The sequence below is a fragment of the Erpetoichthys calabaricus genome, chromosome 10 (assembly GCF_900747795.2).
Source record: "Erpetoichthys calabaricus chromosome 10, fErpCal1.3, whole genome shotgun sequence".
NCBI lineage: Eukaryota > Metazoa > Chordata > Cladistia > Polypteriformes > Polypteridae > Erpetoichthys > Erpetoichthys calabaricus.
Genome location: NC_041403.2, coordinates 122,287,740 through 122,359,828, shown reverse-complemented (window position 1 = coordinate 122,359,828; position 72,089 = coordinate 122,287,740). Strand labels below are relative to the sequence as shown.

The window sequence follows — 72,089 nt, the reverse complement described above, 5'->3', positions numbered from 1 at the left end:
AAATGGACCTTTCATTGTGATAATGGCCTGAAGCACAATTGCAAATCCACCAAAGAATGGCTAAAATGGATATGCAAAGCCTCAATGTGAATCTGACTTAAAATTTGTAGGGGGATTTGAATTGGACAGTACCTGCAATAAAACCTACAAACATCTTGCAACTGAAAGAATTTTGCATGAAGAAGAGGTCAAAAATGTCACAGAGTTGATGTTAGAGCCTAATGGGCAGTTATGAGGAGCACCTACAAAAAGCTTATGAAGGATGAGGGTGTACATTACTTACTTTTTCTCCAGCACATCTGTTGATATTTTTGTTGATCAATTGATTGAAAAGGCAAATTTTTTTTGCTTCAGAATCTAACCGTATTCAGTAATAACTGGTTTGTTTAAACCACTGCACCTGAAAAACAGAACCAGAAAACCAGAAACCCCTGATGGTAATGCACTCAACATACAATGCTGCAGTCACAGGAGGGCTCGTGGGATGACACTGGGGTGTTTGAAAGCCACATTTATGTCTTCTTAACTTAGCAGACTGCTGTTACAAGCATACATTTCCACTGGCGATTTACCTTTCATTGGATATTACAGTGTGTTCAGAAAGTACTCAAACCCCTTCACTTTTTCACATTTTGCTGTGTTGTGATAAAATCATCTAAATTATTTTTTCCTTCTTCAAGCAACACTCAATTTTCCAGAACGATAAAGCAAAATTAGATTTTCACAAATGAATGCAATAAAGACAAGACAAAACCAAGAACAGAAATAACAACAGAATAAATAAAATAATATGAAAAACAACTTTAAAATAAAAGAAAATGTTTATGAGCTAAGGATGGCTGAAACATTACACTTGGTTGGAAAAAAAAAATGAAAGAATTCCTTGGTAGAAGACTTTAGTTCTGGGCCATTGAATTTTTGTTTGAATTCTGGTTACAACTTTTCTTTTGTTTGGCGACTTTCATGCTAGTATTCTCTTTTGTATCTGATGAATAATTTGTGGCTTTTAGTGTTTTTAACTGTGGTCGACAGTAACAATCCTTCTGAACAGCCCCTTAATCTTTACAACTCGAATAATAAAATTAATCCAGTTCTTGTCTGAACAACATAGGCTCTGTCCGCACTACCAGTCTGTATTTTTGTCTTTCGCCCAACCCACCCTGGTGTTTCCAACCCTTAAAAAGTGGAAAACGAAAATGCTCTTCAGTGCTGTATACTTCTGAAAATGCGGTCACAGCACCGTAATGTGGACGGACTTAAATACACTTTTTCAAAAACAAACTCTAATCGCACTCTGATTTGTTTGTGCTAAATACGTGACCTTTTGCTGATTGGTTCCTGCTCATTATAACATCTCATTCCCTGATTGGTCACCCTTCAGATGCTTCCTACTGTACTTGTTGTGTTGCTTACCTGTATGCAACTGAACTGTGTTGTTACCCTGACTTTTAAGATAGTCCCAGTTGAGCCCAGATTCACATAGCTCCTTTATTAAGGCAAGATTTGGTTTATTTTATTTGAATCAGGTTCAGAAAGCTAATGTCAAGCACCCATTAAACCTTCAAGATTTTACTCACCCAGAAAATTCACACTTAGTCTCATTAGATAATGCATAAATCTGTAAAGGGATATTGAAGAAAGAAAAAAAAATACAGTTTTATGCCCTCCTCACATTTTCCAAACCTCCATTCAAAATACAGTTCCTTTCACACTATTTCCCCCTCTCCGTGTACAATGGTAATAAATATGAAAAATGTTCAAGGAAAAGAGAAAAAAATGTTCACGTTACTTGTGTCACAAGATGGTATTATATTATTAACAAATGCTTCCAGAAAAAATCATAAACCATCAACAGGCAAATAAATTCCCATAATTCTGTGCTTTTGAATTGAAGCCAGGACTCTTGACCAATGAAAGAGGGGGAGAAGCGACATGAGTAACAGGAGAATTTATTTCTCTTTTCCATGGATGTTTGCTGTTATACAGCAAGGATCACCATTACATCATGAACTTTTTTCTGTCATTCTGCATGATAACATGAGATTAAAATTTTCTCTCACCCACCACCTGATGGGCGGAGTGGTGGCTCTGAGGCTAGGGATTTGCACTGGCAATCGGAAGGTTTCTGGTTTGAATCCCGTAAACGCCAAAAGTGACTCTACTTTGTTGAGGCCCTTAACCTGAAATTGCTCCATCCTGGCAGGCTGGAGTGCCTGCAGGGAAAACCTGGGGGTTGATGGCAGAATTGCCAACATAAAAAACCTCACACTGGTTCCATTCCATGAGGTGTCATCCGTGGCATGGCTGCTCTGGGATCCTGAGTTGTTTTGTCATGTGGTGGGTGCGGCAATGCATTGTATCAACAACAACAACATTTATTTCTATAGCAGAGTTTCATATAAACAATGTAGCTCAAAGTGCTTTACATGATGAGGAAAGAGAAAAAAGACAAAATAAATAAGAATTAAAATAAAGGAACACTAATTAACATAGAATAAAAGTAAGGTCTGATGGCCAGGGAGGACAAAAAAAAAAAAAAAACTCCAGACGGCTGGAGAAAAAAATAAAATCTGCAGGGGTCCTGAGGCCACGAGACCACCCAGCCCCCTCTGGGCATGTGCTACTAACCTCGTCTCTCTCCTCTCCACAACCTGAAACTACATGGTTGTTAGTTACATAACCAAATATATATATATATATATAGTTTTTGGGTGGAGCATTCCTTTAAACTTAAAAATTTTGACAGAAGTACAAAATAGAGAGTTAAAACCAATGTTAAGGTTTGCCCAAGCAACTGATGTGATGACGTTTTCTCAACCTCATATGTGCTGGCATTTCAATAACTTATTCTGTGAATTTTTGGTCAGGATTGGTTATCAGGGGCCTCATGTATAAACGGTGCGTACGCACAGAAATGTTGCGTACAAACGTTTCCACACTCAAATCGCGATGTATAAAACCTAAACTTGGCGTAAAGCCACGCACATTTCCGCAGTACCTCATACCTTGGTGTACGCAATTTCTCCGCTCGGTTTTGCAGACTGGCGGCACCCAGCGTCTAAGCAGTGCTACTGTTCCTGTGTGATCACCCTTTCTTTCTTAGATCCACATTCCTGACGTGACTTTATAAATACATAGAAATTAACTGCATATTGTTTATTAGTGTAATGCATCTGATTGTAATTAACCTGCAGCAATATAATGGTCCAGGGAATAGCCATAGTATTCCAAATACCATAACTGCTTTAGCGTTGTTACTCTCACTGCATCTTGTTCTTCTTTCAGCTGTTCCTGTTAAGGGTTGCCAAAGCGGATCATCTTTTTCCATATTACTCTCACTGCACTGAGTATTTATGTCACTGTATCTGAGTGGGGAATCACAGCAGCAGCTGATCTTAAAGAGAATTATCGATATACAGTTTCAAGCACACAATACCTCAGCCACGGCAAAACGCGTCAAAGTCTTTCCTGTACGGACCTCGCGTTTCAGAAACAGTTTCATCCCAAGAACTATAAACGCACTCAATCAAGTGCTCCTTGTAGAACTGTTTGTACTTATAAGTACAATTACCCCACTGTAAACTTGCACTACAGTTATAATGTTGCACAACCTGCTCCACTTTATAAAGCGCGTATGATGACAATATCATTTTTAAGATGAAATTCAGCAAAATATGTTACTTATAGTATACAGATAAAACTTTAACTTCATTTAAATAATCTGTATTGTTAATAATTAAACATGTGAAGACACGGTGCCGCAGTGCTAGCTAGTTCACGGATAGCTCCTGCCTTGCGCTGTATTATTGCTGGTGCTGACGCAACACTGGAAGGATAGATGGACAGAATAATTAAACATGTACTACAAAGATATTTCAATGTTCCTTAAAAGTTTTGAAGAATCTGCGTTCTAAGCTTACAGATGGCTTAACGTCTATTACAGAGCTGATTGTGTGGCGATTGGGTATTTGGAGAAAGAAAAGTAAGGACAGGAATTGGAGGTTAGTACGTTTGAAAGAGACAGTACTTCTGTAATAAATTATTTCATCGAAGGTCGCACATGGCACAGCAAGCCTCTTGCGTGAGATATGAACAAGCACTGCGCCACCGTGTTCCCATGTTTAATAACATGCTTTCATTCCTATCATCATGAACAAGATATCACGTATACATCTCAGTATTTTAATTATTCAGAGAGCTGTAATATCACGAATGTAATGGATTCTGTGTCCTGTCGGAGAAAGAGTAAGAACGGAAGCACATAGTGATTCAAACACAGAACAAAGCATTTAACGTGCTACTTGAGAAACTAGTAAAATAAATGATTTTAATATGAAGTTTGTGATGTTCTACTTTAATGACAAAATAAATTACGTGATTAAAGTGGAAATTTCGAGATTAAAGTTGACATTTCGAGCTTTTTTCCCACTGGGTGTCTACTTTTTTTCTCTGTACCCTAATAAGCTTTCATATGACACTCAGACGGTCCGTTGTGAGTTGCCTTTTCAATCCGACTTTGATATGTAACTTCTTTTTTATTTCAGGCACTATGCGACTTTGTGAACTTGAGCTTTCGAGTTTCTCCGACACTCTGTCACTCGATCAACTTTCTTTTGTTGATTATACCACTGTTTAAACCAACAAATAGTATGTTTTTCCTTTGCCTCCACTTGGTATTCGCTGAAATTCTTATATTTTCCCCCGTGCTTTTCCCATTGTCTTTTCACAGAAGGCTATTTATATCGATTTGCATATACAAAGAGGCGTAATTCTGGGAGGAGTTGGGGCGGGACAGAAGGCGTGTGCATGTGCGTTACTTTTCACGCTGATCAAGATTTATGTAGTGGAAGAATGTGAAAGTTTGCGTACGCACAGATTCCTGCACCTGGATTTTTCTGTGCATACGCACATTCCCGCTTTTGTGCTTACGCCGTGTTATAGTGTGAGTTCTACGCACGGCGTTATACATGAGGCCCCAGATTAGTAAAAGTGGAAAATATACAAGTTGAAGTAAACTTCTTAAAGTAAAATTGAAAGAGCAACTAAATTAGTAACTGTGGTCACAGAGAATTTTCCCATTTTAACACACATATCAGGGCAGGTCATGTTGGGGAGCATGCACTGGTACTGGCAACCCCCCAAGCAGACACACAGTCCAGTCCCACCCCCCCAAAAATGACCATATATCTGATGCAGCCAGGTGTTATTGCCTGGTCCAACCACTCAGGTCCTCAATCATAATGAGATGGTCAGTGACCTGCAGACTTGAGTAAGAAATTAATCAGTTCAACTGACACTGGTAGCCACAGAGCACAAACATCTTTCAACAAATAATGGTTGGTGCCAAGATCCATTCCAAGAACATCAACCAAAAAGGAAAAGTGAATTATCAAAAATCATAGCAAAATCAGAGAGTGCAGAGCAGGCACAAGAAACCCAGATATACAGAGTCCTAGACATTGTGTTTGTTGAGGTCAGGTGTCTGGGTTAAGAATTTAGCAATAAAGCATGTACAACATGAATATGCCAACCAATTACTGAAGCATATGATGTGACAAATCCAATCAGACATAACAGAGTTATGGGTATCACACAACACGCATCTACAATCGTGCAGAGCTTTATGGAGCTCTGCTCCTTTTGAACGTTCTAGTTTTTGCATTTTTTCACAATTTTGCAAAGTTATCTAGATAGCGAAGAGTATAACATACTGCAACACATGATCATTTATTCATTGTCTAAACAAACGTATTATAAACAGACTCAAAGGGCCAAAGGCTATAGCAGCTGCAATGGGCACTCTGAACAAGGCGGCATTGAATCACAGAGCATTCTTACTCACACAACCAGACTCATTTATTTAGTCATTTACTGAATTTGTTCATTCCAGTAGTAAGTCACGGGGATCCAGAGTATTTCCAAGGCAGAAACCAACACTGGATGAGATGTCAGTCCATTCCAAGGCAAACTCACTCATTTATTCATTCATTCATTCCTCCACTCATTCATTTTCTGAACACACAAGTTCAAATAAAGAGCCATAAGCCTGTCTCAGGAGTAAAGACACATGGCATGAATCAGTCCTAAAACTGAATTCTAAGCCATTGTAGGTTAAATCTACTGACACTTAAAAATCTACTTATTGCAATGCTAGAGGATGATAGCCTATCCAAGTAACACTGGGTGCAAGGCAAGAAGCCGGAATTCAGTCCTTCAAGGTCATATTGGCATACAAATTCACACTCACGTTAAGATATAGCCTCAGGTTTACTGTCAAAATAATGTACATGCTTTTCAGAAGTAGGCATATTTGGATACAACCCACATGAACCCAGAAGAATCCACCTACCTCACATTGACAGTATTCACGCCTGTGTGTCTATGGTTCTGATGCAACCATGGGTGGTGCCACCATTAAGGTGAATTAAGCATTTGCCTACAGTGCAGATTATAAGGGGGGTACAGCCACACAGGTTAACCACCGAACAGTCGGTTGGCGCACTAATAAGCTGGGCCTAGAGCACAAAATAAACTAGCACCAGCACTGGATGCAGCAATGCTAACTACTGTGTCATTCACTTTACAACTTTGCAATCCTTGAACCAGTATGAAGTGACCAGTATTATGGTTGTGGACTTGTGCCATGTTATGTGCCATGTTATAAGCTGCTTATCCAGCTCAGGGCTCCATTTCTGCCCTGGGAACAATGTATGCAAGGTTGGTACCAACCCTGAAAAAGGCACAAGCACAAAGCAGGGTAAAAATACTCTCTCACTCATGTAGGGTCAGTTTAGAGGGGTCATTCCGGTTGTTAGGATATGGGAGGAAAACTGGCAGACACAGAAAATATGTGCCATTTACTTTGAACATTTTAAAATTTTAGAGTGCAGCTTGTTATGTTCTTGCCATTGCAAATCCTGAAGTGGTGTAGTCAAACAATGAACTATTATGAGCACTTTCGTCTAACTTTACACAATGCAGTTTATCATCTACAGGTGTGGGACAAAAAGCTTATAGTGGACTTGTTCACGCCGAGGCAAGAATTGAACCGGCATCCTTGCATTCTATAGTCCAGGGCCTTAACAAATGGGCCACAATGAAAATGCACTGTTTTGCTGTTGCTCTTGCTCTTGGCTGCAAGTTATATAGCATTAGACTTTAAAAACCTCTTAACAGTTTTCTATCAAAGCAACACATTTATACCCTTCCACAACAACTAAGCCTGCTGCTCATTATTGAACCCACAGTTTAGTGTCATGGGGCCAGCAAGCCAAATCTTGGCATCCTTTAATCAGAAAAGGATTTGAGCACGTAGCTAAACTGAAAGTTTAATCTGGTGGTCAGTACAGCTGGTTAAGGCCTTATCTTTGTGACATGTTTCATAACGAGACTTCAGATTTGTTATTTTGTCCTGTCCATGGGCCTCCTTCCTTGTGTACTTTCAAATGGTACCTCAGGACACCACTCTTCTCTCTAATGCTTCATTTTGCCATTATGTGCCTTGCTTTACAATGTCACATGTGTCTGCTGATCCCTCTTCGCAATCAACCCCAGGTACGTTCAGTTATTTATTTTTTAATCATGGAAGGCCTTTACACTGTTTACTTCCTTATGTATTTGAAGTATGTTTTATTGCATTTATATGCTTAAATTGACTTGTCTACTAGTGTGCTTTTGCTGAAAGTCAAGACATGTTAACTGATTGTTGTGTCCTAGGTTCAAATTCTTGGTTATGGTCAATGTGGAGTTCACGCTTTCTCTCTATCTCAGTGTGAGTGATCTGGATAATTGAGTGGGTGAGACATGGCCTCTCATGGACTGGCCACCCCATCCAGGGTTGGTTATTGCATTTCACCCAATAGACTTTGGCTTCCTCAAATGGATGGAACAGCTTTGATAATGAATGGAAAGAAGGATAAGTAACATTTAACAATGGCTCTGAGGCTAGGGATCTGCACTGGCAAATCGGAAGGTTGCCGGTTCGAGTCCCGTAAATGCCAATAGGGACTCTGCTCTGTTGGGCCCTTAACCTGCAATTGCTGAGTGCTTTGAGTAGTGAGAAAAGCGCTATATAAATGCAAAGAATTATTATTATTATTAATAACATGTGATGAACCAGTGTCCAGTCCAGAGTTGTTTACCTGATACTGCTCACATATAGTCCTGTCACTGGGACTCAGTATTAGAATAATAGAGCTAAGAAACTAAATGAATAAATGAAAGAGTGACCCTCCATGACTTGAATTAAATGGATGAAAAAATGATGGGTGTATCATGTGAAGGTCAGCAGGATGCAAAGTCACACTGCAAGGGTTTTTGTGCTGTCTGGAACCTGTTTGGGACCACTGCCTAGACTGGAAACCAATATGACATCTAGGACCTGGTTGGGACCACTGCCTAGACAGAATGCAAACTAGTTTGTGGTAACTGGGAATACCTCCCAGATGGAGTAGTGAAAGTTGCAGAAGGAGAACTTGAGAGCACCCATTAGTTTCCCCTGTCATGAGGTTGCAGGAAAATTTAGTGGTGCCTGACCGTTTAAGTAGTCAGTGGTATACTTCCCAAAGGATTGGGTGACCCCAGAAGTAGTCAAGGGCTACCCTTTAAAAGAAGACTCCTTCCCTCAACCGGAGTGATCGGATTTTGGAAAGGTAGCCAAGAGCTCTCCCTTGGCAAGGAATTGGAGAAAGTGGAGAGAAACCAACCAGCATCCTTGGAGAGAGACAGAAGAGCGGAGGAGGAAAAGGTATATAAGAGACAGAATATTGTGTATTGTGGAGATTGGCTCTGAAGGTGTGAGTGTTTTTGTTCTATCTTCATGTAACCATGTACCTCAGTGGTACCCTTCATTCTATAAATACAAACTCTTATGACAGGATGGTGTGGTGTCTGCAGGTCATTTTATCTGAAGGGTTGACTTGAGAGTGCCCAACTGGTCATAATGGATAGATTATGCAGTCAGCTCTGGTGATTTGAGAATGTAGGATTCACGGATCCTCCTATTCACGGGTTTGTCATCAGTAATTAAATGGAAATTACTGTGTGAGTTTTGCAACTTAATAAACTTAGAATATAATCATGGATCTAAAACATAGTGCTTCTAGTGGTTGTGAATGTGATCCCAAGTGAAAGAAGGGATATGTATGTTTTGTTCTGTAAGCCAGCAGCTGGGGTTGCTCACCATTATGGCATTAATGACTCAACAGTAGGGTATATCAAGAAAAAAGAGCAGGAAATCTGTGAAGTTGTTGCAGCAGCTACTCCAGTGGAGCGTAAAGACTCTGATCATCTATAATAATCATTGGTCGATTATGTGAAAGAAGTTGTGGGAAAGTGGATATAAATGCTTTTGTAATTTATAGGTAGTCGTAACTATACAGTATAAACTTTAGTATTTTATTGTTACCTAAATAGAGCACCTGCGGCGGGTTGGCACCAGGATTGGTTCCTGCCTTGTGCCCTGTGTTGGCTGGGATTGGCTCCAGCAGACCCCCGTGACCCTGTGTTCGGATTCAGAGGGTTGGAAAATGGATGGATGGATAAATAAAGCACTGTGTCATAACGTAATCACTCAGTATGTGTATTGCCCCCCTCTCTCTCTTACTCTGTGTGTGAGTGTGTGTGTGTGTGTGTTACACTGAGTCATTGAATGTATTCATGGATCTTCATATTCACAGGGGATCCTGTGCCGCTAACTTCCATGATTCACATGGGTTGACTGTAATTACAATCTGTGACACAGTACAGTTCAGGGTAGCATCTTACCTTATGCTTGATGCTTCTCATGTTTGCTCCTGAATGACCTGGATGAAGTGATTGAATGATAGCCCATACCCTCTCTGCCCCTGCGGGTTCAGAACTGAATTGACTTAATAACATGGACAGACCGTAATAATAATGGGTGCTTTGAGCATTTCTGATCCAGTGAATGTCTGTACAAAAATACATGTGCTCCTTGTATTTGTGTAGTTTTTCTCCAAGGTTTATGGGATCCTTTGGTGCCTCTACATTGGGCCGTAGGTTTGTGTATGGCGTACCTAGTGATGGACTGGCATCTCCAGAACAGGAGTTGAACCTGCCTTGTGCTTGCTACTTGGCCAAGATCTGGATCTCTGTGACTCTGTTAAGAACTGGATTTATAATTGGAATAATACAAATTCACATAGGTGCAGAGGACATCACCGTATTATCAGGTGCAAGGCTGCAACTAGTCATGCATGGGATGCCAGTCAAGTTCAGTACTCACTGTTCATACCAATGTTTACTCATACCAGTCTAGTTTAGAGTCACTGAGAATTCAAAAAATCAGGGACGGAATGCAAACACCACACAGACATCATGAAGCCTGGACTCTGGAGCAGTGGTGAGCAGCGTGGCCGACAAGAACAGTGACCCAAGAAACTTTCTCCATCCATCCAGCATCTGAATGTACTCAATCCTGTTTTAGGGTGACTTAAAGTCAAGGCCTGAAGCTGAAATTGTGTCTTTAATATCTGATGGCATTAAAATGAGGTGACTCTCATCTTATTTGGGGTTTGTTCCTGTCTTGTACCAAGGCCTGAACCGGATAGATGACTGGAATTTATGCCCATGACCAACAACAAAACCAAGTTTTTGTCTATATAGGATATGTGGAAGCAACAGAATACCTCCTAAAACTCCAGGTGCTTTATTTGCTTCTTTATTTTAATGCACTGGGTTAAGATTGCAGTAGTTTTCAACTACCTGATAGTCACCTGGCTAATGGTTTTGTTCGGCCCTAAAATGATTTTCTCTATTTCTTCATAGCCTTCCACTGAGTTCAGATGACTGCTCATGTTTCCATCTCCTCTGCTGACTTTGAAGTTAAAGTTAGACGAAAGCTGGTGAGCATTGGCCCTGCAGGGTCTGTCTTATTGACATATAGGCTGTGGGGATTAAGCCACAGATCCCCGGGGTGAATATTTTAACAGAGGACAGATGAAAAGAGTCTCTCCCTTGCTAATCACCCAGGTTTCCATGTAAATTCAAAGGCCCTGCCCCTTTAAATCCTGGGATAATGAGAAATCCCATCTGAAAGTTGCAGCCTCAATTGCGAGGTTCCCTGGACAGACTATTCTTCTCTCCCCGATCTACAAACACAGAGGGAAAGGATTAGACTCTGGTTTACAGGTGGTCGAAATGAGGTGTAATCCCTTTGCAAACATGCCTCTGATAACAGACAGCAAGGAATCTTCAAACAGGGTGAGGTGACCAGCTGAGAAAACTGAAGGGAACGGCTTGCTTCACATTGAGATCTCCCTGGCTGCTGCATCTTCCCTGCCATGCCAGGCAACTGCCAGCTAAAACTCAACATGCCAATGGGCAGTAGTATGCCTTTGTATGCAGGCAGATACAGTTTGATGCCATACAGGATTGAAGGGCACTATGCAGTTATCACATTTGTTTTAATGGATGTATCAAAGTACAACATATAAAGTGAAAGCAGCTAAAGGCTTCCTTAATGGTGCTTACATAAAGGAATTTATTGAGCAATCTTCTCATGCCCTTGAGAGGAAAACTGTCAACAGTGGCGGCATCACCATTACATCACCACACCCTTAGGAGGCCATACACTCTTAAAAATAAATAACAGTTTACTGGGTTGTGTGATTATTCATTGAACCTTTGCTTAACAAAGAATTGTCTCATTCTGTGAAGAGTTCTTTGCATATGAGATTTAGTTTGTTGGGCTTTGAAAAGTTTCCTGATATGTGGACTAAACAGAAATGATTAATGTCTAATAGGATCAACCCCTTCTTTAACCGCCACCTTATCGTGGTGGAGGGTTTTGCATGTCCCAATGATCCTAGGAGCTCTGTTGTCCGGGGCTTTATGCCCCTGGTAGGGCCACCCAAGGCAAACTGGTCCTAGGTGAGGGATGAGACAAAGAGCGGTTAAACAAACCTCCTATGATGAAAAACAATTTTGGACGGCGTTTTCCCTTGCCCGGACGTGGGTCACCGGGGCCCCACTCTGGAGCCAGGCCTGGAGGTGGGGCTCGATGGCGAGCGCCTGGTGGCCGGGCCTGCACCCATGGGGCTCGGCCGGGCACAGCCCGAAGAGGCAACGTGGGTCCCCCTTCCCATGGGCTCACCACCTATGGGAGGGGCCAAGCAGGTCGGGTGCAGTGTGAGTTGGGTGGTGGCCGAAGGCGGGGACCTTGGCGGTCCGATCCTCGGCTACAGAAGCTGGCTCTTGGGACGTGGAATGTCACCTCTCTGAAGGGGAAGGAGCCTGAGCTAGTACGCGAAGTTGAGAGGTTCCGGCTAGATATAGTCGGACTCACCTCGACGCACAGCTTGGACTCTGGAACCAATCTCCTTGAGAGGGGCTGGACTCTGTACCACTCTGGAGTTGCCCCCGGTGAGAGGCGCCGAGCGGGTGTGGGTATACTTATTGCCCCCCGACTTGGAGCCTGTACATTGGGGTTTACCCCGGTGGACGAGAGGGTAGCCTCCCTTCGCCTTCGGGTGGGGGGATGGGTCCTAACTGTTGTTTGTGCGTATGCACCGAACAGCAGTTCGGAGTACCCACCCTTTTTGGAGTCCCTGGAGGGGGTGCTAGAGGACATACCTTCTGGGGACTCCCTCGTTCTGCTGGGAGACTTCAATGCTCACGTGGGCAATGACAGTGAGACCTGGAAGGGTGTGATTGGGAGGAATGGCCCCCCCGATCTGAACCCGAGTGGTGTTTTGTTATTGGACTTCTGTGCTCATCACGGATTGTCCATAACGAACACCATGTTCAAGCATAGGGGTGTTCATATGTGCACTTGGCACCAGGACACCCTAGGCCTCAGTTCGATGATCGACTTTGTGGTCGTGTCGTCGGACTTGCGGCCACATGTCTTGGACACTCGGTGAAGAGAGGGGCGGAGCTGTCAACTGATCACCACCTGGTGGTGAGTTGGCTTCGATGGTGGGGGAGGATGCCGGTCAGGCATGGTAGGCCCAAACGTGTTGTGAGGGTCTGCTGGGAACGTCTGGCAGAGCCCCCTGTCAGAAGTAGCTTCAACTCCCACCTCCGGCAGAACTTCGACCACATCCCGAGGGAGGTGGGGGACATTGAGTCCGAATGGGCCATGTTTCGTGCCTCTAGTGTTGAGGCAGCTGACCGGAGCTGTGGCCGTAAGGTGGTCGGTGCCTGTCGTGGCGGCAATCCCCGAACCCGTTGGTGGACACCGGCGGTGAAGGATGCCGTCAAGCTGAAGAAGGAGTCCTACAGGACCCTTTTGTCCTGTGGGACCCTGGAGGCAGCTGATAGGTACCGGCAGGCCAAGCGGAATGCGGCTTTGGTGGTTGCTGAGGCAAAAACTCGGGCGTGGGAGGAGTTTGGGGAGGCCATGGAGAACGACTTTCGGACGGCTTCGAGGAGATTCTGGTCCACCATCCGGCGTCTCAGGAAGGGGAAGCAGTGCAGTGTCAACACTGTATATGGTGGGGATGGTGCGCTGCTGACCTCGACTCGGGACGTTGTGGGTCGGTGGGGGGAGTACTTTGAAGACCTCCTCAATCCCATTAACATGCCTTCCAATGAGGAAGCAGAGGCTGGGGACTCAGAGGTGGGCTCCCCCATCTCTGGGACTGAGGTCACCGAGGTGGTCAAAAAACTCCTTGGTGGCAGGGCCCCGGGGGTGGATGAGATACGCCCGGAGTTCCTCAAGGCTCTGGATGTTGTAGGACTGTCTTGGTTGACACGCCTCTGCAACATCGCATGGACATCAGGGACAGTGCCTCTGGACTGGCAGACCGGGGTGGTGGTCCCCCTTCTTAAAGAAGGGGAATCGGAGGGTGTGTTCCAACTACAGAGGGATCACACTCCTCAGCCTCCCTGGAAAAGTCTATTCAGAGGTCCTGGAGAGGAGGGTCCGTCGGATAGTCGAGCCTCGGATTCAGGAGTAACAGTGTGGTTTTCGTCCTGGTCGCAGAACAGTGGACCAGCTCTATACCCTTAGCAGGGTCCTGGAGGGTGCATAGGAGTTTGCCCAACCAGTCTACATGTGTTTTGTGGACTTGGAAAAGGCATTCGACTGTGTCCCTCGGGGAATCCTGTGGGGGGTACTCCGAGAGTATGGGGTACCGGCCCCCCTGATAAGGGCTGTTCGGTCCCTGTACGATCGGTGCCAGAGCTTGGTCCGCATTGCCGGCAGTAAGTCGAACCCGTTTCCAGTGAGAGTTGGACTCTGCCAGGGCTGCCCTTTGTCACCGATTCTGTTCATAACTTTTATGGACAGAATTTCTAGGCGCAGCCAGGGCGTTGAGGGGGTCCGGTTTGGTGGGCTCAGGATTGGGTCATTGCTTTTTGCAGATGATGTTGTCCTGTTTGCTTCATCAGGCCGTGATCTTCAGCTCTCTCTGGATCGGTTCGCAGCCGAGTGTGAAGCGGCTGGGATGAGAATCAGCACCTCCAAATCCGAGACCATGGTCCTCAGCCGGAAAAGGGTGGAGTGCCCTCTCAGGGTTGGTAGCGAGATCCTGCCCCAAGTGGAGGAGTTCAAGTATCTCGGGGTCTTGCTCACGAGTGAGGGAAGAATGGAGCGTGAGATCGACAGGCGGATCGGTGCGGCATCCGCAGTAATGCGGGCGCTGCATCGGTCTGTCATGGTGAAAAAGGAGCTGAGCCGCAAGGTGAAGCTCTCAATTTACCAGTCGATCTATGTTCCTACCCTCACCTATGGTCATGAGCTATGGGTAGTGACCGAAAGAACAAGATCGCGAATACAAGCGGCTGAAATGAGTTTCCTCCACAGGGTGTCTGGGCTTTTCCTTAAAGACAGGGTGAGAAGCTCAGTCATCCGGGAGGGGCTCTGAGTAGAGCCGCTGCTCCTCCGCATCGAGAGGAGTCAGATGAGGTGGCTCGGGCATCTGATCAGGATGCCTCCTGGACGCCTCCCTGGTGAGGTGTTCCGGGCACGTCTAACCGGGAGGAGGCCCCGGGGAAGACCCAGGACACGTTGGAGGGACTATATCTCTCAACTGGCCTGGGAACGCCTTGGGATATTCCCGGAAGAGCTAGAAGAAGTGGCCGGGGAGAGGGAAGTCTGGGCATCTCTGCTCAAGCTGTTGCCCCCGCGACCCAACCTCGGATAAGCGGGAGACAATGGATGGATGGATGGATGGAGGATCAAGAAGACGTGCACTGTGCCTGTGTTGCTGTATTCTGACAGTCTCCTGTTAAAATCAGGAACCCACTGGTATTTCACAAATCTGTTGTCATCTACTCATGCTGTAAATGAAACACAAACCAGATCATAAAGGTTTGTGGCACAAGCAGGCAATTCCCAGATAATTGTTAAAAAAAAATAACTAAACAGTGTAACGATTCACAATGAGACCATCCAAAATTAGACTAGCCCAAAATGGCGGTTGAGCAGAGGATGAAGTGACTGGAAACCAGAGGTGACATCCAGCGTCATTGTTCCTTCACTCGTTGGAGCTGCAGACAGAAGAGGAGATGCGTTACGTGAATGTGCCAACCCTCAAACTGGGGTGGAATTACCATTTGACGAGCCATGGAGTTGTCTCACAAGTACATGTGTGTGACACTGGTTGCTTATGGAACTTGATATGGGTTTAAATAAAGTCATTTCTGGTGGATGGTTCTTTTGGGAACTTGAAATAGCTCTTATATGACATTGTTCTGAAGAATGACTCTGGCACCTACATTTTTAAAAGTGTATCTAAGAATGTCTGCTTAGTGGTAGGTACCTGTGCCCAACACTGCTAGTTCAGTCTTCATTTAGTCCATTTCATCACCCACGCTGGCATATGCCAGGACAACCAGTACCAAGAATCTTATGAGGTGCAGTCTTAGCTATGGCTATCTAGGGGCATCATTGTTCAGCAACCTTTTATTTCTTGATATGGATGTTTGTGAAAAGTCACTTTAGGATAGAAAATGATAGAGAAGCCTTAAGAGGGATATTGTTCTGTACATACTGTAATCATATTTTTCATTCATGGGTCTGAAAACATTGTGTTAATTCAACTGTAATGATAGATAGATAGATAGATAGATAGATAGATAGATAGATAGATAGATAGATAGATACTTTATTAATCCCAAGGGGAAATTCACATACTCCAGCAGCACCTTACTGATACAAAAAAAACAATATTAATTTAAAGATTGATAATAATGCAGGTAAAAACAGACAATAACTTTGTATAATGTTAATGTTTACAGCAGTCTGTCGCTGAAGTTGCTCCTCTGTCTGGAGATGACACTGTTTAGTGGATGCAGTGGATTCTCCATAATTGATAGGAGCCTGCTGAGCGCCCGTTGCTCTGCCACAGATGTCAAACTGTCCAGCTCCATGCCAACAATAGAGCCTGCCTTCCTCACCAGTTTGTCCAGGCGTGAGGCGTCTTTCTTCTTAATGCTGCCTCCCCAGCACACCACCGCGTAGAAGAGGGCGCTCGCCACAACCGTCTGATAGAACATCTGCAGCATCTTATTGCAGATGTTGAAGGACGCCAGCCTTCTCAGGAAGTATAACCGGCTCTGTCCTTTCTTACAGAGCATCAGCATTGGCAGTCCAGTCTAATTTATCATCCAGCTGCACTCCCAGGTATTTATTGCCTTCTTTGCATTTTTACTAACTAAACATTAATCTTTAATAGAACACTGTAGGCTGACACAGTAGTGACTTTTACAAATTAAATTTTTTTTAGTATGGCTGTTGACGTAGTGAGCACTCCAACAAGCAAACAAGACAATTTAATGGAAAAACTCATTTACCACTGTAGACTAAGAAAATGGACCCCCATTTTGAAGCTGTTTATAATTTCCAAGCTTTTCCCATGCAATAGTCATATACACTATGTGTGTTTAATAATAATAATAATTCTTTACATTTATATAGCACTTTTCTCACTACTCAAAGCGCTCTCCACACAGGGAGGACCCAGGAAGCGAACCCCCAGTCTCCTTACTGCAAAGCAGCAGCACTACCACTGCTCCACCTGCATATACAAATGTTGCATTATTATGTAGTTTTTGATACATGTACTGTACATTTGTGTGCAAGTGCCACGAGCCCAGAGTGCTATAGAAGAGGAAACTTAGATAAACTGAATAACAACAGTACTCCTCTCTATGAAGTGACTCTCTTCTGGCACTGGATTCAAATCCCAGGCCATGACTTAAATGACGAAAAGCTGACCCGGCTTGGCAAACATCCTAACTGCTGGGAAGCCATGCATCCACAGATCAGGCTCACCGACAGTGATGGTTTTAAAACAGGAGCAAATCTGCAAACGTACTTACGCCCTGGTCCCACAACGTCTCCCCATTTTGAGGAGGAATTGCTTAGTAGTTAAAGGTTATCACTGCAAATCCCAAAGCTGTTAGTTCAATTCCCGTCACTGGTTCCTGCTGTGACATTTAGCAGGTGAAAACTTCAACGGAAAACTCAGAACTTTTATTTTGACTGCATTTAATACCAATGAGCAAGCTTGTATCTGGGTGACAAACTTCTGTGACTATACAGTGCATCTGGAAAGTATTCACAGCGCATCACTTTTTCCACATTTTGTTATGTTACAGCCTTATTCCAAATGGATTAAATTCATTTTTTTCCACAGAATTCTACACACAACACCCCATAATGACAACGTGAAAAAAGTTTACTTGAGGTTTCACTTCACTGTAGGGATGGTATTGGCCTGGTGATGAGCGGTGCCTGGTTTCCTCCAAACGTGACGCCTGGCATTCACATCAAAGAGTTCAATCTTTGTCTCATCAAACCAGAGAATTTTCTTTCTCATGGTCTGAGAGTCCTTCAGGTGCCTTTTGGCAAACTCCAGGCGGGTTGCCATGTGCCTTTTACTAAGGAGTGGCTTCTGTCTGGCCACTCTACCATACAGGCCTGATTGATGGATTGCTGCAGAGGTGGTTGTCCTTCTGGAAGGTTCTCCTCTCTCCACATAGGACCTCTGGAGCTCTGACAGAGTGACCATTGGGTTCTTGGTCACCTCCCTGACTAAGGCCCTTCTCCCCTGATCGCTCAGTTTAGATGGTCGGCCAGCTCTAGGAAGAGTTCTGGTGGTTTCGAACTTCTTCCACTTACGGATGATGGAGGCCACTGTGCTCATTGGGACCTTCAAAGCAGCAGAAATTTTTCTGTAACCTTCCCCAGACTTGTGCCTCGAGACAATCCTGTCTCGGAGGTCTACAGACAATTCCTGTGACTTCATGCTTGGTTTCTGCTCTGACATGAACTGTCAACTGTGGGACCTTATATAGACAGGTGTGTGCCTTTCCAAATCATGTCCAACCAACTGAATTTTCCACAGGTGGACTCCAATTAAGCTGCAGAAACATCTCAAGGATGATCAGGGGAAACAGGATGCACCTCAGCTCAATTTTGAGCTTCATGACAAAGGCTGTGAATACTTACTTTCTCAATTTTTTTATTTTTAATAAATTTGCAAAAACCTCAAGTAAACTTTTTTCACATTGTCATTATGGGGTGTTGTGTAGAATTCTGAGGAAAAAAATGAATTTAATCCATTTTGGAATAAGGCTGTAACATAACAAAATGTGGAAAAAGTGATGCGCTGTGAATACTTTCTGGATGCACTGTATCTGGCTTCCATTCATGATGTGGTGTTTTTAGTTGCATCAATCAATCAATCGAGATAGATAGATAGATAGATATGTCATTTTCTAACCCACTTAATCCAGACTAGGCTCATTTGTGGGTGCTGGAGCCTATTGCAGATAGCACTGGGTGAAAGGCAGGAACCAATGCTGGACAGGGCACTAGTCAGGATCATTTTAAGGTTGCTAATTCACCTAACTTTCATTTCTTTGGACTGTGGGAGGAAACCGGAGTACCAGGAGGTAACCCATGCAGACACGGTTAGAACATGCAAGCTTCACACAGGGAACACCCGAGATGTGAAACCTGGTCTCTCTACTGCAAAGTGGAAACCCTGCGCCACTGTGCTGCCCTATCATATATAGAAGAAAGAACCTTTCACCAATCTTACTTTTCTTTCTATGCACAAATGATTCTTATTCTTAAAGTCACTCATTTCGGAATGCAATTATTTACACAATAACTCATTTCACCTTATCTTTCAGTGTTCTCCCAAACACGTCATATATATATATATTTCACTTCTTCAGTTTTGCTCTGCCTTCCACTGCTTCATCTTATGAGTTATTGTTATGCCTGAGGAAAGATCCAACTTGCAAGTATTGCCATCTTGCTCCAGCATCACTAGTCCACATGTTCTGGGAATGCACCAAATCTCCTCTCTTTGTCTCTCAAATGCTTGCTTTGTTAGGTTTTCTTTCTTTTTAATTCTATGGTGTTTTTCTCTAGATTCATTTTGAAGTCATTTGTTGTATACGTGCTGCAAATTTTATCTGCCTGATTGTATATAGTAGTACAGTATGTTACTTTCTTGAAATACAGTTTAAGTTTAAATCATTGTTGCTAGAGTATAAAGTAATCAATCCATATAATATTCACCAGGTGACACAATATGATGGTCATCTCTTACCCTTCTTAAGACCACTCCATCCGTTCACGGTAGAAAGGTGTTCAGATTCACTCGACTTTTCTTTTTTAGGCTATTACTTAATTACCATTTCCATAACCTCAATGCAGTAGCACCACCTAGTGGACATTATCAGCAGTATTAAATGGTTGCTGCCTTTAAAGTCTGCTTTGAAGAATTGAAGCTGGTTAATATGAAATCAATAGGCTGTTTCAAAATAATCAATCGACAAGTGAATGTTTAATAAAGATTTACCGACAAGTGAATGTTTAATAAAGATTTACACTTTGGACATTTAAATATAAATACTTTAGTAACACTGTAGTAATAAGGGCGTTATTGGATTGCCACAGTGTTTCTATAAGTTATAGAATGTATTGTTATGAAGCACAAGAAGTGACTAACCTAATTAACTGCAAGTAGTCCCTGTTCTGAAATGTTACTATAACTTTTCTTTTTTTCAAATTTATGAGCTGAATACATTATGAATTTTCTTTTTAAATCCACGGTAATAAAAGATGAGTGTCTGTATGTCTGTCATTCCAAAAGATGGCACATTACACACATTGACACTGCTTTTACAAATCACATACCGAATGGCATTTAACAGAGACATATGAATTGCATGGTGCACTGCACACCTTTGTGCTGAGGTCTATGCTGATTACTTTGATTTCAAATCATTTCAAGACATGCAGCACAGCTAATTAGAACAGAATTTCATACTCACAAACAGTAAAATTTCCCCCTGGAGCCAAAGTCTGTCTGTCTGTGTCTGTCTGTCTGTCTTAATTAATTAATTTAAAAATATGAGTAACACAGATTACAATTCTTTATTTTCAATTTTTGTGAAAAAAATAACAAAAAAGACTTTATTATGATTGCTTCATTTAAAAACAGAAAAATGTTTGAGAAATATGTTTAGTCTATATAGCATTTGTCAGGTGTGTGTTTATGAATGGAAAAAGTATAAACTTTTGAGAACAAAATTCATTGTTTTTGTAGATCAACTTTTACATATAAACTGATTTACACATACACATTTAGATTTTATGGCCAAACATTAAAAACAAGAAAACAGATATTAAGCCTGATACAAAGTTTTGTCTTGTTAAATTTTCAGTCACAACCTCCTCCGCTGTCACAACCTCCTCCACTGTCACACCCTCCTCCACTGTCACACCCTCCTCCACTGTCACACCCCCCTCCGCTGTCAAACCCTCCTCCGCTGTAACAGTCTCCTCCACTCCAGTCTCCAAAGTGACAGTGTCCTCCACTTGAATGTCCACCATGACTTTGGACATCATTCACACTGTCATCATGACTTCCGCCGATGTCAAAGCCACCGCCGAATGACGAACTCTTAGCATAACTAGAAACTTTCTTCTTTGCCTTCTTCTTTGATTTCTTTTCTTCTTTCTTGGAGTGCTGAAGTCCCATATTCTGCAACAAGACATAAAATGTTGAAAAGAGCGTACGTTAAAGCAAACCACACCTTGATAACCTCAAATATCGGTGCTAAGGATGCAATTGACTTATTGCAGTAAATTCAGCTTTCTTCAGAGTATCACTTGGCATTATAGTCTTGCATTGCATGTCCTGGTTTGCAAGTGAATAATAATTTTGAATTCTTTGTTTACTGTTTTAAAAACAGAACTACGTTTTGCAATGTCTTTGGGTTGGTGAAGTAGCTAAATAACCGTTGTACTTGCTAAGAAAATGGGACATTCAGGGGGCATATTTATATGTTTTTCATCATATTAAGCTTTTCTTACACTTTACAGTAAAAGTTAGGGATATTTTTATAAAAAAAATCATGTGACTGTTATGTACAGTACATGTCTTATATTTGAGAAACACGTAATACTTCTGCTGAGCAGATAAAGCCTCAAGTTTACTAAAGGTTGATCAAAACTTTATGGCTCTGAGGGTATCAAGCAATACTGTGTGTTCAGCTTGTCATATTTAAAAATATTTGAATGACAAATTCCAAGCCATCTTAAGTCTGTTACTGCTCCTCATCTTGATCCACTCCAGCTGGCATACAGGACAAATACATCTGTGGACCATGCCATCAGCATGGGCCTACACGTTTTGCTAGTGCATCTGGACTGTAAAAGGACTGATGCCAGAATGTTGTTTATAGACTTCAGTTGAGCAGTTGACACCATTGTTTGTGAACTGTTATGAACAAGAAAGAATATGTTCAGATGAGCTCCCGCCTCTCAGGTTATCTCCATATCAGCACACGTGCTCCTTAAGGCTGTATACGTACCCCGTCCTCTATTATTTGTACACCAACGACTTTAGGTTCACTGACCCTTCAGTAAAAATCAATAATTCGCTAACAACACCACCGTTATTAGACTAATTATTAAGATTAATGAACCAGCATACAGAAAGGTGACAGAAGTGAATCAACTTTTGCCTTGGTGCACTGCCAAACACCTGGGCGCTCATTTAACATTTATATTTGTCCGTATGCACAAAAAGACTCCTGAAATACGTGTATATAACTTCCCACACAAACGTCAGAATATATATAAAAAAAAAAAATGCAAATATTTCGGGTAACACCTACCAGTGTATATGCAACATTTTGGAGAAACTGGGATGCAATGACACCCACAATCAAGTAGGGAAATGCAGCAAACCAGCTAAATGACAACTCATATGTATAATAAGTCATTCGTTACTATTATATGTGCTGACACGACAAACACATTGTACCTCAAAAGTGAAGACTATGATGCACATACTCTATTTTATTTTCCTTTTTAAACAAGGCCAATGCTGTGTATTTACACTAAAACATGTTTTTACATTTTTTGCCAGTTCATATCATGTGGTTAAAAGAAAGAAACTTATCCTCTACCAGGACAAGTTTGATAAAACCTTTTTGAGTCAATAATCAGGCAGGAGAAAGCTTGTCCATCTGCATCATTTATTTACCCTTGCAGCACCACGCTGAAGAGGGAGCATTCATCACAGCGGTCTGTTACTGAGTGGTCACAGAATAAAAGCAGAAGCTCATACTTACTGATGACTAAATTTACATAACAGTGCTGAATTAATGCATACACATCACCTGACATTTACTCTGATTGGTTTGTTAGCCTGCACCCAAATGACTTATTGAAATAAAAGTTCTATTTGTTACACTCTTGTTCTTTTCATACTTCCTAGGACTAGCCATTACCCTTGAAATGTCTGTGTATGTAACAACTGTCCAGTCTTGTTGTTTATGGGACATCTGCTGATCTCTTAATCATACATTTAGTGTATTACATCAACCTTCTCCTGGTACATTCTTTTTTTGTTGTTCACTTGAACTTTATCTGTTTTCCTGATATGCGTGAACAGGTTTCTGACATTTATTAACCCTGACATGGATGCTAAATTTTAAAATGGAAAGCACAGTAGCTATATTACCCAAAATGCCAATGTGACCCCTTGGTCTAATTTTATTTCCACAATTAGAAACCTGTTGTCACTTCTCAGTGAACTGACTGACACATCACGAATATGTCAGCCAAACTTCACTCTGTCATGCCCACTATGCGGAAAGCCATTACGTGACCAGCAAGGCGCTATATCCATTTTTTGCATAATGTCGGTGTACATTCCTAAAGCAACATATTTTAGCCATCATAAAAATGCAGTTTGTAGCAGGATCAAGCTCTCCTAACATAATTGCTGCAATTAACTGCACTCATATTGCAATAAGGGAACCTAACGAGAGTGACACTGCTTTTGTTAACTATAAGCAATTACAATCCACTAATGCACAAGTGTCATGCCAAGATATGGCTGAGAAACATTGTGCCTGTGTGTCCTGGGTCAACCTGTGATTCATTTATTTTGAGGCAAAGTAGCTTTGACTGATATAATGGTGCTCTATATGGGTGCCAGCTTGTTGGTAAAGTAACTGGCTGAACCCCTAGATTTTCATATGACCTTTACCATTCATTGTAACAGCACTCACATTATTACATTTGCTAGGTAATTGTGGCTACCTGCTCAGATGCATTATATACAGTACAGTGCCCTCTTAGTTGTGGAACACAGCCTGAAGCTGTTGGACACAGGTGGTGGGTCTTTATGCATCAACAGGGAGGCTGCGCAACTGGCCAGTGAAGTTTTGCAGCATCATGATCAAATATGTATGAGGTTAATTATCATGCTCCATTTATCACAAACACTCTCAACTGGGAAATTAACACCACCTCCATCACTAAGAAGGCTCAAAAGCAAATGTATTCTATGCCAATTTAAGAAATTAAATATTTCCTAGCCCTGGTACTGGTTCAATTCTATAAAGTCTTAATTGACTTGTATATATATATATATATATATATATATATACTAGCCATGTGCGCCCAACTACTTTGCGCGTGTTAAAGTTGTCTGTGAAGGTCTCCCTGTTTAAACGCGGCTGCCAGACGTGAACTGGGCCCTTCGTCGCACAGCATTATGATTTTTTATAAGGGAAACAAAATTACAAAACAAAAAAAACCCTTGGACATTGATTCGATAGGAACGGCCTACTCGGATTCACTGTCCAAATAGTAATTATGTGGTGGTGGAGGAGCATTTCTGCTTCTCTCCGTTCACAGTCCGTCTCGTTTTCATGACGCTGTCGTTTCCTCTCACGATCTCTTCTCAACCTTTCTCCAATCTCGCAGGTTGCTTTGTGGCAATCCAAAGAGTAAGGAAGAACCAATGCTTCTTTCTTCAACTCCAAACGCCGACTGATGGAAAATCACAGAAGTGTGTCCGACTTATATACTCTGACTACCGACTCCAAGAAGTGGGTGAACATTCGATTTGGATGCGATAGAAACACAAAAAACCACAGTCTCGAAAAACGAAGCAGGTGTCGACGCCAGATCTAAACACAAAGCATGGTGTCGACGCCAGATCTAAACACAAAGAGAGGTATCAACAGTGTTTGTAAACAAAAGTAACAACCAAGGTGTTGTGTATTCAGCCAGTACAAACAGCACGTAGTCTCCTTTAGTTCAATCCTCTTTAATCACCACACTCCAACCTCAACCAACGATCCTACCCCTCACTTCCTCTCCTCCTCCATCACTACTGCCCTCTACTGAACACAGCAGGAACACCACACAAGGCAGTGAATTCGAGGACAAACAAAGATCAAGATCCAAATGAAGATTATATATAAATCATATATATACAGTATGTCAGTTCAGATATATCTTCTTATATAATACTCTACTGTGGCTGTCCATTTGTCTGTCTAGGATTTTAAATCACATGAAGCTCACAAACCGTTTAACCTATTAACCTGAAATTTGGTACACATATACTATATGACTTCTACTATCCACTTTCGGGGTGATGATTGACCTCCAAGGTCATAGGTCAACCCAGGAAAGTCAAGGTCAAATATCAAATAACCTGTAGCCTGAAATTTGGTACACATACAGTATACTACGCTGAAACTCAGCACTACAGCTTTATATTAAAAGTGAAGAGTTTTGGAATTATTACTCTTTTTATTTTATTTTATTGTAGAATCAACTCTTGGTAGTGGGCACTATCTGACTTGTCGTGTCACTGACGTCATGTCTGTTTTCTGTGCTTGGGCATGTTTAGTGATCACACTGTTTCCTGAATCTTAGACTTTGTGGGGTTACATCCAGCCAAACGTGCTCGGGCACGGAACAAACTGCTCGTGTTGAGTACACCCTTGGGTTCTGCTCCCTCACAATTATGCTAATATTTTTTTGACCATATTAAGTAAATCAAACTCATTTCCCCAATATTAAAATATTATATCAACAGTGGGTCTTATATTCACCTAAATATCAAGTTAAGTTCTGTAATGTATTAAATACTGTTTGCTTTTGTATTTATTGTAAATAGTGGAACATTCCCTGTAGCCACCAGATGGAGCTGTATCTGTGACTTTTGAGCTTGTGGCTCACAGTGTACTTACTGTTGTTTTATTTACAGGTTTATAAGGACACTATTTGTATTCATTTTACATACATAAAATCAATAATACAAAAGTGTAAAATATAATATTAATCTAACTAAATAGTTTTTAAATAACAACAATAAAATTTTTTTACTATAATAGCCAGGCAAACTGCCAAAAAAACCCATATATTCCCTTTCATGTCCAGACCTGACCTTAATATCTCATAAAACTGAAAAAAAAGAACTCCAAGCCTAGTTGTATAGCACACTGGTGAGGTCTAATTGTGGGAAATGTGTGTTTCTTTAGTTACCATATTGTCAAAAAATAGAAAACACAAGGAATAAATTCTTAAAGTATTTTAAATACAAGAAGGGGTTAAAGAATTTAAATGTGTACAGAATGAGAAGAAACGAAGTGCAGGAGAGGATGAAATACATTCCTGAAAAGAATAAAAAGATAAAGTGACCTGGAGGGATACCCAGACATCTCTCTCCTTCCCAGGTTAAAGGTGAGAGATATGGAGGCAATGGTAACTTTAGGACCATTAAGGTTCACCCTGAAGTTCCATATCTCTGGTTCTAGCATCTGGTGTTGCAGGTCACTGTCTCACAGACCTGTATTTTAACAGCCTTAACCTTGCTGAAAGCTTCAATGAAACCCCTAACTTGACACACCTACCTACCTGATTCTCTGAAAACCAGAAAAATGCAAGAATCTGGACCAAATTAATATTAGGAGCTTTGCTTACATTTACATTTACTTTGCAGATGCTTTTATACAAAGCAACTTACAAAAGAGTTCAACAAAATCGAGTAAACAGTAGTTTGGGGGTCTGTTTGAGAGCAAGCGTTACAGGACAAGCTTACAAAATTGATCATCACACATGATGAGCTCAGAACAAATGCAGACGGATCAGCTGCTGGATTGCTGCTGCCAAGCTGCACGTTCTGCTTGTCGTGCTGCGCGTCGATCATTTAAAAGCCTGTCCCTTAGTATCACTGCTTTGTCGTGCAGGACATTAAAGTGTCTCTCGCAGGACGTCAAACTGTCCTTCCGAGAAGATCACTTCTCAGCCCAAGTTTTTTTTTATTATTATATATATATATATATATATAGATATACTGTATATATATATATATATATATACTGTATATCCATCCATCCATCCATTTTCCAACCCGCTGAATCCAAACAGGGTCACGGGGGTCTGCTGGAGCCAATCCCAGCCAACACAGGGCACAAGGCAGGGAACCAATCCCAGGCAGGGTGCCAACCCACCGCAGGACACACACACAAACACACCCACACACCAAGCACACACTAGGGCCAATTTAGAATCGCCAATCCACCTAACCTGCATGTCTTTGGATTGTGGGAGGAAACCGGAGCGCCCGGAGGAAACCCACGCAGACACAGGGAGAACATGCAAACTCCACGCAGGGAGGACCCGGGAATCGAACCCAGGTCCCCAGGTCTCCCAGCTGCGAGGCAGCAGCGCTACCCACTGCGCCACCGTGCCGCCCTATACTGTATATATATATATATATATATATATATAATATATATATATATATATATATATATATATATATATATATATATATATATATATATATATATATATATATTATAATAAAAAAAAACTTGGGCTGAGAAGTGATCTTCTCGGAGAGACATTTTGAAGTCCAATGAGACTACTTGCACGTCATGCCCTACTTACAAACAATTTCTCGGAGACTCTTTAATGTCCCATGAGACAAGGAAGTGAGACAAAAGGACAGCTGCTGTACAGGCTTTTAAATGATTGATGCGCAACACAACATGCAGATCACACAGCACGGCAGCAGCAGCCTCTGTACAGGCTTTTAAATGATCAATGAGCAGCGCGACATGCTGAACACGCAGCTCGGTAGCAGCATCTGATCCATCCGCATCTCCTTAGCGTGCGTTCTGCCCCCCCTTCACAATGTGAGCAGCAAAGATGCAAAGTGGCCAGCGTGAAGCACACCCCCAGGGGCGAGTGAGCAAAGCGAGTAGGGGGCAGATACCCCTAGTGTATATACATATATATATATATATTGTGAAGGATTGCCGGCTTTCTACTCCGGCCCTCACCCCCAGGCCGCCAGGAGGAGCTCTCCCAGCAGCGTGGGCGTGCCCCGAATTCCAACAAGGCATCATGGACTCTGTAGTTTATATGCACAGCCTTGCTGGATACCATGGGGGCCACCAGGAGTCGCTGTAGGGAGGCTGTCGGACTCTTACGTGCCCTATAACCCGGAGGTGCGTCATGATCACATGACAGGAAACGACGTGCCTCCGTGGTGAAGAACAGTTTTTATATGACCCGGAAGTGTTCCTAGTCACGTGGACAGAGAGGGCGAAACACTTCCGGATCAAGGACTATAAAAGGACTATGGGAAATCCCAGACGTCAAGCTGAGCTGGGTGGAAGGGTGGCAACGCGTCTGGGAGTGGAGGATTGGTTATTGTTTAATTATTTGAGTATTGTGGAGTGGAGGGTGCTTTGTGCACTATTATTATTATTATTATTATTAATAATAAACCATTATTTGGACTTTTATCTGGTGTCTGACGTCCAGTCTGAGGGTTCAAGGGGTCACAGAGACCACAATCTGTCACAATATATACAGCAATGAAAATAAGTATTGAACATGTCAACGTTTTTATCAGTAAATACTGTATATCTCTAATGGGGCTACTGACATGAAATTTACAATAGATGTCGGTAACAACCCAAGTAATCCACACATACAAAGAGATCAAAACAAATAAGTCCATAAATGAAGTTTTGTGTAATATATTGGAATGACACAGGGAAAAAGTATTGAACACATGAAGAAAAGGAGGTGCAAAAAGGCATGGAAAGCCAAGAAACCAGCTGAAATCTGTCAATATTTAGAAAGCAATACTGCCCCCTATCAGTGCAAATTAATATCAGCTGGTTTAGTCCTAATTGATGGCCTATAAAACGGTTTCTCATTAGCAAGGTGTCACACAAGAAGCATCTTGTGGTGGGTAAAAGCACAGAGCTCTCTCAAAACCTTCGCAATCTTATTGTTGTAAAACATACTGATGGCATTGGTGACAGACGTATTTCTAAACTTCTGAAAGTTCCAGTGAGCACCATTGGGGCCATAATCCGGAAGTGGAAAGAACATCATTTTTCCATAAACCGGTCATGACCAGGTGCTCCTCACAAGATTTCTGAGAGAGGAGTCAAAAGAATAATCAGAAGAGTTGTCTAAGAGCCAAGGACCACTCACGGAGAGTGTCAGAAAAACCTGGAATTAGCAGGTACAGTTGTTTCAAAGAAAACAATAAGTAATTCACTCAACCGCCATGGCCTCTGTGTACGTTCACCACGCAAGACTCCACTGCTGAAGAAAAAGCATGTTGAAGTTCATTTAAAGTTTGCTGCACAACATTTGGACAAACCAATGAAATACTGGGAGAATACAGTCTGATCAGATGAGACCAAAATTGAACTCTTTGGATGTCATTGCATACACCATGTTTGGAGGAGAAATGGACACTGCACATCACCCCAAAAACACTATACCAACAACATATAATTGAAGGAAAGTTGAATGGAGAAATATTCTTGTTAAGAATCTGTTGCCATCTACCAGGATGGTGAAGATGAAACGAGGGTGGACATTTCAGCAATACAATTATCCCAAAAACACAGCCAAGGAAAGTCTCCATTAATTTCAGAGAAAGAAAATAAAGCTGCTAGAATGGCACAGTCGATCATCTGACTTGAATCCAATTGAAAATCTATGGAAAGAACTGAAGCTCAGAGTTCATAGTAGCGGCCCCCAGAACCTTCAAGATTTGAAGACAGTTTGTGTGGAAGAATGGGCCAAAATCACACCTGAGCAATGCATGTGACTAGTTTATCCATACAGGAGGTGTCTTGAAGCTGTCATTACCAACAAAGACTTTTCTACTAAGTATCGAATAAATTTCAGTCAGTGTGTTCAATACTTATTCCCTGTGTCATTCCACTTTATTACACATAATTTATGGACTTTTTTGTTTTGATTTCTTTGTATGTGTGAATTACTTGGGTTGTTACCGACATCTGGTGTAAATTTCATGTCCCATTAGAAACATATTTGTCATTCCACTTTATTACACATAATTTATGGACTTTTTTGTTTTGATTTCTTTGTATGTGTGAATTACTTGGGTTGTTACCGACATCTGGTGTAAATTTCATGTCCCATTAGAAACATATTTACTAAGAAAAACGTTGACACGTTAAATACTTATTTTTTCCACTGTACATATATACCATGATCTGAAAACAAGAGTGACATGTACCCTCCTCAGTTGCTTGAACATCAGACATGCAGCATTCTCACCAGCAGATAGATGCAGTAGTTCAGACATAACAAGACTGAAGCCTGGACAAGGAATTGTGCTACATACTCTGTTAGATACTGTCAGATGTTTCAGATGTAATATAGAGTAAATCTGCAAGACTGAGAAACCATTGTAACATAGTCAGTGTAAGACAGCTAGTCATCAAGTAAAACCCAAGGTTGTGTACAGACAGAGGAGGTGGTAGTGATACTAAGCTAATCTGATAAGAGATGGGGTGATCATTTGACAGACAAACTGGGATAGCAAGAAGGTCTGTCTTTGCCAGGTTGAGCTTGAGCTGGTGTCCCTTCATTCAGGTTGCAATATCAGTAAAACATGCAGAGATTCTCACTGATACCATTTACTCTTCTGGATGGAATGACAGGTGCATCTGTGTATCATCAGCATAGCACTAATAAGAGTAACCATGGGACATGATAATAGGGCCTAGTGAGGAGGAGTATAGAGAGAAGCAGAGAGGGCTCAGCAGTGATCCTTGGGGCACCCTTGTGCTTCACTGAAGCACCCTTGACATTTCTCCTTGCCAAGACGCACAGCAGAACCTGCCCAAGAGGTAGGAGTCAAACCACCAAGGTCAGAGAGGGTGGCAAGGTGCATCTGGTGGTTGACTGTGTCAGAGGTAGAGGAGAGATCTAAGAGAATGAGAACACATAACATCTTGGTGGCACTAGCCAGGCATAATGTGTCGACATTGGTGAGTAGAGTTGTCTATGTGTAATGGCCCCTCTTGAAGCCTGACTGATGAGAATCAACCAGTCTGTTCTTAGCATTGACAGTGGCCAACTAATTAAAGCACAAAAATAAAATATAACGATAAACGATTAAATGCAAAATATAAATAATAATAAAAAAATAATATTCTTACAAACAATGAGACAGATTCAGTCCTTCCTTTGGATCTTCAAGATGATCTCTCCATTTTATAAATCTAATTCTGTTTATATAAGAAATTTCAGCTGCAAATTACATCATACTTGAGTTATTTAGTATATACTGTATTTGAATAATATAAATTTTTAATACGTAATGGAATTCATTTATGTTACTTAATAAAACACATAATTTACAATTTCCACAAGTCTGTGCAAGCAGTGATTATACTGTATGTTCAAAACAGAAAAAAAATTGAATGTGATATGCAGGCTTATTGTCTTCATGGTATCATTTTCATCCATCCATCCCTTGTGCTTTATCCTATGCAGGGCCACAGGAAGATGGAGCCTACCTCAGCACTGAACACAAGACAGGCACAACACCTGGACAAAGGTGCCAGCACATTGTAGGGTGCACACACAAATCTGTCAGCCAGTCATTTTCTAACCTGCTTTTTTTCAGAACAGCGACGCAGGGGTGCTGGAGTCTATCCCTGCCAGCACAAAATGCAAGGCAGGAACAAACCCTGAACAGGGCGCCAGTCCATTGCAGGAAAAACACACAAGACACATACACCCCAACCACAGACTGGGGCCAATTTAGAACGCAGGTCTACCTAACTTGCATGTCTTGTGTTGTGGGAGGAAACCGGAGCCACCGGAGGAAACCCACGCAGACATGGGGAGAACATGCAGACTCCACACACGTAGAACCCTGGAAACAAGCCATGGTCTCCTTACTGTGAGACAGCAGAGCTACCACTGCTGCCACTGTGACGCCCAACATTAAGGTCAATAAGATTAACAATACCAATTTATCCCACCTTCATGTCTTTGGACTGGTGAAGCACCCGGAGGAAACTCAGGTGGGGAGAACATGCAAACATCACACGGGGAACACCCCGGTCTCCTTGTATCTTCTTATTGTTTATCTTGCTGTTGGAAATGATGCTAAGTGCCTTAGTAAACACTGACTTTATTGTTTTTTAGAAAAGTGCAATGTTCTCTTGAGGTATATACCGGTATCATCATTTTAATTTGTGTGTTAATTTAGGAAGCAATAAGTGTTTAATTTTGTGCTTATTTATATGCTTGTTGTATAGTATCATTAAATATGGTTTTATGCTTATATTACTTTTTGATAGGAGGATTAAGGCGTCCTTTTTATAATGAAATTATTACAAATCAACTACTTTTCAATCGGCTTATTAAATTTTTTGTACACAACTTCAAGGAGCAGTTACCCAAGTAAGACTTTATGCTTGCTCATAAAGTTGCTGGTTAAGAAGGTTTTTAGGATTGTTCGTTACGTATGGGCATACTAAAGTCGCTCACAAACAAACAGCTTGCTGTGTCCATAAATGTAACACACTAATAGAACTTTGTTCATTCCGAAGTCACCAGCATTCTAGGATCAGAATGATCCATCATTAGAGTACTTGTGACAGAGTGGATCATTTCTGTTGCCAAGAAAACAAACATTAATCAGAATGATCTAACTTATCTCTGTAGGCAGTAACATGGATGAATTAAGTCAGTATTTCAATGTCTGGATCACACATTTTAGTTTAAATTATAATGTGCTTGCTATTCTGCCATGACTTGCTCATCTAAATCTCCAGTCCCCCTCCTGCATTTTCCTTTCTGTCTGATAGTATCGGATGAAACCCATCCAACATTAAAATAGCATCTGAAATAAGATGTTTAAGCCAGCTCTCCTCAGCGCACAAAATGCTACAGGACCTGAACTAGCCATGAATCACCATTAGATGTAAAAGTTCATCCAACTTATTTAAAAGCGATTGAACATTCTACATTTGTGGAGGCAGGCCAGTTCTGAATCCATTCTACCTCCCTTTTATCCACTCTCTGGATCTTCGTCCTTTCCATCATCAAACAAGCTACTCTTGTGAGAACGTGTAACATTGTTCCGGTGATCACAGTGCTGCCAGCTGAGTATGAGAATATTTAATATATCCCACTTTACGTTCTACAGAGTTTCTTACAATCTTAGATGTTATAGACTTAAAGTAGCTTTCAGATCCTTCTGATCTTATTCACTTATCCAGGGAAATCTTTCAAGGGTTCAACTCATCCAAAAGGCAGTTGAGATTATATGACAGCAGCATATCTTCAATTTAAAGATCAATTTAAAAATTAATAGTAACACGCCAGAGACCAAATCTTAACATTCATAATTAATAAACACATTAACATCCATCCATCCATTATCCAACCTGCTATATCCTAACTACAGGGTCACAGGGATCTGCTGGGGCCAATCCCAGCCAACACAGGGCACAAGGCAGGAACAAACCCCAGGCAGGGCGCCAGCCCACTGCAGAACACATTAACAACTGTCCAATAAAGTCATTTTTATCCAAACAAATGTGGAGAATCAAACTAGCAATGCAGGAATTAACATCAGGACAGAGCTTAGGTCGATGCACAGAAATTTTAGTTGTAAACAGCCAAATTAAAATAAAAAACTGAACATAATAGTCAAAGCAAATAAGAGATAAAACCCACAGATGGCATACCTCAAAAAGAAACTGCCAGGAGCTGAAGTTTTCTTCTAAGTAAGCTAGATGGGCTTTCCTATGAAAGTGCCAACGATTACAGAATACGTGACTCATCTTAAAATAAAATGACCACCCAAACCATGTGATCATGTCCCCATGACATCACACACAGAACACTTGCCCCTTTCGAAGGGTGGCATCGTGGCTACCAAATACCAAAATAGTGACACTTAACTATGTCACCAATGTCTTACTAAATATCAGCAAAAAAATAAATAAAATGTTAAAAAAAAACAACAAAACATGGCAGTAATGATGTATCTGGAATGAGGAGACTGGGGGATATTACTGTTATGATCTGATATTATTAAATTCTGACCATTAAACATTTTCCTTCATATTGTACTACTTTTTTACCAAGACTTTGGTTTACAAGGAATTAATATTTACTTTTGTTTTAGTTATAACTTTGTGTATACTTTGATTAACTTTACTTTTTTTTGTTGTACTGTGCCACCATGTAGTTTCCTAAAGGAGCTATAACTCTTGTGACTCGATTTCCATAATTTGACAACATCAGTGTGTTTACATGCACTTCAATAACCTGGGGCCTCATGTATAAACGGTGTGTACGCACAGAAATGTTGCGTACTCCCGTTTCCACGCTCAAATCGCAATGTATAAAACCTAAACTTGGCGTAAAGCCACGCACATTTCCACGGTAACTCATACCTTGGCGTACGCAATTTCTCCGCTCGGTTTTGCAGACTGGCGGCACCCAGCGTCAAAGCAGTGCTACTGTTCCTGTGTGGTCACCCTTTCTTTCTTAGCTCCACATTCCTGACGCGGCTTTATAAATACACTGAAACTAACTGCATATTGTTTATTAGTGTAATGCATCTGATTGTAATTAACCTGTAGCAATATAATGGGCCAGGGAATAGCCATAGTATTCCAAATACCATAACTGCTTTAGCATTGTAACTCTCACTGCATCTTCTTCTTTCAGCTGCTCCCGTTAAGGGTTGCCACAGCAGATCATCTTTTTCCGTATTACTCTCACTGCAACACTCGGAGTATTTATATCACTGTATCTGAGTGGGGAATCACAGCAGCAGCTGATCGGAAAGAGAAATATCGGTATATAGCATGAAGCAGACGCTGCATGAGCCACGGCAAAATGCTTTAGGGACTTCACAGTACGGACTTCACGGTTTAGAAAAGGTTTCATCCCAAGAACTTTAAACGCACTCAATCAGTCCATCAAGTGCTCCTTGTAGAACTGTTTACTTATAAGTACAATTACCTCACTGTAAACTTGCACTACAGTTATAATATTGCACAACCTGCGCCACTTTATAAAGCACGTATTTACATATGATGACGGTATTCATTTTTAAGATGAAATGCAGCAAAATATGTTGATTATATTATATAGATAAAACTTTAACTTTATTTAAATAATCTGTATTGTTAATAATTAAACATGTGAGGACAAGGTGCTGCAGCGCTAGCTAGTTCAGGGATTGTTCCTGCATTGCGTTGTATTCTTGCGCTGATGCGACACTGGAAAGATAGACGGATAGAATAATTAAACATGTACTACGAAGATATTTCAATGTTCCTTAAAAGTTTTGAAGAATCAGCATTCTAAGCTTACAAATGGCTTCACGTCTATTACATAGCTGATTGTGTGGCAATTGGGTATTTGGAGAAAGAAAAGTAAGGACAGGAATTGGAGGTTAGTACGTTTGAAAGAGACAGTACTGCTGTGATAAATTATTTCATTGAAGGTTGCGCATGGCGCAGCAAGCCTCTTGCATGAGATATGAACAAGCACTGCGCCAACGTGTTCCCATGTTTAATAACATGCTTTCATTCCTATCATCATGAAAAAGATATCACGTATACATCTCAGTATTTTAATTATTCAGAGAGCTGTAATATCACGAATGTAATGGATTATGTGTCCTGTTGGAGAAAGAGAAAGCCTGTTTAAGAAGCAGGTAGTGATTCACACACATAGAGCACAAAGAAGATCAAATACAGAACAAAGCATTTAACGTCCTACTTTAGTTACAATGGGATTTGAGAAACTAGTAAATTAAACGATTTTAAGATGAACTTTATGAAGTTCTACTTTAATGGCAAAATAAACTACATGATTAAAGTGGAAATTTCGAGATTAAAGTTGACATTTCGTGCTTTTTACCCACTGTGTGCCTATTTTTTTGTCTGTATCCTAATAAGCTTTCATATGACACTCAGACGGTGGGCTACGACTTGCCTTTTCACGGCGACTTTGATATGTGATTTCTTTTTTATTTCGGGCACTGTGCGACTTTGTGAACTTGAGCTTTCGAGTTTCTCCGACACTCTGTCACTCGATCAACTTCCTTTTGTTGATTATACCAGTGTTTAAACCAACAAATAGTACGTTTTTCCTTTGCCTCCACTTGGTATTCGCTGAAATTCTTATATTTTCCCCCATGCTTTTCCCATTGTCTTTTCTCAGAAGGCTATTTATATTGATTTGCATATTCAAAGAGGCGTAATGGGCGGCACGGTGGCGCAGTGGGTAATGCTGCTGCCTCGCAGTTGGGAGACCTGGGTTCGATTCCCGGGTCCTCCCTGCGTGGAGTTTGCATGTTCTCCCCGTGTCTGCGTGGGTTTCCTCCGGGCGCTCCGGTTTCCTCCCACAATCCAAAGACATGCAGGTTAGGTGGATTGGCGATTCTAAATTGGCCCTAGTGTGTGCTTGGTGTGTGGGTGTGTTTGTGTGTGTCCTGCGGTGGGTTGGCACCCTGCCTGGGATTGGTTCCCTGCCTTGTGCCCTGTGTTGGCTGGGATTGGCTCCAGCAGACCCCCGTGACCCTGTTTGGATTCAGCGGGTTGGAAAATGGATGGATGGATGGAAGAGGCGTAATTCTGGGAGGTGTTGGGGCGGGACAGAAGGCGCGTGCACGTGCGTTACTTTTCACGCTGATCGGGATTTATGTAGTAGAAGAACGTGAAAGTTTGCGTACGTACAGATTCCTGCATCTGGATTTTTCTGTGCGTATGCACATTCCCGCTTTTGTGCTTATGCCATGTTATAGTGTGAGTTCTACGCACGGCGTTATACATGAGGCCCCTGGTTATTCAAAGAAACCTGATTTCTAAAGTACAACGGAAACCCATATTCCGGTTAGAGAAATCGGGTTATTGGCCCTGAGAAACCTGGTTAACAGATGTAGATTTCTCTGTGAATTATCTGATTTTGAACCATAGCCAGGTTTTTATTGTTAAGGACTTTGTAGTCTGCACATGTTTGTTGTACTCAGTCAACCTGTGCATGTATTTGTTTCACACACAGTTTCAACAGCCACAGGTAGAAGTTTCCACAAAGAATTTTTCTAGAGGCAAATATTTTGGTGGTCGCTTAATACTTTTTCTGGCTGAAATAATCTGTTTCAACATTTCAGATAAATCACTCAATTTGTGTTGTTGAGTTGAACGTACAGTGCTATAATCAATAACAATCTTGAGAGCAGTAGGGTAGATGTTAAAAATCAATGTGCATTATATAGTTCAATTATTTTTTAAAAGTAAAGAGTAAACCTATTGCAATACTTATCTTACTGAAATATTAGATAGATAGATAGATAGATAGATAGATAGATAGATAGATAGATAGATAGATAGATAGATAGATAGATACTTTATTAATCCCAATGGGAAATTCACATTCTCCAGCAGCAGCATAATGATACAATAAATAATATTAAATTAAAGAATGATAATAATGCAGGTGAAAAACAGACAATAACTTTGTATAATGTTAAATGTTAACGTTTACACCCCCGGGTGGAATTGAAGAGTCGCATAGTTTGGGGGAGGAACGATCTCCTCAATCTGTCAGTGGAGCAGGACATTGACAGAAGTCTGTCGCTGAAGATGCTCTTCTGTCTGGAGATGATACTATTTAGTGGATGCAGTGGATTCTCCATAATTGATAGGAGCCTGCTGAGCGCCCTTCGCTCTGCCACAGATGTTAAACTGTCCAGCTCCATGCCAACAATAGAGCCTGCCTTCCTCACCAGTTTGTCCAGGCGTGAGGCGTCTTTCCTCTTAATGCTGCCTCCCCAGCACACCACCGCGTAGAAGAGGGCGCTCGCCACAACTGTCTGATAGAACATCTGCAGCATCTTATTGCAGATGTTGAAGGACGCCAGCCTTCTAAGGAAGTATAGTCGGCTCTGTCCTTTCTTGCACAGCGCATCAGTATTGGCAGTCCAGTCTAATTTATCATCCAGCTGCACTCCCAGATATTTATAGGTCTGCACCATCTGCACACAGTCACCTTTGATGATCACGGGGTCTATGAGGGGTCTGGGCCTCCTAAAATCCACCACTAACTCCTTGGTTTTGCTGGTGTTCAGTCATACTCATCCTCCAGCCCATTCCTGATGCAGCCCACGATAGCAGTGTCATCAGCAAACTTTTGCACATGGCAGGACTCCGAGTTGTATTGGAAGTCCGATGTATATAGGCTGAACAGGACCGGAGAAAGTACAGTCCCTTGTGGCGCTCCTGTGTTGCTGACCACAATGTCAGACGTGCAGTTCCCAAGACGCACATACTGAGGTCTGTCTTTAAGATAGTCCACGATCCATGCCACTAGGTATGAATCTAATCCCATCTCTGTCAGCTTGTCCCTAAGGAGCAGAGGTTGGATTGTGTTGAAGGAGCTAGAGAAGTCTAGAAACATAATTCTTACAGCACCACTGCCTCTGTCCAAGTGAGAGAGGGATCGGTGTAGCATATAGATGATGGCATCCTCCACTCCCACCTTCTCCTGATATGCAAACTGCAGAGGGTCAAGGACGTGTTGAACCTGTGGCCTAAGGTGGTGAAGCAGCAGCCTCTCCATGGTCTTCATCACATGTGATGTCAGAGCAACAGACGGAAAGTCATTCAGCTCACTAGGACGTGATACCTTTGGGACTGGGGTGATACAAGATGTTTTCCAAAGCCTCGGGACTCTCCCCTGTTCCAGGCTCAGGTTGAAGATGCGCTGTAGAGGACCCCCCAGCTCCGATGCACAGACCTTCAGCAGTCGTGGCGATACTCCATCTGGACCCGCTGCTTTGCTGGCACGAAGTCTCCTCAGCTCTCTGCTTACTTGCGCTGTTGTAATTATGGGTGGGGATGTCTCTCCTATGCTGGTATCAGCAGAAGGATGTGTGGAGGGTGCAGTACTCCGAGGTGAGAGTGAGAGTGGGTTAGGGTGGTCAAACCTGTTAAAGAAGTTGTTCATTTGGTTTGCTCTCTTCACGTCTCTCTCGATGGTGGTACCCCGCTTCGAGCTGCAGCCAGTGATGATCTTCATTCCATCCCACACTTCCTTCATGCTGTTATTCTGCAACTTCTGCTCCAGCTTTCTCCTGTACTGCTCCGTCGCCGCCCTGAGCTGGACTCGGAGTTCCTTCTGCACGCGCTTGAGCTCATGCTGATCACCGTCTTTAAAAGCCCTTTTCTTCTGGTTCAAAAGGCTCTTGATGTCACTTGTAATCCATGGCTTGTTGTTAGCATAGCAGCGTACAGTTCTTACTGGAACTACAATGTCCATACAGAAGTTGATGTAGTCAGTAGTGCAGTCAACAACTTCCTCAATGTTCTCACTATGTGATCCCTGCAGGATATCCCAGTCTGTAGTTCCAAAACATTCTCTCAGAGTATTCTCAGCCTCCGGGGTCCAATTCCTGAATGATCTTGTGGTTACAGGTAGGACTCTCACTTTTGGTTTATAGTGAGGCTGAAGCAGAACCAGGTTATGATCTGCTTTCCCAAGCGCAGGCAGCGGGGTGGCGCTGTATGCGTCTTTAACGTTTGCATACAGTAAATCAATAGTCTTACTTACCCGGGTGTTACAGTCCACATACTGGGAGAATGCAGGTAATGTTTTGTCCAGCATCACATGGTTAAAGTCTCCAGCGATTAGCACAAGTGCCTCAGGGTGCTGCGTTTGTAACTTAGCAACAGCAGAATGGTGATGTCACTCGCTGACTCCACATCCGCCCGAGGAGGAATGTATACAATAACAACAATGACGTGTCCAAACTCTCTGGGCAAGTAATAGGGACGTAAACTTACGGCCAACAGTTCGATGTCCTTGCAGCAAGTGGAGATTTTGACGTTAACATGTCCAGAGTTACACCACCGTGTACTGACATAGAGAGCGAGTCCTCCTCCTTTGTGCTTCCCACAGGTACTTGCATCTCTGTCTGGTCTAACTGTGCTAAACCCGGGTAGTTCCACATTAGCGTCTGGGATGGTGTTAGTTAGCCACGTTTCGCAAAAACACAACAAACTGCATTCTTTGTAGGTTCTGACATTTTTCACCAGCGCAGTCAGTTCGCCGATCTTATTTGAGATTAAGTTTATATTCCCCAGAATCACAGAAGGCACCGAAGGCTTAAAACGCCACTTTCTCGCAAGCCGCTTCATTTTTAGCTTAGTACCAGCTCTGCTGCCACGATACTGCCTTCTTACCTCGTCGGGTAAATAGAGAACCACACCGGCACTGGCATTTGTTCTCAGCGCTCGAAGTTGAGTACTTGAATAGGCGAGTCTCGGCGTGTAAAAATCCATGCCCATGTTGTAAAAGTAAGTGTGTCCAGTGAACAATTCCACATAAAATAAAGTGATAGGAGTGATCAATAAATAAAAATAGAAAAATAAAAGTAGAAAAGTACACATACACATACAGTCATACACGGAGCTGCTGAAAAGGCTGCCACTCTCGGCGGCGCCGGATGTAGTATTTGTAGTATTACTATTACTATTGCTATTACTATCCCAGCAGCACTGGGTGCAAGGCAAGAGGCACACATGCAAGGTTCTTTGCAAGGCTAAGTCACACAGCCAAGCAGAAATGAGTCTGCTGCATACAATCCAGTAATAGAAACTTGTAAATAAGGAGTCAATTTGACTAAATATATTTATAAATACAAGAAAACTATTACAGGCATCACGATTATTTTCAGATTCACGGTGGCCGATGATGACGTTTAACTGTTTTTTGTGTAGTTTAATGATGTCAGTGCATTTTGACAAAGGAGAATTTTGAAGATTACTACCCCATGTAAATTTTTAATTAACCAAATTTTGGTCCTAATTGGGTTATTAACCTTAATCCTTAATTTACCTTACAAAGAGGTGTGCCCCCGGAGCGGTGTTATTGTGTTAGATTTTTGTTTGTCTTCTGTGTAAATGTGTCAGTAGAAAACAACAAAGATAGCCAAGCATTCATTTTCCAAAAAATTAAATATTAGAGAAATGTTATTGAAGATTGTAAAATACTGAATAACAGACCACTATATATATATATATATATATATGTGTGTGTATATAAGTATATATATATATATATATACATACAGTGGAGCAAAAAAGTATTTAGTCAGCCACCAATTGTGCAAGTTCTCCCACTTAAAAAGATGAGACAGGCTTGTAATTTTCATCATAGGTATACCTCAACTATGAGAGACAAAATGAGAAAAAAAAATCCAGAAAATCACAATCAAGAACAGGGATACCATGGTCCTTAAACCAGGTACTGGTAGTTTTGGCACTGTGTGCAGGTGCCAAGTCCTGTTGGAAAATGAAATCTGCATCTCCATAAAGTTTGTCAGCAGCAGGAAGCATGAAGTGCTCTAAATCTTCCTGGTAGACGGCTGCGTTGACCTTGGACCTCAGAAAACACAATGGACCAACACCAGCAGATGACATGGCACCCCAAACCATCACTGACTGTGGAAACTTTACACTGGACCTCACGCAATGTGGATTCTGTGCCTCTCCTCTCTTCCTCCAGACTCTGGGACCTTGATTTCCAAAGGAAATGCAAAATTTACTTTCATCAGAGAACATAACTTTGGACCACTCAGAAGCAGTCCAGTCCTTTTTGTCTTCAGCCCAGGCAAGACGCTTCTGACGCTGTCTCTTGTTCAAGAGTGGCTTGACACAAGGAATGCGACAGCTGAAACCCATGTCTTGCATACGTCTGTGCGTGGTGGTTCTTGAAGCACTGACTCCAGCTGCAGTCCGCTCTGTGAATCTCCCCCACATTTTTGAATGGGTTTTGTTTCACAATCCTCTCCAGGATGCGGTTATCCCTATTGCTTGTACACTTTTTTCTACCACATCTTGTTCTTCCCTTCGCCTCTCTAATAATGTGCATGGACACAGAGCTCTGTGAACAGCCAGCCTCTTTAGCAATGACCTTTAGTGTCTTGCCCTCCTTGTGCAAGGTGTCAATGGTCGTCTTTTGGACAACTGTCAAGTCAGCAGTCTTCCCCATGATTGTGTAGCCTACAGAACTGGACTGAGAGACCATTTAAAGGCTTTTGCAGGTGTTTTGAGTTAATTAGCTGATTACAGTGTGGCACCAGGTGTCTTCAATATTGAACCTTTTCACAATATTCTAATTTTCCGAGATACTGAATTTGGGACTTTCATTAGTTGTCAGTTATAATCATCAACATTAAAAGAAATAAACATTTGAAATACATCAGTCTGTGTGTAATGAATGAACTAATATACAAGTTTCACTTTTTGAATGGAACTACTGAAATAAATCAACTTTGTCATGATATTCTAATTTTATGACCAGCACCTGTACACTCCGTCTCTAACAGTCACTTTATATTGACCGTCCACCTTTAGAAATTACTCCCACCTTTTTTTTTGCGTATCCATAAGGCAGTTGGCTAAAGTGGCGCATGAATGGCAAATAACACCGATTGGCGAATTGTTAAATAAAAAGGTGATTGACCGCGAAGTTTAAATTTTCGATTGGCTGATCACTGCCAGACGTTCTCAAATTTAATATATGATTGGCTGTAGTCGAAAATGATATTCACGCCCATTTACTCCGGTCTGCAGCAATATCTACTTGCGGACTTCGGCTCCACTGTTTACGTGCATTTCCGGTTAGAGCAGTTTCGTGAAGCCTCGACCGCCTTGAATTGTTGCTCGATTCTATAGATTGTAGTAATTTTTATAGGATAAATAAAAAACAAAAACATTAGGCAAGCATCACTTCGCTTAAAATACAAGACCGCTATGTCACATCTAGCTGAACAGAGTGTTTGTGGAGTTGAATAATTCATTTCCCAATTCCTTGGCCAGAGTCTACTTAATTCCTATCCTTAAATGGGCATGTCATGGGCATAAATCCTTAAACTTTAAGTTTCCTAAGAGAAGCCCGTACTTTTCTCATAGCATCAGAATGCATAGCTTGAGAAGGATAACACATCAATTCTTTCAAGTTCTGCAATCCTGCTTTCAGGCTATCTCCTTCCAAAATAACCCAATTTTACGGAGGATAACGGAACAAATATAGCTCCCCGACTCCGAGAAAGTAATTAGGATAGACAACGGCCAAATTTAAAGATGTGACCAAATTTTGCCAGATCAACTTAAATCATAAAGTGAGTTACTCCGTTGAGCTAGTGTACGATTGGAGTAAATGCAATTTTACGTCCTGTTACGGCAGCGAATGGGCATCTGCTTCAAAACACAAATTCACTAATGTAAGCGCCGGTAACTTATCGTTATGATCACTTCTGGACTTGCTTTTCTCTGAATCGGGGCATCGCTAGCTTCAGTACTTATAAGGGGTTTTAACCCCACATCAATGCCGAACTTCAAGGTATGTGTTAGATGAAAATGCGGGATAAGTGGAAGGTACACTCTTGGAGACTTCGCGCAGTCCTGAGCTCCAGCGTGGAGTTTTCGCGCAGTCTGGAGTGAGAAGGGCTGGGTTTTGAGACATCTGGGGTTGACTGCTTTAATCTATTGGAGGGGTTGGGAAAGGTGGGCTTTTAAAGATCATGGGTTAAAGTCCCGAAAATACCCTCGCTCCACAACAACGATATACCACTGGTCTAAATAATTGTTAAGTATGCCACACTGAAAATATAATTGGCGAGTAAGTATGGCGCCACTGCAATAGTTTTCGCGAAGGGAATGAACAATATAACACAACGCCATACACGGCAAGCACGTAATCTCACTGCGTAATCTTAATCCTTCGGTCCTGGATTTTCTGTTTTATGGGGAAAATATTTTGTGAGATATTCTACCTTTTGGTGTGTCTAGGAAACTCAAAAATGAAAAAAAAAAAAAGCGAAACAAATAACACTATTATTATACGATAGCTGCAAAATACTTCAGTCTTCTTGAGGAAATAAAATTTAAAGTGGAGTGGCTTACTAATAGGAGCGCACAGTCCAGAAGCGTCCATTTTCACTACCGTGTTTCGCGGACTGTATGCCAGTCTGCGGTAACAGCAGCACGCTCGGTTCCAACGACTGCAAACGTACTAGTGCTTTACAAAAACGGCAGGAAATTTATGTGCTAGTAATAGGATGTCAGGATCGAAATGAAAATAAAACATTAAAGGAAGTGCCGTCGCTTCCTGTTAAGAAAAATAACTTCCTTTCATCTCTTGCCGATGCTTTTGGTTTCTTATAATACTGCAGACAAGTACTCGCTTTAAAAGCAGAAGACCTACCTTGAGAAGTCTGGTTCAGTGAAGTGTAAATGCGTAAGGTGAGTCACTATCGGTCACTTGGACTATGGATAAGAAGGCGCTAAAGACAGTTCGTGCCAACAAGTGGTGGGCGTGTCCTTTCGGCCGCAGACATATTGTTTATCGCGAGTGCTGATTGATGAAATTGTTGATGGGCGTGTCCGTTCGGCCACAGGCATATTGTTTATCGCGCGTGCTGATTGATAAAAGGAAACATTTATCAGCGTCATATATACTTACCCACTGGTAAAACAAGGTAAATAAATACATCACTATTTGCATAGAAATGCTTCGACGTCAGGGAGCAGTGACAGGGACATTCATTTCATACATTGTGGTTAACTTTATAACTGTACGGTACCTGATCCAACCACAATATTTTAGTTAAATGTGTGAAAGAAGTGAGTTTTAAATGTGAAAGTATAAACCATCCATTTTATGAGTGGTTGGAATTACAGTATATCTGTGCACTAATCTGAATGTAATGTTTACGGACCCCATATCATCCAATCTGACAGAGCCTGAGAGAATCTGCGAAGAAGAATGGTGTAAACCGCACAAATCCAGGTGTGAAAAGCTTGTAGAGACTAACCCAGAAGCCTTGAAGCTGTAATTTCTGCCAATGAGGATTCTATAAAGTACCGAATTAAGGGTATGAAAACTTACATAAATAAGAGACCTAAGTTTTTGATTTTGAATAAATTTGCAAACCTTTCTGAAAACATGTCATCAGGGGTTATTAAGTGTACAGCAATGGGCGAAAATTGCATATTTATCTGTTTAAAATTAAAAATACAACACCATAAAATGCGCAGAAAGTGAAGGGGTTTAGGTGTCTGTGATCTTCTGAATCCACTGTAATTGAGCAAACTGTCCTGCTTCATGTGGAAGTAGAAACTATAGTCTTGGTTCAGGTGAGAGAATACTAAGCCTTTTTTTTTCATTAAAAATGATTGCATTTATTTTGTAGGCTATAAATGCACGAATCCCATTTTGTGAATGTCATGGAGCCTCAGGCAAAATGGCAATATTACACTTTGATCAATTGAATTACAAAATATGTTCCATATCAGTCAATGTGAGCTTGTATATGAGCTTATAGGGCATCTCTGTGAGAAGGGGAGTAAGTAACTTGGTCAATAAAAACCCGGTAATATCACGACTTGCCCATGCAGTTAGAACCAACAGGTTACAAAGAGTCACAAAAGGCAAACAGACTTGTTTCATGGTCTGTGGACCAGCTACATGCTTCAAATTTGATTTTATTTCACATTCATAAACTAATGAAACTATTCAACCAATACAAAACTGTGTTCCATTAGGGGTAGCAAATAATAATAATAAAAATCAGAGTCTTATGGGCAGACAATGACCTACAGAGACCCCTGGGTCCTCATTTATAAAGCTTGTGTATGCACAAAAAAGGCTTGAAATGTGCATACACAACTTCTCATTCAAACATCTGGAATTATAAAAGAAACTTGATGAGAAAACATACATATATTTATTGCAACTCTGACCCATGCATAAGCAATATTTTGGAGGAACTGTGGAATAAGGACACATTAGATCAAGCAATGCAGCCAGACCATCTAAATTATTATTCACACCCATTATTTTAACTGAGTCATTATTATAGTTTAAAATTACAAACATATTAAACTTCAAAAGTGTTAAATATGATATACAGACTGTATTTCAATTTCCTTTTAAGACGGCCAATGTTGCACATTGTTACCGAAGAACTTTTTTGGATTTCTGTCATCTATCTTTGTCACTTCTCAGAGAACTAGCCAACTCCATCATGCCCTCTATGCTGAAAGCCATTAGCTGATGGAAGAGGTGCTACATTCAGTTTTCATATGGTGTGGGTGCGCATACATACAACATAACATGTTGTTACCAACATAAAAAGGCAATCTGCAGCGGTGCCTGGTCCTCCTAATGTAATCAGAACACTTTATTGCACTCATATTGCAAAAGTTAACTTATAAGCTGTTACATTCTATTAATGCACAAGTCATTTGTGATGCCAAGATGAGACTGACAGCATCACATCTCTGTGGCCTGGGTCAACCCGTGAATTATTTATTTTGAGGCACACTAGTTCAGGCAGACCTCTGTTTTTCATATGTTCTATACCAGGGATGGGCAATGTCGGTCCCGGAGAGCCGCAATGGCTGCAGGTTTTTGTTCTAACCCAGTTTCTTAATGAGAAAACAATTATTGCCGATGAAACACTCATTGCTTAAGTGAAATTCTGATGCTTTATTTTAGTGGTCTTGCTTGTTAACGTTCCCCACCCATGGTTACTTATTTCAATCTTAAACAGCTGCATTCACTGTGTTTAATGGCTCCTTATCAGCAATAAAATGTAAATGACAAAGTAGCCACCAGTTCACCATCTAGCTTGCTTTCATTAACATCTGTGTGTTCATCATGCACTGTTTGATTTAATAAAACATGTAATAGAAAATGTGACAGACTGAAAATGATCTGTTTTAGGTTTCATATCATTTTGATGATATCCTTGGAGAGTAAAAAATCTACAATCTAAGAACCTGACGTTGCAGACTAACAAGCCATAAAATTAAATAAGATGCGAGACTGGCAAGGATTGGTTTCTAATTAAGCAGTTGGGTTGGAATGAAAACCTGTAGCCACTGCCGCTCTTGTGGAAGAATAATTTTAGGGTAACATAGCATTCATCTTAAAGAAATACCATAAAGGGTTAATAAATGTGGGAAACCAAATAAAGGTCAAGTGAACAACAAAATGTACACTGAAATATAAGAATTGGTTTAGGAAAAATACGGAGATGGTCAAGAATATACCAGAAGAAAGGTTGATGTAATATACAAAATGTACTGAAGGATGACTAAGAGATGACTAAGAAATCAGCAGATGTCCTATAAACTAGAATGGACAGTTGTTATATGCACAGAAATTTCAAGAGTGGTGGCTCATCTTAAAAGGTATAAGAAGAACCATAATATAATATAAAATACTTTTCTTTTATATAAATCATTCTGACCTTGCTTTAACGGACTGCTTTTGAAGAATGCTCCCTCCAAGGCATTTTGCCGAGGAGTCACTAAAAGATACAATGAACAGTTTTTCTCCTGCCTGATTACTGAATTGTCCTGTTAGAGGACGTTTCTTTCTTTAATAAGATGTTATATTTTGACCACAGTTTTTGGCGCCAAACGTTAAGGCGATCCGTATCCCAGAGGGAACTCCTAGCAGAGTCTCAAAAGATGCGAAGTGGACGATGCGAAATTGTCAATCATGGAGAATCCACCGCATCCACTGAACAGTATCATCTCCAGACAGAGGAGCAGCTTCAGTGACAGACTGCTGTCAACTGACAGACTGAGGAGATCGTTCCTCCCCCAAACTATGCGACTCTTCAATTCTACCCGGGGGGTAAACGTTAACATTATACAAAGTTATTGTCTGTTATACCGGCATTTTTATCACTCTTTAATTTAATATTATTTTTTATCAATATGCTGCTGCTGGAGTATATGAATTTCCCCTTGGGATTAATAAAGTATCTATCTATCTATCTATCTATCTATCTATCTATCTATCTATCTATCTATCTATCTATCTATCTATCTATCTATCTATCTATCTATCTATCTATCTATCTATCATTAAAGAATAGTGCCGAGATCACTCCTCGTCACGTGGCGGATTATTTTGGGTTGCAGTCCGGAGGAAGAAACCCACTATTGTCTGGGGGAGTTGCACAGATCTCTCTCTGGGTTTAGCAAAAAGTCTCAGTAGACAGTGTAAAATGGATAGAGAAGTGCTGGGTTCAAGTTCCAGGCACATAGAAGTCCTGGGTTCAAGTGCCATGCAGGCACATAGTAAGGGGGATAGCATCCCCCGCCTCAGTAAAAAGGAGGTTAAAGTCCTCCCTGAGGTAATGTTACCCTACGCGGTATGTGGAAAATGTTAACTAGTAGAAGGAATAATAATAATTCATTACATTTATATAGCGCTTTTCTCAGTACTCAAAGCACTATCCACACAGGGAGGAACCAGGAAGCGAACCCACAATCATCCACAGTCTCCTTACTGTAAAGCAGCAGCACTACCACTGCGCCACCTGTGAGGAATATGTAAGGTTTATGTAGACTTGATATGTTCTGTGAAAATAAACGAGTCCAGATTTATTTATTTTTTTTGTGCCAGGCATAGTGTGTAAGTAAATAGACGTCTTAATGCGCAGTGAACTGAAAGGAAATAAATGGTGTAACTATTGTGACTGAGAGATTGCATATGTAAATTGAGGTTGTAGGGCTGGGAAGTCAAAGGCTGATAATAAATATGTTGAACAGAAAACAGGTCTTTAATTTAGGAAACAGAGTAATGGTAGGTGGCTGAAAGAAAGTTTAGGAAGGAAGATTTTGTACAGGGGAACGTGTCTTTCTTGACTGGTGTTTTTGATGCCAAGAGTAAGTGTTCTGAACGTGACAGCAAGTGGAGTGACGATGAAGTAGGAAGGAGGGTGAGAAGAGAAGGATGATCCTATTAAGATATTGTAATGAGGGTGATTGGTTAATCATCTTCTTCTTCTTCTTCTTCTTCTTCTTCTTCTTCTTCTTCTTCTTCTTCTTCTTCTTCTTCTTCATCTTTCGGCTGCTACTGTTAGGGGTTGACACAGCGGATAATGTTCTTCCATATCTTTCTGTCCTCTGCATGTTGTTCTGTTACACCCATCACCTGCATGTCCTCTCTCACCACATCCATAAACGTTCGCTTAGGCCTTCCTCTTTTCCTTTTCCCTGGCAGCTCTATCCTTAACATCCTTCTCCCAATATACCCAGCATCTCTCCTCTGCACATGTCCAAACCAACGCAATTTCTCCTCTCTGACTTTGTCTCCCTACCGTCCAACTTGAGCTGACCTTCTAATGTCATCATTTCTAATCTTATCCATCCTCATCACACCCAATGCAAATCTTAGCATCTTTAACTCTGCCACCTCCAGCTCTGTCTCCTGCTTTCTGGTCAGTGCCACCGTCTCCAACCCATATAACATAGCTGGTCTCACTACTGTCCTGTAGACCTTCCCTTTCACTCTTGCTGATACCCGTCTGTCACAAATTACTCCTGACACTCTTCTCCACCCATTCCACCTTGCCTGCACTCTCTTTTACACCTCTCTTCCACAATGCCCATTACTCTGTACGGTGATTGGTTAATAAATATATTTAAAACAGTCAAATCTGAATGTACTGAGAAGTTCCGCATGCAAAGATTGCAGCTAGAAAGTAAGAGAAATGTATAGAGGACGTGTGAATGGGACTTCTTTGTCTAAAATGTACTGGTATTAAACTGAGTGTTCTAGGTGTCTGGTAAAAATATATTGTGCACACACATTTAGAAATATCTAATGCATTTCCAGAGTGCTGAGTTAATTTGGGTTGAAATGTGAGTTTTGAAAATTTGTAATATTAGATAAAATTAAAACGTCTCCACTTTGCTTATAAAAATGTTTATATGTATAAAACGTCTTTCCTTCAGACCCTGATCAAGTCTTTGGGAAAAATGTTCTTTGATAATTTTAAAATATAAAGGAGACTATTTTTTTCAAGGATAAAATGCTGCTGGTATGTATGTGTGTGTGCATGCGTGCGTGTGTGTGTGAAGGTGAATATTTGTTATGGAAATTGTTTTGAATGCTTTCCATGAGCTATTAGGTGATTGAGTAGGGGTGATATGGTGATGCAGTGGTTGGCACTGTTGCTCAGCAAGAGGAAATGAAGGTTCAAACTTTGCATATTTTCTGCGTGGAGTAAAATAAACATAAGGAAAAGTGTGAAAATGTTTTAAATAGTAATGCTAAATAATAATAATAAAACTTGAGTAAGTATAATGTGGTAAAGACAGTTTAAGTAAGTTTGAGTATGTTGTGCAATGTGAAAGATCTCTGTGGCTGAAGTGCATTTGAAGGAATTTAAGTGAGTTTGGCAATATCTTTGGTTAAAGACAATGTGTGAAAATATGCAGTGTTTGAAATGAGGCAATTGATAAAGGTGTACATAAATGTTTTAAATGTAAACTTAAAAAGTGAATATTGTTAGGTCCAATGGAATGTTCTTTTAGTAATTTTTAAATTAAAGTAAAAAAAGAAAAAAAAAAAAAGGACATTCTCCAGGATAGCAAGAAAGCTGGTTATGAGCAGCGGCTTCCAGTCTAGGTAGTGTTTTGTACTAAGATATGCCGTACAAAAGGGGTTTAACTAACAAAAAGGGTAGACTGCTTTTTCTGCAGATCATCGCTCTGGAGAAGCTGCAATAAGCATCTCAGGATGGCATCAATGAAAAAAGCATGCATGGACTATATAGCCTTAACAAGAGGTCATGGGTAAAAGAAATCAATATTATTAAGCATAGCTAATTTTCATCCATCCATCCATCCATCCTCTTCCGCTTATCCAAGGTCGGGTCGCGGGGGCAGCAGCTTGAGCAGAGATGCCCAGACTTCCTTCTCCCCGGCCACTTCTTCTAGCTCTTCCGGGGGAATCCCAAGGCGTTCCCAGGCCAGCTGGGATACATAATCCCTCCAGCGTGTCCTGGGTCTTCCCCGGGGCCTCCTCCCGGTTGGACGTGCCCGGAACACCCCACCAGGGAGGTGTCCAGGAGGCATCCTGATCAGATGCTCGAGCCACCTCATCTGACTCCTCTCGATGCGGAGGAGCAGTGGCTCTACTCTGAGCCCCTCCCGGATGATTGAACTTCTCACCCTATCTTTAAGGGAGAGCCCAGACACCCTGCGGAGAAAACTCATTTCAGCCACTTGTATTCACGATCTCGTTCTTTTGGTCACTACCCATAGCTCATGACCATAGGTGAGGGTAGGAACATAGATCGACTGGTAAATTGAGAGCTTTGCCTTACAGCTCAGCTCCTTTTTCACCATGACAGATCAATGCAGAGCCCGCATCACTGCGGACAGCGCACCGATCCGCCTGTCGATCTCACGCTCCATTCTTCCCTCACTCGTGAACAAGACCCCGAGATACTTGAACTCCTCCACTTGGGGTAGGATCTCGCTCCCAACCCTTGAGAGGGCACTCCACCCTTTTCCGGCTGAGGACCATGGTCTCAGATTTGGAGGTGCTGATTCCCATCCCAGCCGCTTCACACTCGGCTGCGAACCGATCCAGAGAGAGCTGAAGATCACGGCCTGATGAAGCAAACAGGACAACATCATCTGCAAAAAGCAGTGACCCAATCCTGAGTCCACCAAGCCGGACCCCCTCAACACCCTGGCTGCGCCTAGAAATTCTGTCCATAAAAGTTATGAACATAATCGGTGACAAAGGGCAGCCCTGGCGGAGTCCAACTCTCACTGGAAACGGGTTCGACTTACTGCCGGCAATGCGGACCAAGCTCTGACACCGGTTGTACAGGGACCGAACAGCTGTTATCAGGGGGTCCGGTACCCCATACACCCCCCACAGGATTCCCAGAGGGACACAGTCGAACGCCTTTTCCAAGTCCACAAAACACATGTAGACTGGTTGGGCGAACTCCCATGTACCCTCCAGGACCCTGCTAAGGGTGTAGAGCTGGTCCACTGTTCCGCGATCAGGACGAAAACCACACAGTTCCTCCTGAATCCGAGGTTCGACTATCCGACGGACCCTCCTCTCCAGGACCCCTGAATAGACTTTTCCAGGGAGGCTGAGGAGTGTGATCTCTCTGTAGTTGGAACACACCCTCCAGTCCCCCTTCTTAAAGAGGGGGACCACCACCCCAGTCTGCCAATCCAGAGGCACTGTCCCTGATGTCCATGCGATGTTGCAGAGACGTGTCAACCAAGACAGCCCTACAACATCCAGAGCCTTGAGGAACTCCGGGCGTATCTCATCCACCCCCGGGGCCCTGCCACCAAGGAGTTTTTTGACCACCTCGGTGACTTCAGTCCCAGAGATGGGGGAGCCCACCTCCGAGTCCCCAGGCTCTGCTTCCTCATTGGAAGGCATGTTAGTGGGATTGAGGAGGTCTTCGAAGTACTCCCCCCCACCGACCCACAACATCCCGAGTCGAGGTCAGCAGTGCACCATCCCCACCATACACAGTGTTGACACTGCACTGCTTCCCCCTCCTGAGACGCCGGACAGTGGACCAGAATCTCCTCGAAGCCGTCCGAAAGTCGTTCTCCATGGCCTCCCCAAACTCCTCCCATGCCGGCAGGCCAAGCGGAATGCGGCTTCGGTGGTTGCTGAGGCAAAAACTCGGGCTAATTTTTATATATCAAAATATTTTCTTTAAAGTACTGTATGTAATGGTGTGATGCACTAACTACCCTGAGAGCATTTTTCTAATAAAAACAATAGTTTAAATTATAAGGCATTTAATACAGTATGAGATGTTGATTTCTTTTCCCATCACTCCTTGTTCACAAGTAATTTGAATATCTTAAATGTGAATTAGAATGGTAATGTTTGAATGACTACATAGCTGATAATAGGGCTTAGATTTATTTTCTATAATTTGATGCTCAAATGAAACATTCCGAACACTTGTTAAATTCTGAAGCCATAGGTAGAAAAGTGTGTGTCAATTTAATTAGTAAAATATTAGGTTAAAGAAAAATAGCTGGGATATGAATATAGAAACTGTTTAGCTTTTAAGAGTAAAAGTTGAGAGGTAATAATAGATGTATTTTAAGATAATTGTAACTTTTGAAAATAACCTGTTAGTCTTAGATAAAGTGAAATACAAATTTCTTTTCTAAATAATGTAAATCCCAAGACTGCACATAATTGAACAGTATTCTGTAATTAGAGTAATTGGGAAAAGGAATGTGGAGCTTAACTGTTTGTTTATTTTTATCTCATTTCCAGAAATAATTAGGAATTTACCAGTCCAGACTGTGGATTTCTTCTTTGACTTCTGCTTGCTATGCTGACTGAGAGATGTTCTCTGGAGGACACTGGTATTATATTACATTCATGATGTAAAGGGGATAGAGAATGCCTGAGACTGGAATAAGAAAATAAATATTTTAAAAGTTTCTACAGGAACCTCCACAGAACACAACCCTTTAACTAATAACCTCCACACCACTCTACTTTCTCTTTTCTTTTGTTTGGTTCGACTCTCCTGGACATATTTGTGTTCTGCATAGGAGAACTAGAACATTCGGCTCTTGCCAAGTTGTAATATTAATGGGATTGGTTTCAGGGTTTTTGCTGACCGATACCCTACTGCTTAACATTCCTTCTAAGGGGGGAAAGATTGATATTTAGTTTGCAAAGTTATTTTTATGACAGCAAAGGTTATGTGCCAATAGTTTGAATATTTTGAGACAATTGAATGCCTTTCCTTTGGTATGTTTATTTTATATTGTGGTGACTTGTTATGATGAATATGCTTTTGAGTGGGGTCCACAACAATGGCCAAACTAGATACAACTATAGACAATTTTTTTCTTATTGAGGGATCTATGTTTTGAACATAATGGCTACAATGAGTGGAAACTTCTGCATTATGCTTACCAGCTGCAAAGTTCATTTTTGACCATTAAAAACAAATTGGCTAACAGACCAGCAGAGACTGGATACAATTACTGTTTTACCGGTAGTGTTATTTTTGATAAGGGGTAACTCCAATGAAACAGGTCTAATATCTCATGAGACACTATTTTTGGGATCCATGAGTAACTTAAAAATTACACATGAAGGACTGCAATGCTGAATAATATGGAACAAAACCTTTAAGTCTTTACACCTGCAGTTGTTTTTCCTAGCACATTTTTTATGACAGCGCTTGAATTTGAACCTTGAGACTGAACTATGCTAAATGTTTGCAGACAAATGAATCATCCGACTCCCAAGGAGAAACAAGCCATACCAGAGAGGGGATCAAGCTGTGGACCAGGCCATCGACCAACTGACTACTGGACAATATACTCAAATTCAAGTCCAAGGGATCACGGGTTCCTGCTGCTAACATGTCAACTATGTTGGTGACCAATCACATCAAAAGATAATCGTGGGTCCAGAATCTTAGAGGGCAGCCTGCATGTATAGAAGAAAAAAATTTTATACATTAGGCATAAATAGCATATTAGCATAAATAGCCATAAAAATAATTAATAGCTTCTAAACCATTAAGAATCAATACTAAGAAAAGGCAAAGCCCTCACTGACTCACTCATCACTAATTCTCCAACTTCCCGTGTAGGTAGAAGGCTGAAATTTGGCAGGCTCATTCCTTACAGTTTACTTACAAAAGTTAAGCAGGTTTCATTTCGAAATTCTATGTGTAACGGTCATAACGGTCGACAACGTCCGCTATGTTAAACTTTCTTATTTATGGCCCCATCTTCACGAAATTTGGTAGGCGGCTTCCCTGCACTAACCGAAACCAATGTACGTACTTATTTCGGTGGTATGAAGCCACTGTCGGCCACCATATTGAACTTTCCAACGGTCTTTGTTACTTATGGGTCCATCTTCAAGAAATTTGGTACACGAGTTCCCAGCGCTAACTGAATCCTACTTACGTACATAATTACGTCCATAGCCTGCAGCTCGGTCGCCGTGTGAGGCGGCATTGAGTCCCCCATCCCCACGCCTCCCACGTAATAATAATAATAATTCATTACATTTATATAGCGCTTTTCTCAGTACTCAGTTGGCTGCCTGCCTATATAAGGCCATCCGTCGCTCCGGTCTCTTCATTCTCTTCCTTGCTTCACCACGGTATTTACGTCTCCCTGCTGATAACTGCAGCTTTTTTATTTAATCCATGGCTTCTCCGCTGTTTTATTGTTCGTTTATTACGATTATAGTTATTGTGTAGGTATTTTAGACTTAGTTTACATTGTTCAGGTACCCATTTCCTTTATCGTTCCAACCGTACCCCCATTAACATGTCTATCGAGGTGATCACCATCAATCAAAGAACTGTCACTTACCGAGTGGTTTCCATGCCCGGAGATGGCGACTGCCTTTTCCATTCTCGGTGTTACATATTGCACAGCCATATCAGGCTCACTCTTGATATCCGGAGGAACATTGTGTCTTATGTATTGAATGACTGGGACAGGTTCAAGGTGTGGACTGATGACGGTACAGGAGATAATTAAACTACACAGGAGCACTATAAGAGTGAAATGCTTAAGCCCTTCACCTATGGTTCTGCATTAGAGTTGATGGCTGCCACTGAATTGTTCGGTTGTCGCTTTCAAGTGTATCGCCAATGCCTCTTAAACATCTTAGATTCACAGGTGACGATCTGAGTAGTGAACACTTTGATGTTTATGAATGTTTAGACTCTCAAAAGCTGGATGCGAAGTTATCGATGAAACCCATTTCAATTCAAACACCTCCAATTTCCAGTAAGGCTCTGCTTCGCAATGACAATTAATAAGTCTCAGGGACAGACCCTACAAAAGGTTGGCATTGATTTCAGGCAAGATTGCTTTTCACATGGCCAACTATACGTTGCATATTCAAGAGTAAGCTCAGCGCACAGCTTGGTCATATTACAACCGGAGGGCCGAACTGACAACGTGGTATACAAAGAGATCCTTAACAAATAATTATTGGTATATTTTCCCTCAGTTTAAAAAGGTTTACTTTTCTTCTTAATAAAAATTTTAAAGCAGTACTTCGCCGCTGCGAAGAGCGGGTATTTTGCTAGTTAAGCATAAATTAGAATGTTAAGCAAATAAGATAGGTCAAGCAAATCGTTAACTAAAAAATCAGTCATATTGCATTTTCTAGTAAAAAAGGAAAATTACCAGTATTAAGAGAGGAAGAATAGAACAGGACAAGAATGACGCACAGAAACTACCCGAGGACAGAAGAAGGGGGGACCAGGAAACCTGTGTTCGAAAGTCAGAAAGCTGAGAAACGATATCAGTAAAAAATAGGCTCTTGTAGGCACGTAAGAAGCCAGCTGGAACAGTGAGTCAGCAGAAACAGCAAAAGGAAGATGATGTAATGTATGGAAAGTAAAATTAGTCTATTCATGTATTAGCATAAATAAATATAGACAAATATATAAGCATTAACCTTAGTGTAGATACTAATGCAAGTCAGGATTGCCAAGTAAATAATTAAATAAAAGCACATGCCATATTTCTTTTTAAATTAAAGCTTAGCTTTGATATAGGCCAAATAGACTAGGAAAGGAAAATGACGAGAGGAAGCCCATATATGGAAGAAAGGCCTTGGCCAGTGAAAGAAATGAGCAAATCAGAAAGTAAAATTAACAACAGACAGTGAAAATACCAGAGGAGCCAGCTGCAGTGAAAGTCAGGAGATAATAATGGTTCCCATGGGAACTCAAGGTATCGTCCGGACAGGAGCAGAGGGGAGTCAGAGAAAAAGAGCAAATGAGCTAATTTGAGCGAGGTTGGAGTGATAAGAAGTGACTATATACTGTAAGTTTGGAGTCCTGAACTGTTCGGGGCTCAGCTCAATTTGGCCATATTGGGTTGAGTCCGTGTTATTATTATGGTTATTTTATTGCAATAAAACTATAGACTCTGTTTGCCTATCCTCTGAGTCCTAATAGCCTTCATTTCAGGTAAAAAGCCTTCTGGTGACAATTTTTCGCCACAACACATGGCATCCAGACCAGAGCCTCATTCATTAGATGAAGAGTTCCAGGATATTGATATCCTTTGCTTTGGGGTATTGGACCCCAAGATTTGATTCACACTTTGCAGGGTTCTATGTTCTTTGCCAAAGCCCACTTTAACTATGCTTGAAATGCCTTACAATTTGTCCAGTCGTTTTCAATTTTATGACAGTTGTTGACCAAGTGCTTGAATTCTTCTTGCCCTAGGAGTTGGAACCATAACCTAATCTGTCTTTTTCTGCAGCAATGTCTTTTATGGGAGATTATTATTTAAGTTGTTTAACCTGTATAGCAATTGGGGTAGTATAACTGAACAAGTTTAGAAAATGTGATTAGAATAACATGGTCAGCATGTAGAATAAAGAGTAAATATTTTTATATAGATGTTTCTAGTACATCTGAGTCTATTGATACTTAAAACAAAGTTTTAAGGAACAATGTTTATATGTACTTCAAACTGTTAATCAAATTTTAACACATGATTATTAGAACTTGCAGCATTACCAGTTAAAAGTCAGTCCAATTTAAACTTTCTTGGTTATTGGTTTTAATAACTGAATAAGTAATAGAGTTTGACATAAAGAGAAATTTGTTAACTATGAAGTATATTATTAAACTTGAGAGAAAGTCAAGTGTTTTGGGTATAGAGACACTCAGGACACAATGTCTAAATCTATTGATACAAGGTGAAGACAAAGTTTAAACTAGAAGTCTCTTGATACCAGCAAAATGAACCATTTGTTTGATAACTATTGATTTTTTTTCCATGAAGGATGTGAATTTTATTGTGTAATAGTAATTGATACAGAAAGATGGAACAAATGTGAATATTGATGCATTAGGAACTTTGCATTAGGATTGGATGCAACATTAGAACACAAATTTTATGATATTGGGTTTTAAGGTTTAAATGTGCTAAATGAGATGCAGGGTATAGTACAAACCTTTGTAAAGAAATAACTTTGATATATGTTGTTACTTGACTTGACTTTCTATGTTCACTATTATTGATTTTATTAGCTATATTGATTTATGTGATTTATCTTTAGGTATTAATGATTTGCACTGATTCCTGTTATTCCCCAAATGCAGCTAGCCAGGAATCTTTTACTTCTTTTTAGCCTCTAAGGGGGGACATATTCAGTATACATACATTTTATACAGATTAGGAATAGGGTTATAATAGGAAATTATTCCTTACAGTTTCAGTGAGACTTTACGAAGTCTCAAAGGGGGGAATGTGGAAGAATAATTTTAGGGTAACATAGCATTCATATTAAAGAAATAGCATAAAGGGTTAATTAATGTGGGAAACCAAATAAAGGTCAAGTGAACAACAAAATGTACACTGAAATATAAGAATTGGTTTTGGAAAAATACTGAGATGGTCAAGAATGTACCAGAAGAAAAGTTGATGTAACATACAAAATGTAATGAAGGATGACTAAGAGATGACTAAGAAATCAGCAGATGTCCTATCCATATTACTAACCGAGAATGCTAAACCGGATGATGGACGCAGGCACATCCGGCCATGGGCCGTAGCTGCAAAAAGACGTACTGCGCAGGCGGAAAAAGAGTCTGCGAGAGGCGGATGAGGAGCCGCGAGAGGGGGACAAAAGAGGCCGCGAGAGGCGGATGAGGGGCCGCGAAAGGCGGACAAGACCACAGAAAAAAGACAAAAAAGGAGAAATGAGGCGCAACGAGCACCGAAAAAAGGAAAAGGCACATAAAAAAGTAGTCAAATGCAGGCAAAGCACGAAACACATTGCACACGAAACTAGACCCAAAAAAAAAAAAAAAAAAATAGGCTCGCGCACAACAGCAAGGCAACACCCCCCCCCCCCCCACCAAGAGGGGGATTCAACAAGCCCATGGAACACAAAAAAAAGAACACAAAACCACCCCACAGACCCTACAAGCAAGGGACGGGACACACACAAAGAGGGGGATTCAACAAGACACAGGAACACAAAAAGAAAGAAGACGCTCGCGCAACAACAGTCCTCACCCCCCCCCCCCCCCCACACACACATCCATAAGAAATGACACCCAAAACCACATATTCTAAAGTGAACGTCAACACCTTCACACTAGACAGCATAGGTGTCAGCATAGGTGGATCTCCTTACAATAAAGCACTATTAACCGTTCAACTGCAGAAAAGGAAACATATTAACAGTGACTGCGATCCTCCTTATTACTTATCCATATTTCGCATGCTGAGAAAGAAACAAGTCATGAATACACGGTCACGGGTACAAAACGAAAAGGAAAGGATAACAGGAACAAACACACGAACACGAAAGAAACAACAAAATAGACGTCTATGCAGCATAGCTGGATCTCATTACAATAAGGCACTATTAACTGTTCAACCGCAGAAAAGGCTCCATATTAACAGTGAGTGCAATACTCCTTATTACTTATCCATATTTCTAAAAGAAAAAATGTCTCGACTCCAAAAACGCAAAGCTCAACTAAAGCTTCTAACTAACGATGTACCTAAAAGTAAAAACTTTATGAACTGCATTAGATCCTACAATGGTTCATTTGCTTTTACATCTACCGGAGTAAATATCAGGCCACCAAAAGGCAATGGCCCATACTGCTTTCCCATATGTGCACAAATACTGCATCGCATTGGAACAGTGCACCCTGAAACAAATCAACAATGCAAATATGCACAAATCTACATCCTAGATCCACATGACGCAAGCTATCAATCAAAGTGCTGCATCGCAACAGTCACGGATTCAAAACGAAACACCTCCCGTCTCAGACATACGTTAACGGCAAGGAAGGCTACAACGGGCTTCTCACACAGCACAGGCAAATCGATTACAGCTCCAAAACAACACGTCCCAAATACTACACATGCAACAACGCGCCTCTCAAACGGCACAAGCAAAACATACACCAGGAAAATTCATTCGGATTGATGAATGTCATTTGCAATCATTGTCATTCAGTTCACTTCCCTGAAGAAACAACTGGCAATACAAGTAATACATTTACACGTTGTTGTCAAAAGGGTCAAATTAGACTGCCTTCTTTACATTCATATACTGAATATCTAACCTGAAAGTGAAATCTCTATCAACTGCATTACATCCTACAAATCGGTATCCACTATGAACATTAACGGTGGCACTGCACGTGACATCCGTCTTGAAAAAATGTTAATTATTGATGAATGTACAATGGCATAAAGTCACTTACTCAACACCATTCATAAACTTCTACAAACGTTTATGAATAATAATATTCGATTTGGATGAAAGGTACTTTTATGAGGAGGACATTTTAGACAGTGCTTAGCTATTCTTCCAGATGCCATGCACTCAGCTATTGTTCAATGCACCTTAAAATACGCAGACAATTGGCATTGCTTTCAAAAGATACAGTTAGTAAAAAAGATACGATGTCCAGAACCAGATCATAACAATTGCTTATTACAACTGAGAGATGGTACACTCACCAATACAGATGGACTTCAGCCACATATTATTACAATTCCTCAAGCCTTTATCTGCGACAACTTAGTTACAGAGAGATTTGGAACAGCAATCTCATTAGACCAAATGCCCCTTTTAACACAACGCACTATATTATGTCCAAAAAATATTAATGTGCAAAACATAAATACCCAAGTCATTCCATTACTTCCTGGAGAGACACAACTCTTTCTAAGCTCTGACAAACTTGACTCTGATCACAACAATAACCATCTTCATTGACCTTACAAGTTCTGAGCTGAAATTACCTTTTACACTTAAACGGCGTGTACAAAGAAATTTTCAAATAAACCTTTAGACTGTGCCACACACTTTATTGTTTGCTTTCTATTTGCATCATCTGCACCGTCACACTATTCTATATCTCATTCATACATCACGCTCTTTGTCATTCCCAACACCAGGGGTTGGCGAGCGAAGCGAGCAGGGGGCGGAGCCCCCTAGTAAACTAGAATGGACAGTTGTTATATGCACAGAAATTTCAATAGTGGTGTCTCATCTCAAAAGGTATAAGAAGAACCAGAATATAATATAATAGACTTTTATTTTATATAAATCATTTGGGTGTAAACCAATGAACCAACCAGAGTAAAATGTATGCATTGATTGACACTGTATGTAAATTCAACAGTTTATAAAATGAACCTCTATTCTTTGTTTCTCTGACCAGGTTGTAGCAGACTGCTTTTGAAGAATGCTCCTTCCAAGGCATTTTGCCAAGGAGTAATTAAAAGATACAATGAAAAGCTTTTCTCCTGCCTGATTACTGAATTGTCCTGTTAGAGGACGTTTCTTTCAATAAGATGTTAAATTTCGACCACACTCTTCAGGACTGACATTGCTCATCCCTGTTCTATACTATTCGCTTGCGCTTTACTCCTTTCCTGGACCCCCAGAACACATAGGAGAGGTGCTAAATTGTCATAATGCATGATCTTGCACGAGTGTGATTGTGTAATTGAATGCAAATATTAACTGAAATTAATTAAGGGTAACACTTTAGTTTAGGTCCTGCAAAATGCGTCTGTTTCTCATTTATTCTTACATAACAAGACCTTAACACAGGTTTCTTTTGGTCTTCACAACACTTATAAAACATCAATAGATCAGTAATCCATTTCTGTGCAGTGTAACATATAGACATGATGGTAAATCTATACTAAATATATAATATCAAGAGAAATGTGTCTCAGTTAAGGCAACAATGACCATTTCAAAGTGCCATTTTAATATTAGGTCACTGTAGAGATAAACACATTACTGATGATTTGCAAGTGTTTTGAAGACCCAAAGAAGTGTTTGTTAAGGTCTTGCTACATAATAGTAAATGAGTAGTAGATGCAATTTTGCAGTAACTAAAATAAAGTGTTACCTCATTAAGTATTAAAAATCAGTTTAAAAAGTAAAGTGTTCAGGGAAGAGATTTCAATGAAAGTTTGAACAGTTATGGTTATGTGTAGTTTCCCATTGGAATGAAAAAAAAAACTTCATTTCATTCTGGTTTCACCTAAACAATGTGATCAGAAAGAAATAAAATGAAGACATTGTCTGTTGTCTCCAGCTTCTCAAATTGTTCTGAGAAAAAATACTCCTGTATTCCCATATAAGTTAGTAAATCCAATTGTCAGGCTGCTTTTATCTGAAGGGGACTGGTAGAAGCTAGTCTTGTGGGGCCAGATGTGATTCTCAGACAAGAATACAACTCTGGGGACAACCCATTAAAAAGTGTGTAGTGAATTGTGGCAAAATCCTGCTCTGCAAATGCTACATCCACAGGGCTCACCCACCCCATTCAGCATGTGTGTTTTTAAACCACTATTGGGGTTTCAGGGAGAGAGAAAAACATAAAAGAACAAAAGACTTGATGCCAAGAGAAAGTAGAACTCTAAAATTGCTGTTATCCATTTAGGAGCTCAGTAGCACAAGGTAACTGAAGGTTAATTATTAATTTACAAGTTCTCTTGAGCACTGCAACAGTGGAGACAGACAGACACACACGTGTTTCCAACGCAGCTACTGGGCTGCACACGTGTGAAAGTGCCATCTTTCTGCTATTTTAACTATTGCAACACTATATGACATAACAATGAAAAACTGAGTTTGCAGCCTACGGATATACAACATGATAAAACACAGCAGGTATTTTGCCATGGCATGTTTACTTAAAAATTTTGGTCTGAAATGATGTTAATTTGGCGCAAAAATTAAGCAATATTTTTTCCAGCATGGACAAGGGTGCAAGATGAGGAAAATCAGCAGGTTCTGTTTAACAAAGTTCCTAATTTGAAGATAGTGAAAGAAATGTGTAGCTGGAAAGTAAAATATGGAATGTAATTGTTCGTAGGATGCAAAGATGTTGTCTATAAAAAAATCTCTGAGCAATTTAATCCCAAATTTTTTCCAGATATTAAAAACTGCATATGTTTGCGAGAGGTTGAAAGAGGTGGTTCTCTTGCAGAGGTCCCACAGATAAAAGCTTCTCCGTCTTAAAATGCTTTCTACATTGGTTCCATATTCTGAGTGAGTGAAGCACAATTGGGTTATTAGTATATTGCCGATACATTGCATTTATTGGGGCACAAAGCAGGGAATATAAAGAAGTACTGCAGGATTTTACTTCAATTGCAGACCAGGCCTGTATATGTTCATCTATTTGTGTCCACGTTTTTATAGTTTGTATGTTTGCTGCCCAGTAATAAAACTGAAAGTTAGGTAGAGCCATGCCACCTTCTGCCTTAGGTCTTTGTAGGTTCGCTCTGTGGATACTTGGATATTTTGAGTTCCAAATAAATGAGGTTATTGTTGAATCTATTTGCTAAAAAAATGATTTTTTGATGTATATTGGAATGTTTTGAAATAAAAAAAGAAGCTTAGGAAGAATATTCATGTTAACAACGTTAATTCTTCCAGCTAGAGTGAGATGAAGGTTTGACCATCTATGCAATTCTTGCTTAATTTTTTCCATACAGACTGCGAAATTTAGTTGATAAAGAGCTTTGTGTTTACTTGTGATGTTTACCCCTAGGTATTTAAACTGATCTGCAATAATAAAAGGAAAGGTGTCCAATATGATATTGTATGCTTGAGAATTCATTGGAAAGAGTACACTTTTATTCAGATTAATTCTGAGACCAGAGATCTTTTGAAATTCTGTAAGTGCTGTTAAGACTGCAGGCACAGAATTTTGTGGGTCTGATATATACAGTACCATATCATCTACATATAGAGACATTTTCTGTTCCAGTCCTTCTCTGATAATCCCATTTATCTGATCAGCATATCGACAGTGAACCGCCAGTGATTCAATGGCGATTGCAAATAGCAGTGGTGACAAGGGGCATCCTTGTCTGGTACCACGTTCTAGTTTAAAGTAGTCTGAACAAATGTTGTTAATACAAACTGAAGCTTCTGGATTGGTATACAGTAGTTTGATCCATGCACAAATGTTCAGGCCAAACCCAAATTTCTCTAATGTAGTGAAAAGGTATTTCCATTTAATCATGTCAAATGCTTTTTCTGCATCCAATGATAATAATATTTCTTGGGTGTTTGACTTTGTTGGTGAGTATATTACATTAAACAGGCGTCGAAGATTGGAGGATAAATGTCAACCCTTGATAAATCCAGTTTGATCTTGTGATATTACCGAAGGCAGCACTTTCTTCATCCTTCTAGCTATGATTTTTGAGAGTATCTTAACATCATTATTCAGAAGTGAAATTGGTCTGTATGATGCACATTGTAATAAGTCCTTGCGCTATACTTTTACTGTATAAAAATGATCCATTTGCCCAATAGATGCATAAATCTTGGCACAGTCATCTGGTCTAATACATTCATTTTGCTTTTGCAGTAATATCATTTTAGCAGAAAGAGCTTTACAAGGAGAAACCTTTACATACAGGAAAATTCTGACAACACAATATCTCAAATATATGAAAGGGTCAAGTATGAAGTTTGTTTAGCATTTTTTGCATCCTGCTTTAAATTTCTAGGTTGTAACCCTTTAGCATTCTACAGTATAATGATAGATCCCAAGCAGTGCAGATGTTATAAAATGTTTGTCACTGTTTGAGCATCGTTATTTTTGAATATACATTGGGGTTATATTTCTGTGCCTAAAACTGTACAAATAATGTTAATGCCTCGATTCATCGGGTTTATTGCTGTTTGAAAGCTCTTGCATTGTGTGTTTGGAAATATATGGTGAAATGTTTGAACAGTGGTTTGTGGTAAGTAAACACTTTACCGTGATTCACAAAACTGTTGTCCTTGCTTCCAGATAATTTTATTAGTTGCTCTAATGTCTGTCTGCTGTGCTCCAGTTAGTTCATTCTCATTCTGGAAGAAGAAAAATTAGAAGTATTGAAATAGATTAGTAGTATAGCATAGCAGTTTAGGCATTGTATTTCAAATTCTGTGGTTGCAGTTTCAAATCCCACTACTGACACCACTGTGTGACCCTGAGCAAGTCACTTCACCTGCCTGTGCTCCAATTGGAAAAAATAAATGAAATGTAACTAATTATATTTCACATTGGATAAAGGTGTCACCCAAGAAAATAAATAAGGTTAAAACAAAGCTAGAAAGAAATCTCACAAAACCTAATATGCTTTTTCAAACCAAATTCTCAACTTTGACTTCTTTTTCCTGAGTTGTATCTCATTTCTACTTTTTGTCTAAAGCAGTTTCTCCTAATAAGTTTTAGGTGTGACAATCATGGAAGTTGAAAAAAGAAGACTGCAAGGTTGAGTTTAGGGAGGAGGTAAGACAGGCACTGGGTGGTAGTGAAGAGTTACCAGACAGCTGTGAAACTACAGCAGATGTAGTAAGGGTGACAGCAAGGAGGGTGCTTGGTGTGACATCTGGACAGAGGAAGGAGGAAAAGGAAACCTGGTGGCGGAATGGGGAAGTACAGGAGAGTATACAGAGGAAGAGGATGGTGAAGAAGAAGTGGGATAGTCAGAGAGATGCAGAAAGTAGACAAGAATACTAGGAGATAAGGGGCAAGGTGAAGAGAGAGGTGATGAAGGCTAAAGAAAAGGTGTATGATGAGTTGTATGAGAGGTTGTACACTAAGGAAGGAGAAAAGGACCTTTACTAATTGGCTAGACAGAGGGGTTGAGCTGGGAAAGATGTGCAGTAGGTTAGGGTGATAAAGGTTAAAGATGGAAACGTACTCAAAAGCGAGGAGAGTGTGTTGAGCAGATGGAAAGAGCACTTTGAGAGGCTGATGAATGAAGAAAACGAGAGAGAGAGAAGGTTGGATGATGTGGAGATAGTGAAACAGGAAGTGCAATTGATTCGCAAGGAGAAGTAAGGACAGCTTTGAAGAGGATGAAGAATGGAAAGGCTGTTGGTCCAGATGACATACCTGTGGAAGCATGGAGATGTTTAGGAGAGAATGCAGAGGAGTTTTTAACCAGATTGTTTAATGGAATCTTGGAAAGTGAGAGGACGCCTGAGGAGTGGAGTAGAAGTGTACTGGTGCCTATCTTTAAGAATAAGGGGGATAAGCATTACTGTAGTAACTACAGGGGAATAAAATTGATGAGTCACAGCATGAAGTTATGGGAAAGAGTAGTGGAAGCTATGTTTTATGCCAAGAAAGAGCACCACAGATGCGATGTTTGCTCTGAGGATGTTGATGGAGAAGTATAGAGAAGGCCAGAAGGAGCTGCTTTAAGTCTTTGTGGACCTGGAGAAAGAATATGACAGGGTGCCTCGAGAGGAGTTGTGGTATTGTATGAGGAAGTCGGGAGTGGCAGAGAAGTATGTAAGAGTTGTACAGAATATGTACGAGGGAAGTGTGACTGTGGTGAGGTCTGCAGTAGGAGTGACAGGTGCATTCAGGGTGGAGGTTGGATTACACCAGGGATCGACTTTGAGCCCTTTCTTGTTTGCAATGTTGATGGACAGGTTGACAGACGAGATTAGACAGGAGTCCCTGTGGACTGATATTTGCTGATAATATTGTGATCTGTAGCAATAGTAGGGAGCAGGTTGAGGAGACCCTGAAAATGTGGTGTGAAAGATTGAGGTCTCCGTGACCCCTTGAACCCTCTGAGCAGACGTCAGACACCATATAAAAGTCCAAATATTACTTTTATTTAGACCAATATGTGCACCAAGCACCCTATACTCTATAACACTCATGTAACTAATCAATAACCAATAATCAATACACAATACACAATACACAATAACCACCACTCCCAGACACGTCGCCACCCTACCTCCCAGCTCAGCTCGGCGTACTGGGCTTTCCCATAGTCCTTTATACTCCCTGACCCGGAAGTGGTTCCTGGAACAACCCACAAGTCCTTATTCCTCCCGGGTCAGGGTAAACAGTCCTTTTCTTTAACCCGGAAATACACCGTTTCCTCCTGTCCTGGGATTATGACGTACTTCCGGATCATAGGGCATATAAGAGTCCACGGGCTTCCCTACAGCGACTCCTGGTGGTCCCCAAGGCATCCAGCAGGGCTGTGCATAAAAACTACATAGTCCATGGGTCCCTGCTGGAACTCGGGGCACGTCCATGCTGCAGGGAAAGCTCCACCTGGCGGCCTGGGGCTATTGGCCGGAATGAAAAGCCGGCCACATATCACAGTGGAGATATGCTCTGAAGAGGAGAGGAATGAAGGTCAGTAGGAACAAGACAGAATACATGTGTGTAAATGAGATGGAGTTCAGTGGAATGGTGAGAATGCAGGGAGTAGAGTTGGTGAAGGTGGATGAGTTTAAATACTTGGGATCAACAGTACAGAGTAATGGGGATTGTGGAAGAGAGGTGAAAAAGAGAGTGCAGGCAGGGTGGAATGGGTGGAGAAGAGTGTCAGGAGTAATTTGTGACAGATATCAGCAAGAGTGAAAGGGAAGGTCTACAGGACGGTAGTGAGACCAGCTATGTTGTATGGGTTGGAGACGGTGGCACTGACCAGAAAGCAGGAGACAGAGCTGGAGGTGGCAAATTTTAACAATTTTCTTACTGCCTCTATTTTGCATGTCATTTTATTCGCTAAAATGAAAACTTTTTTTTGCTACCTTCTCTTGTTACTTCTTTTGAAGTCTTGTCTGCTTGCCATTGTTGTGTGGAAATGTCTTAGAGGCAAGCATACAGTAGTAATATTTGTGCACTGCCGCCATCTACTGGACTAAGGCCAGAGTGTCAGTTTTCACTTTAATGAAGTCAGTTTAATATTGTCTGTGAAATGGCTTAACAGCACTTAGTGGTGCCTCCAGGACCAGCAGTTAGAGTTTCAGCTTGGTTATTATCTGTGGAGAGTGAATTCTTTCCCTGGGTCAGCATGGCTTATCCTTGCCCATCCTCAAAGAAGTGCCAGTTAGGTTAACTGTTGTGGATGTGATGTCAGCAAGCACACCACATGCACTTCGTAAACAGGTATTCCACCTGAAGGTACCCATGTTCAAGCTGGTCAGTACTTGGATGGGCGACTATCTAGGAAAAGCTTGGGTTACTGCTGGAAGAAGTAGTGGAGGGGCCAACAGGGTATACTTATCCTGTGGTCTGTGTGTTAATCCCAGTGCAATGATAGTAACACTGTTCTATAAAAATGGTGCTGTTCTTTGGATGAGATGTAAAAATGAGGTCCTGAGTCTCTATGGTCATTAAAGATCCATGGGTATCCTCTATAAAAGCATGGGGTATCTTGATATGCTGGCTAAATTGCCTACCATGGCCTAGTCATTTGGCCCTCTAATCAGTCTCTAATTGGCTATCTCTCTCACCTCTTAATCACCTAATTGCTAATGTGTGGTGAGCATACTGGTGCAAAATGGCTCCCGCTGTTTCATCCATGACGATGCTGCATATTGGTGGTGGTTGAAGTGTCTCCCCACTTTGTATATAAAACAATTTGGGTAGTGAGAAAAGCACAATATAAATGTAATTAATTATTATTATTTGTCCATAAGCGGTACCCATCACACTACTTTTAGGTATCTGCACCTTTAGGTGTAAAGTGAGTTATATGACAAAGCCACCCAGTGAGAGGAGATGGGTCTGTTGAGTGAGCTTGTGGTGCACTTGAGAGGTATGCAGCATGAAAGGTGGATATGCAGGGGTCTGTCACTACCTAGATAAACATAGTGAATTTTGATTAAAACTGAGTGGGACCAATTAAACAGCTCACTGAATGTCTCATTTCTAAACCAATCCAATGACTAATGAAGGTGGCATTCAAAGTAGGGGCAGTGATTTAGGGAGCAAAAAAACAGAAATGCTCTCGTTAACCTGGTCCGACAGAAAGCAAGTGCCTAATTTCTATAAACTGTTGTCACAAAAGCAAACCACTGACATAAAAAGGTTTGGGGCAGCCACCCGTATATTGTGCCTTGGCTGCAAAATGGAGTTGAAATTGACTGAGATCTTCACAGGTTTGAGTCTAAAACAGAGCTAACTGTAATATGAAAAGATGATGGCTTTAAAGCCAGAGCCCGGAAGTGACGTCATTGGGACCAGAAAACCCAAGTGACGTCTTCAGGACCAGAAGTGACATCATCACTGGTGCCGGGACCTGGTGAGATTTCCCATGGATGATCTGCAGAAGATTGAGAAGGAGAATTAGTGCACTTCCTGGTCTTGTGTGGTAGTTTTATACTTAAGGCCATTCAGATGTCTCCCAATAGCCCTTGTGTGACACTGTAAACAACCAAAAAAAGACCTCCATTAAACATATAAATTTGTGTTGTGTGTGCAGTGAGAACATTGAATGTGTTAAAAACAAAGCTAAACTGCTGAAAGTCAAAAGATCGTTCTGTAAAATCAGGTTTTACATTGGCATTCAAAGACTTTAATGGACCAATGGTAGAAGTGAACAATGCATTGTTGCAAGTGCAGTATGTGCTCTCTGTTGTTCATAGTTATGACGGTAGTGTTGGAGTCAATGTGAGTTTGAGAGAATTGGGAGCTGTGTGAAAAAAAAAATTGCAAAATATGCGTTTGAAGTAAATTATGTTTCACACACCATCAAAAGGAGTGCTGCTAAGAGAGCTAATGTCATTGAGCCAGAGGAAATGCAGATTTCAGTACTCAAAACACCCGAATCAACAAATCTGCTTAACAACACTAGTAGATGCACACATGATGCTGCACAACATTCATCTTCTGACTGCATGTCTAAACGAATAACAAAAGTAAATTAACATTACTGTCTTATTGGAAATACAAATATGCCATGCCAAAATTGACACGATTTTAACATGTTGTATGTCTATAGACCACAATGCTTATCTAAAACTCTTCTTACTGTTCTTATGTCATGTAGTGATATAATAGTCAAAATGACAGAAAGATGTTGTAGCAGAAAGAGGAGAGGCAATGTATAATGTACAAATTAATTATTAAGTTTCAGTTACCTTGTACTGCTGAGCTCTTGAATGGATAGCATCAGTTTTATCTTTATATTTTTCTCTGCAAACCTTTTGCTCTCTTCGGTTTAAAACACATGAACTGGAGAAACCGAGGTCAGGTGTTTTAGGAAGAAGTCCTGTGGGTGGAGCCTTTGTAACGGCAGATTTCACAGCTATTCTCTACACACTTTTTAATGAGTTGTCCTCAGACATGAAAATTATATCTGGCCCCTTGAGACTAGTCACTACCTGAACTGCGCTACCAGCCCAATTTGCGGCCTAAGTTAGTTTAAATTATCGTACAAGCTCACATGAAAGGGATGAAAAGTAACAGGGAAAACTGTTCCAATTAATAGTTTTGTTAAAATATTGCTTATGAGATGGTACAAAGAATGCAGAAAGACATACACCGTCAGCATGGCACTGCTAGATCTAAACACTAGCATGGAGAGTTACTTGTGTACTGAAGTGACTTTAGCTGCAGGTTGAAGCTGCCATCTCACTTTATGTAACTGATAGTTTCCTAAATAAGGACTGGCATTGCACATGGACTTTGTCAGCATGCCTATGTCGATCAAACACAGGAAGCTCTGCAGTCTACTTTGACTTTACACTGTAGGAAGATATGTAAATAAATATAGGTAAACAACTTTTGATGTGGCATTTATATAAGTAACATATAAATATTTTTCATATAAAGACCTTCAAAAAACATAATCACAAGCTGAACTTTTCACGATACCTTGGCAAGCTCTGTAAGCCCTGCTGTTTCGTTGAAGGACATGTGTGAGGTAGACTGACTGGCAGGATGATGCCCAACCTGTTGCTACATCCAAACAGTGTCATCTTTCGCCTTTACACATGGTGCAGCTGCGTTGTTCTTATATGTGAGTGGATGTTTCTTGTGAGGAGGACTTCTGTTCTCTTTCTAGAATGTAGAACCCTATCATCATCTGTGCTCACCTCTGTTATAGTACGTCTTTATTTGAAAACAGCAGTGTCAGATTGGGGGGAGCGTGAAAGTGGCTGAGAAAATAAAACTTAATAAAAGAAAATGCTAACCTTTATAAGTACCATACATTTACACTGGCTGTTACAAACTCAAACCAAATGTATGTTTTTATTCTATAATAGTAACAATAAGAGCAGCTCACTACTCAAAACAGTAAATCTTGGAAGGACCAAGAATCGAACGCACAGCATCTCAATTTGAGTTAGCAGTTCTTACCTCTGCACCAAACAAGTGGTCATGTCAATTTCATACCCGAAACGGATTTGTTTTTCTTTGGTTATATTCTTGAATAAAAGCGTACTTGTTTTGTTATACTTGAACCTTTCGTGAAAGTGCTTATTTGATATTTGGACTTCAGTCTTCACACATTTTACACTTCATGTCAAAAGGTTTTCATTAGTACTATAACATGAAAAAAACTTCTGTTTTAGCTGTGTTCAACCATTCTTGCCTTGCATTTCCTATCATCCTACATTTACACAGATTGTACACAGATCTCTGATACGGAACACATATGAAATGTATGTGTTCCAAATGACATAACATATTATTTATCCCTATACAACTCCAGGCTGATCAACACATTTACAAAACAAGAGATGCTGATGAAGAGGTGTGAAGGAATTTAACGTGGCCTGGAATTCTGAGCTTCTTTGTAGGCTTCAGGGATTCTAGTGTTAAGGAGTAATCATCCATCCATCCATCCATTTCCTATCCTGCTTATCCAGCTTAGGGTTGCCTTACCATTCTTGAACAAGTCCATCCACAGCACACTCCTGTGGACCCAAATTGAAATTAATAATTAATCAAACGTGTATTTGTTTGGTGAGTATAGAAACCCCAAGGACACTGAGAAAAATCAACTCAGACAGACACTGGAGAAATGCTCAAGTCCATGCAGATAGCACTCAGGACACACTCTGGAGCTACTGTATGAAGCACTAAGCCACCTAAGTAGTAGACATCCCATGAAATTCTTCAACCTTGGGATAAAAGGTTGGACAAGTAAATGAGAAGAGAAATTTGTTGGTTTATCTGATTGAAGAGTTGGTTAAAATGGAAGAAAAGTAATTATAATGCATGCTATGGTTTACAAAAGAAAAAGAAAGAATCTATATATATAATTCACTAAGCCGCCAGCGAGCAAGACACCCATGAAGCATGCAGGACAGAGCCACGCCCACCAAATGGGATAGGACGACAACTCACAGACCCACGGCCACCAACTTGGACGCGACGACTCACAAAACACGGCGTTATTCGTGTTCGTCTCTGCTACAGTCCACATGCACCTCTGTGCCACGTTGACTTTTCGGTTACGACGCACGACTGCGTCCACCATCGCAAACTGTTTTACACGCTACATACAGTGATTTGCATCCGTGACAAACATGCTTCTTCTTAGATGGTCCTGCAGGAACACGGTAAACGTTTCCCCGCCCACCAACACTCCTTATTCCCCGCTCTCCAGGCATTCATACTGCCTGCTCATGTGCCCGGACACAACAACTCACCAACCACCCCGTAAGTCGCTTTCATCTGTGCTACAGTCCACATGCACCTCTGAGCCACGTTGACTTTTCATTATTCTTTTCGGTTACAACACACGACCGTGTCCACCATCGCAAACCATGGGAAAGGAAATACGAAGCCCCGCCCACAAACTCTAACCCTCCTCCCACGCGATAGGGAATGCAC

The 72,089-nt window shown here is 41.0% G+C and overlaps 1 long non-coding RNA gene across 2 annotated transcripts; it reads right to left on the bottom strand.

The window, feature by feature from the left end:
* Positions 1–20,340: 20,340 nt before the first annotated feature.
* Positions 20,341–44,005, bottom strand: LOC114659392 (uncharacterized). 2 transcript variants are annotated; one of them, XR_007936085.1, is made up of 3 exons: positions 43,850–44,005; positions 20,714–20,975; positions 20,341–20,680 (listed from the first exon to the last, which is right to left on the bottom strand). It is a non-coding gene; the product is annotated as an uncharacterized LOC114659392 (long non-coding RNA). The 2 variants fall into 2 exon arrangements; XR_007936086.1 differs by having other exon boundaries at positions 20,732–20,975.
* Positions 44,006–72,089: the final 28,084 nt, after the last annotated feature.